This window comes from Cryptomeria japonica, chromosome 1 (genome assembly GCF_030272615.1).
Source record: "Cryptomeria japonica chromosome 1, Sugi_1.0, whole genome shotgun sequence".
NCBI classification, from domain to species: Eukaryota; Viridiplantae; Streptophyta; class Pinopsida; order Cupressales; family Cupressaceae; genus Cryptomeria; species Cryptomeria japonica.
In genome coordinates this window covers 529,983,525-530,055,613 of record NC_081405.1, presented here as the reverse complement: position 1 = coordinate 530,055,613, position 72,089 = coordinate 529,983,525, and the positions used below count along the sequence as shown (strand labels likewise).

General features: G+C 34.5%; 1 protein-coding gene across 3 annotated transcripts; it reads right to left on the bottom strand.

The window, feature by feature from the left end:
* Positions 1-40,346: 40,346 nt before the first annotated feature.
* Positions 40,347-53,026, bottom strand: LOC131075257 (disease resistance protein RPV1). 3 transcript variants are annotated; one of them, XM_059219581.1, is made up of 8 exons: positions 52,287-53,026; positions 52,069-52,152; positions 45,084-46,182; positions 44,646-44,957; positions 43,257-44,553; positions 43,069-43,160; positions 40,933-41,104; positions 40,347-40,803 (listed from the first exon to the last, which is right to left on the bottom strand). In XM_059219581.1, exons 1-5 carry the CDS (start codon positions 52,838-52,840, stop codon positions 43,426-43,428), a joined length of 3,177 nt encoding a protein of 1,058 aa, XP_059075564.1. In that variant the 5' UTR covers positions 52,841-53,026; the 3' UTR covers positions 40,347-40,803; positions 40,933-41,104; positions 43,069-43,160; positions 43,257-43,425. The 3 variants fall into 3 exon arrangements, with proteins under 3 accessions (XP_059075564.1, XP_059075565.1, XP_059075569.1); XM_059219582.1 differs by having other exon boundaries at positions 43,314-44,553; XM_059219586.1 differs by having other exon boundaries at positions 43,257-44,550.
* Between the last annotated feature and the right edge of the window lie 19,063 nt (positions 53,027-72,089).

The following is a 72,089-nucleotide window of genomic DNA, read 5'->3' as shown; positions in this document are numbered from 1 at the left end:
TCATGCTAATCATTGCCAATTTCACATCATTTTCCCTAGTTCTTGCATTTAATAATTTCATTTTCAATTACAACTTTGAACTCAAACAAGGTGAATAGGATTCAATTTGTTTCCAACCCTTCCCAATAGATTTGGGGTTGTGGCTAGTGGATTTTATTCCCCTTAATGTAATTTGGTTGTAAATGATTTGCTTCCTAGTTTACACATTTCGACTAGTGAACACACATTTCAATTGCAATTTTTAATTGATTCTCCAATTCAATACCACTATGAAAATGGACCCTCTCCAAAAACCCCATTATATATTCTAATAGTAGTTACAACTTGCAAAACCTCATCATTATGAAGCAACTCAAAGGTCTATTTGTAATGTAAAGGGAATGTCCACGTAATCATGACATTTTAAAAATATTATATGATTTTTTTAAAATTACTATAAAATATAAATTGGTTTAAATTGTTAGTTAGAAAGGATATTTTGATTTTTTTATAATTTTTTATAAACCATACAATGGTTCAACTTGTTACTTACAATGATAAGAAGTGAAATGTAGTACTTTAAAAAATATATATTTACATATTTTTAATCATGTGTCAATATTTACTTAGCTATTGTTAATATAAGCCTATAGAACTTGCTTAGGATCAAAATGACCCTTTATTATTGTTGTTAAGTTTCCATATCAATTTGGCATACTATGCAACATTTTCCAATCAAGTTTGGGCAAAAAGAACCCCAGTAGGACTCATTTGATTATTGGAATGTATATAACTATAGTAATGAGCATAGCAATTTGAGTAGAAGTTCTTAAATAATCTCCAAATATATTGATAAACATTGAAAAGGGAACATATTTTTATGCCCATCTAGAGGTGCAAAAAAAATTTGATAGAACTTTATAAGAAATATTTAATAAACGTAAGGGAAAACCCATTGTCTTTGAAAGGGTTCAATCAATCATAAAGGTACAAATTATCTTCAAACCTAGAACAAAAGAGAAAAAAGAAAATTCGTATTGTATGCTTGAGAAAATAAGAATGTGTCTTGGTAATATGTGACCTAAAGGTTGAAAATGTGCCTTATGAAAGATAAGGCAATGCTATCGTCAAAGCAATTTCTCTATCTTTTTTCTAGAAGTTATGTGAGTAAATTTGACCTCTCCTATAGTTAATTAGATCTATTAGTTGTTTTTTCTTAATTCATTCCCCCAAAATGATATTTCTTTTAACTCTTCTTCATACCTATAAAGCTCTTAAGTTGATATCACAAACATTTAGCATACCTCTCCCTTGGCCTAGAGAATTTTATTTCAACTAGCAAGACATATTAAGAGTATTGATTTTTATATTAATTTATTTCTCAAACAATATTTCTCATTCCATACCACTTAGCTATAAAACCCTTTGGCTAGTTTTGCAAAACTTATAACCCCTCTCTCTAGTAGCAAATAATTTTGAGGCTATTCTCCTCTAGATAGTTTTATATAGTGCAAAATTGAAAATATTGTAAAAAAGTTCTTAACCCTAGCACTAAGAACATTTAGTGCTTTGAAAATTCTATAATAATGAAGAATTGAAGTTTTATAGAAAGCAATAAATAAATGATTAAAATATTACTTTATACTATTGACAATTTCGAGGAATTGATTATGTGTTGCATTGATGTCAACACTAGTTGTTTTGTTGTCTACTGGATTCCAATAGAGTGGTTGGACTATGATATTGATCTAGAGACCATCTCTAATATTCTCTGATTTGGTTTGGCTTGTGGTACTTGCTTGGATTGGTTATTCATGTATTCCTAATGCGTATCACATTCAGTTGGTTTGGGATTTGATAATCTCAATGCTATCATTTGTTCTAGTAAGCCTTTTGGTTACCAATAAGGGTTTTACAAGCAGCACTTTGATGAAGATCTTTTGATGAATCTGATAAGTGGTGTTGGTGCGGCTTCTAGAAGGTTATCAAGATGTTGATGGTTATCTTGTTCGTGTTCCAATTGATCTGTGGTATTTGCATTTAGGACCATACCTATTCTATATAAATCTTATTCTATTAGGTTATGGACCGGTTTGTGTAACATGTTGGTTGATGCTCATGATGCATCACTAGTTGGATTTATTGTTTGGATTATATTTTTTCGGTCTTAGGATGACTTGGTTTATCATTGGTTTGGGGGATTATGTAATGGGTCTATTGTATTATCTTTTAGGTGGTCGATTGAATTGTTTAGGTCCCAAGTTGGTATAAATATGATGTAAGGTCTCTTTGTAGATCGTGGGTTTATGGGATAAAGGATTATTTGTGTGCGAATAATGTTGTAATCATATGCAGAGGTTTTGGTTGATCATAGGTGATTTAATTGGGTTTGTGAAAGAGGTTTAAGACCTCTAGTATTGAGCTTAACCAGAATTGTACTCGGGCATAGGAGATGTTATTCTTGCAATTCAATCTTCACTCTGGATTGTAGTCTGATGTCTTTTGTAGTCAGTGAGGCTCCTTTGGTGATGAGCAATGTGCTCTAGGTTGTTGGCCTTCCTGCATGTGTAGGCCTTTTATTGTAATATTTATTCATCTGATCAATGGATAGATATTGTGGGTGTCCAATCCCATCGTGTTTTTTCCTCTTTGAGGTTTTCCACGTATAAATCTATGGTGTTATGGTGTTCATCTTTGTGGTTGTATTGTTATTCATTGTTATATGCTTTTATGTTTACTAGTTGTTGAGTTGTTGTGTTAATAAGGTTAAATTTCTCCATTCTCATAGAATATTGATTCAACCCCCCCCCCCCCCCCCCCCCACTCTTAGTGTTATTGGATCCCAATAATTGGTATTAGAGCCTGGTGCCTCAGAGTAAGTCTAACAGCTTGAGGAAGATCATGTATCTGGAATCTATGCAAATAATTTTAAGGAAGGAACTTCAAGTAGCACTTGAAGACTATGATGTTGAAAGGTTGAGGAACATGAAGTTGCAAGATGAGTTGAGATCTGTGAAGGAATTCATTTTTACTTTGCAGGATAGGTTGTCATCGACCCGAGCTAAAAGGAAGGAACTCTATGATCAATTACAAAATCCGGATGATGGAGAGAAGAATGATTTAAAGGAATTATGTCAGAAGCTGAGTCAGGATAATGGTGTCATGAAGAATGAAATGCAAGCCATGACTATGAGGATGTCTAAGGAGATTGAAGACCGGAAGAAGAATGAAGAAAATCTTGTTATATCTCTGAAAGATGGATCTGAGGAATGCATTAGGTTGGCGCATGAGAATGATATATTAAGAACTGAATTGGTGCAATCACATAACAATGAGCAAGAGTTGTAGAGAATGATGATAGGGTGAATTCACAAAGCTGGTTCCCACTTTTGCCAACAAAAGAATTTGGCGAAAGTGGGAATTTCGGATTTGACAATGTTCGAGCGAAACACAAATGTTCACTCGGACTACCCCTGGGAGTCCAAGCGAACCAAACTGTTCAGTTGGGTTCGATCGAACAGCGGGCGGGTTTTGGGTTCGAGCGAACCCATTAAAATATCAATATTTAATGGGTTCGCTCGAACCCCCCCATTTGCTCGAACCCTTTGCAGTTAGGGTTTTTTTAAAAAATTTATAAATATCAAAAATGACAGTTAAAAGGTCATTATTAAATTTGACTTTTTCTGTCTGGTGGGGGTTGGATCGAACCAGTCGTCAGCATCACGTCATCGAGCCTTGTCTGCAGCAGTTAGCATCTTTCCTATTTCAGTTTTCGACCTTTGTTATATCAGGTGCACAAAATAACCCTTTGTTTGGTTTAATAATGTCTTTTTTTATTAAATTTGTAAATAATTTATTTGTTAATTTAATTTTTTAATTAAATAATTATATATAGTTATTGGTTTTCAACATTTTAGAAAAATGTTTGATAATTTATTGTTTTTCATTATTTTAGAAAAATGTTTGATAATTTAATGTTTTGATTGAAATGTGTAAATTTGTTTTTAAAATTACATAATTGTATAGATGTATATTTTTTTCAACATTTTAAAAAATTGTTATGAAAAACATAGAAAACTACCCTGTAGTAAATCAGAACATAGAAAAACATTAGCAAAAAAAGAAAAACGTTAAAAAAATTAATTTAAATAAACATTAGAAAATTTAGATACCAAATTTAAACAAATTAGACAAAATAAATTTCCTCTACAATGTGACCCATTTTCACATCCTATTACACGCACAACATGACCCCTTAAGACCACATATGACACTATACGTTCCCTTAGGAGGTCATAGAGGATCACATATAATATAATAGTGTACATGTATGACATTCCCTTTAGGATCACATCTAGTGTCCTAAGGGGTCATACGTAATTCTAAAGGGGTCACACATGTTATAACACATGCGGGACCCCTTAGAATCGCATATGACCCCTTATAAAATTGTAGGGTGAATGACATACCCCTCAGTCCATCAAATAGTGTCTTAACACATGCGTGACCCATTAGAATCGCATATGACCCTTTATAAAATCAATCCTAGTGTGAACGACATATCCCAAAACCCATCACATAGCGTCTTAAGGGGTCGTATGTGGTCCTAAGGGGTCACGCATGCATTAACACATGCGTGACCCCTTAGTAGGTCACATAGGACCCCTTATAACATCCTACTATACATATGACATTCCCCTTAGGATCACAGTGTCATAAGGGGTCATATGTGGTTCTGAGGGGTCATGCATTTGTTATAACATATGCATGACCCCTTAGAACTGCATATGACCCCTTATAAAATCCTAGTGTGAACGACATACCCCTTAGTCCATCACATAGTGTCTTAAGGGGTCGTATGTTGTCCTAAGGGGTCACGCATGCATTAACACATGTGTGACCCCTTAGTAGGTCACATATGACCCCTTATAACATCCTACTATACATATGACATTCCCCTTAGGATCATATAGTGTCCTAAGGGGTCATATGTGGTTAGACCCACATATGACCCCTTATAAAATCCTATAACCACATATGACCCCTTATAAAATCCTAGTGTGAACGACATACCCTTTAGTTCATCACATAGCATCTTAAGGGTCGTATGTGGTCCTAGGGGCCACGCATGCATTGACACATACGTGACCCCTTAGTAGGTCACATATGACCCCTAATAACATCCTACTGTACATATGACATTTCCTATGTGTCCTAAGGGGTTGAATATGTGGTCCTAAGGGCTCACGCATGCATTAACACATGCGTGACCCCTTATAGAATCCTAGTGTGAACGACATACCCCTTAGTCCATCACATACTATCTTAAGGGGTTGTATGTGGTCCTAAGGGGTCAACATGCATTAACACATACGTGACCCCTTATAACATCCTACTGTACATATGACATTCCCCTTAGGATCATATAGTGTCCTAAGGGGTCATATGTGGTTAGACCCACATATGACCCCTTATAAAATCCTATAACCACATATGACCCCTTATAAAATCCTAGTGTGAACGACATACCCCTTAGTTCATCACATAGCGTCTTAAGGGGTCATATGTGGTCCTAAGGGGCCACGCATGCATTGACACATACGTGACCCCTTAGTAGGTCACATATGACCCCTAATAACATCCTATTGTACATATGAAATTTCCTATGTGTCCTAAGGGGTTGAATATGTGGTCCTAAGGGCTCACGCATGCATTAACACATGCGTGACCCCTTATAGAATCCTAGTGTGAACGACATACCCCTTAGTCCATCACATACTATCTTAAGGGGTCGTATGTGGTCCTAAGGGGTCAACATGCATTAACACATACGTGACCCCTTATAACATCCTACTGTACATATGACATTCCCCTTAGGATCATATAGTGTCCTAAGGGGTCATATGTGGTTAGACCCACATATGACCCCTTATAACATCCTACTATACATATGACATTCCCCTTAGGATCATATAGTGTCCTAAGGGGTCATATGTGGTTAGACCCACATATGACCCCTTATAACATCCTACTGTACATATGACATTCCCCGTAGGATAATATAGTGTCCTAACATACATATGACGTGTTAGATCTCTCTATTCTTGAATTTTTTATGTATGTCAAAGATTTAAATATGTACATGTACATTAGATCTCTCTATCTCTCTGAAATATATGTTATCTCTAGATCTGAAATATATGTTCTCTCTCTCTCTCACTGAAATATTTGAAATTTTTACATGTATTTTTTGAAAATGAAAATGATCTCTCTCTCTCTGTCATGAAGATTTATATGTATATAATCTCTCTCTCTCTCTCTCTCTCTCTCACATGAAAATGATCTCTCTCTCTCATGAAAATGATCTCTCTCTCTCTGCTTACGTATTTATTTTAACTTTATGACATGTACCTAGATAGATGGCATCCTAGGATATACCTTCGCAGGCTCCTGATCAGGATCCACCTTTGTAGGCTCCTGATCAGGATCCACCTTCACAGGCTCCTGATCAGGATCCACCTGTGCAGGCTCCACATCAAGAGCCACCACAGCAGGATCCTCCACAGCAGGATCCCCCCTTGCCCGACATTGCTACTATTTTTCATTACAGTGATCGAGAGTTGCATAGGTTGAGGGCCATACTAGATGACCCTCGTACTGATGGCATGTACAAGAGTACGTGCACATCCATTTTTGATAGTTTGCAGACATTGAGGGACCGCTTAGTATCTCATACCTCATTCTCACCTGAGGTTATAGAGGATATATATAGACAGTTGAGGAGTGAGGTGAGGGGTCCTCATTCTTTTGCTGATGTGGTGGGGGTGGTCTCGAAGGAGACCATCAAGGAGAGATGCTTCCCACAATATCAGGAGAAGAGTAAGGTGAGGGGATATCAGGTTACCAGATGTATCGACCCACAGGTTGCATCACTGATTTACCCACGATTCTTAGTAGCCCATGGTCGTTATCCTAATAATGACCAGATTCCATTATACTTTGCCCAGCAGGTATTTGCTGAGGTTCATTGTCAGATGAAACCAAACTACCTTGATATTCTGGGATATTATGGACAGGGGAGGGGCAGGATTGCTGATAGAGATGCATATCGTAGGCGTGATAGAGCTCCGCCTAGACACAGGGACCTTATTGGCCAGAGATTTCCTGCAGTAGTCCCAGCCATGGCACCCATAGCATATCACGTTGTGATTGCTTCTCAGAGAGAAGCAATTGATAGGATTGGACATATTGCATCAACAGCAGCCACCATATCTTCTGACAGGGTGGGCAGATATATGATGAGTCAACCATGTTCGCGATCATCCATAGATCATGCATCTTCTAGTCATGGGGGGGCTTCAGATTCAGATGATCGGTATATTTCTGCTGGCATCCCCTCCCCAGATGAGGTAGCAGCTATAGTCAGAGGTAGTAGACATGTACAGATGTCGCAGTATTTAGTCGAGGACCTACTACATGCTTATAGTTTTATTTCATCTCGACTTGGGATACCATTGGGTGATGTTAGAGAGGAGATTCTTAGAGATGTTCAGGCTACAGCAGCATTGACGCATACCCCGAGGCAGTCACAGCATTCTCATCACTCTACACATGCTCCAGGCACTGACCCACCTACAGATCACTCTGTTGCTGCAGAGGAGGAGCTACGAGCTAATGAGCTCCATATCACAGATGAGGGCCAGTTGGATTCATGTGAGGAGATACAAGCTGATCAGGTACATATCACAGATGAGGGTTTGGACTCATTTGAGGATCAGCTGAGAGATTTGAGCCATACTGGATTTATGGACATGCTACTATAGTCAGACACTTCATCCACGATGCCCACTCATCTAGTTAGCCCCTTGCACTCCTCAGTGATACATACAGCTAGAGAGAGATATGTTGGCACGAGTGATGTTGTTGATATGATCACGGGACAGGATCAGACTATACAGCCTACTCCAGGTGATACGCAGGTATGTACATGTACATGTGCGTTTAAAATTTTAGAAGATATGTATACATACATTGCAAATTTGTACCTGATAAATCTATATATATAGATCTCATGTTTAATTTAAATAATCTAGAGTTCTAAGTTTTAATTTGTAGATCATTTAAATTGATTGTGGACTAATCCTTAAATTGACAGTTAGCTCATGTCACTCCTTCCTTGAGCTCTGAGCATGTGCGTAGGAGAGATTCTTTAGATGTTGTTAGTGTACAGGTTAGTTATGGTTTTTGGTATATATATATTTGATGTACATGCACGTCTAGAGAGATATATATATTATATTTAATATTTAAATAAATTCTACTTTTGCAGGACTCCCCCTCAGATGGTCGCTCAGTTCGTAGCCGACATGATGATCCTTGTTGATTTGCTCCAAACTTTATAGCTCATTTACATTTATCTTTTTTATATACTTTCATATTATATATATTCATGCACGTACATGGAGTTTAGACTCTAGATTATACTTTATACCTCGTTTATGTTTGACTCTGGATTATACTTTATACTTTATACATGGAGTTTAGACTCTAGATTATACTTTATACCTGGTTTGTGTTTGACTCTAGATTATACTTTATACATGGAGTTTAGACTATAGATTATACATGTTATAAGTTTTATACATGTTTGATTATATTATATTTATACATGTTTGATTATATTCTAGATTTATGTACATGATGTTTGATTAAATTAGATTTAAATACATGATTGATTAGATTGTATATTTCATGCATGTACAATGACTTGTTTAGACTCTAGATTATACTTTATACCTGGTTTGTGTTTGATCATCTATTATACATGTTTGATTATATTAGATTTATAGATGTTTGATTAGATTAGATTTAAATACATGTTTGATTAGATTGTATATTTCATGCATGTACAACGACTTGTTTAGACTCTAGATTATTCTGTATACCTGGTTTGTGTTTGATCATCTATTATACATGTTTGATTATATTAGATTTATACATGTTTGATTAGATTAGATTTAAATACATGTTTGATTTTCAAACAAAAGATTATGTGTTCAATTATACATGTTTGATTTTCAAACAAAAGAGTATGTATGAAATGAACAAACTAAACTTAATAGGTCATGTATTGAATAGTTCACATCCAGTACATGTATATTACATAGGTATGTATATTTGTAGGTATGTGAGCTTCGAGGTATGTATATTGTAGTTAAATAGTTCACAACATGTACATGTCCTAATTCCATATTAAATATATCAATTTTACAAATGTACATATTACATTCTAATTTAAATATGCATTTTTTAATTAAATACAAATACAATTACATACAATTAAACGTGCACATTTAAATACATCCTAATTTGATATAATGTATAAATAAACTTAAAAAATATTTATCCTAAATAGTTTCAAAACAAGTTACTTGAGATCTAGAATTTATCTTGAACTTGTACATTAAAATTCAATTCGTGTGGATTACTAAATGTATATATAGTTCATACCACATCAAGTAGTTCACAACGCTCTTCAATAACACTTAATATTTTGTCATGATCTTCACTATCTAGTGTCCACTTTTGAGTCCGCCCTCGACGTGGAACTATTTGAAGAATTAGGCCAACAGCAATGACCAAGTGACTATACTGATATACCTTGTTATCAATTTGGTATTCAGTGAAATGAATCCCATGTTGAACAATTTTAACTTGTTTGAAATATGTCCCTTGCATTACAACTGATCCTGCATGTACATGTATATAAGAAATGTGAGAAATTAAAAAATTTCACACAAGCGATTTGTATGTATGTACATATTCAAATCAGAACTCAAACCTGTGGGAAATGACATTCCATCACTCATCTCAGATTTTGATAACTTCTTTCTCTCTTCTGTGCAACGCAATAAATAATAACTAACACCTTCTATATTTCCATCTTCTGCTATGACTGCAAAAATATCTCCTGCAATTTGACACAAGTTAAATAAATTCTAAGTTATATGTCATTTTTAAGGAAATGTTTACATGTGTACGTCATGTACATACATACCTTTTTTAATCAATCCTGAAATATGATCGTAATCACCAGAAATCAAAGGAATGTCTTCAAAGTTTTCATCCTCATTTGAATCCTCGTATGTGTCAGAAACATCTAGTGGCACCATTTTCCATTCACTAACATATCCAAGCTCTTGGTTCTTGCAATCAACATAGTTTTCGAAAATGCATTCAGAACAAAAACATGAATAATCTCTAGTGTATAATGTCCATGGGCGATTATCTGTACTCATGACACAATGCAAAGATCTTGTCCTCTCCACACTCTTGCATCCATGCATTGATTTTCTATCCACATCTGTAAAATGTACATGTGTACAAGAATGTACATGTAGATCAAGTTGTTAAATTAAAAAAAAATAGAATAAAATACTAAAAGAGAACACGTACCGATTATCTCCCAAAACACTCTATATGGAATGGGCTTATATGTTCTTGATGATGATTCCCCAGGATAATTAGGTTGCTCAAAGTGTTTCTTACACCATTCAACAACATCATGTGCATTTTCTATACGTTCTCCTGTGTACTTTATTTGATGCTTTCTTAGAGCACGTTTGATACAAGCTCATGCACCATCATGTTCACCCTTTCCATGACCACTCTCAAAAAAACTCCAAACATGTGGTATTTTGTCATTTCGATGATATCTACATAGTGCATAAAATGGCCTCGAAGATTTGAATTGTGTCGCACATCCATCAGACCAAACAAAATGTTTAACTATTGTTATGCCTCTATCTTTCAAATATTCAAAAAACTTCTTAAAGCAATGTTGTACAAAAAGTGTGTCATGCTCCTTATCATCACTAATATAGAAGTGGTACTCTTTCTTAATGACACGATTTTCAAATGTACTATCAACACCATCTAAATTCATCTGTGCATGTCGATAACACACATGCACGAAAATAGTGATTTGCTTTGAAAAATAATACTCTGATTGAATCTCTTTCTGATGCACAAAAGAGTAATTCTCTGCGAAGTCAACTATAGATAAAATAGTTCCAAGTGGGAAAGTGTCTCTTAATCTTTTAAATTGTTCTGCTTGCCACTTGGCAAAAAAACCATGGCATATGTATGGTTTTATCAACTTATGAAAATTTTCCATAAATGTTCCAATAGGTATTTCCTCTTCTACATAATCTAGTCTTGTAGATTCCTTTCCAAATTTTGTTTCAATTTTTTTGTACTTATAACTCTTGCAATTTACCATCTTCCTCATGTCAGTATCTTCATCTCTCAAAGGCAATTTAGCCAAGTCCCCGCATGTTCCACAAATTCCTCTTATGCAATTTATTTGACCGGTTGCATTATCATCTGATTTATCACATAAGATGGATGCTATGAATTGACTTGTTCGTTTAGGAGGAGCATTTTCATAACCATCATTATCTTCTCTAATCTTTCGAAACACCTGATAGTACAAGTCAAATTCGATGTGATAACGACAACAACAAGTTTCAAAAACTTTGTTTAACTTCACATAATATGGCCTTAACCGTTCAAACATGGTTTGTCCAATCTTTATATGAGGGTTTGTTTTAGTAAACAATACATACAATTCATGTTTTGTTGTGTCTATCCAATGTTTTACATGGAGATCATAACGATCAGGACCAATCCTTTGCTTGATAACATCTCTACTATTTGATGAAGGGCGAGTATTATCATTCCAAAAACTTGTCACAAAGTTCCTAACAACATCTTCAATTCTATCAGAACGAGGAGCTCTACACATAATTGCCCAATTCTCTTCTGAGGTAGTATCATCCAAAATCTTTCTCCTTTTAACATATTTAGATATCGTTCTTCTACTAAAACCAAACTCAAATGACAGTGAAGAGATTTGTCTTTTTTGAGGCAATCTTTCATTTACTAAAGATGTCAACATCACTCTTCTTGAAATGGTTTTATCTAGTTTTCAAGATTTTTTACCAATGTTCACCAAACCTTTCTTAACATTATCAACAATAGTTTTTTGTAGCTGAGAAGATTTCCTCTTTTGATTTGTTGTATCTATACCCAACAATTTCATTGGATCTATTAAGTCTTTATGAGTAAGTACAATTGATAACAATTGAGCTTTTTCTAGTGTAGTATCAAGATTGTTGAAATGCGACATTATTTCTTTTGCACTTTTATTCATTGACCTCCTTTTAGTATGTCTAGGTTCTTCACTGAGACGTTTCAACTCATCCACATCCATTTCAAGTAAATGATCTAAATTTTTATAAGAAATATTTCTCTTCACTTGTTTAGCTAGATCCATAATATGCTCATCCATATCAGTGGTAGGAGGTAAGGAGCTTGACCCCTCTCCTTCAAAGGTCTCCATTGGTTTAACTTGGACAATCTCCTCCCTATGTTCATCAACTATATTGTGTTCTTCAACAGGTTCATTTGCCCATTCTGCACATAATTTAAGAGTTTGTGTAAGGTTCTTGAATTAATCAGAGATTATTCAATTAGGATTAAGAATAGGGGTGAATTTGGCTTAAAGCTTTACATGTTAAAATTAGCCCATTCAATTTGGTTTATTAAATTTAAATACTTTTAGGACCTTATTGTTATAACTCTAATTAAATTACCTGTTTAGGTTTAAAGTTCAATTTGTTCTCAGGTTAGGATTAAAGTTCAATCTCTAATTTTGAGCACTAATTTAACACATAAAATAAAATTTTGATAAATTAGAAATTCCAATTTTGAAAATTAAAAGTACAAATATTTTGATGCATGCATACGATAACTTAGGTGACCTCATATTAATTTGTTATGGACCATAATGTAAGTGGACTATAATTTGTCACATGTGTGTATATTTAAGACCTATTATTGCATAATAGATCTCCTAATCTGAAATGTTTTTGCATGTACGTGAAGTTGAATATAAATAGTTCACCTAAATTATTCAACATGTTTAATAGGTTATAAATTTATGTCACATTTAAGAACTATAATCAATGTAATAGTCCTAATAGGCCTTATTATTAAAATCAATATGACCACATTTGAAAAAACATTTCACAAAATTAATATACTTAACTACCCTTAAGTCAAATATATTATGTGATATTAAAGGACCTATCACATGAAATTACTTGTACATGTAGATTAAATATTCAATATATATAATTTAGAACCTAAAAATTATGACATAATAGGTCTTATTAATTTTATGACTTAATAGGTCTTATCTATTATAAATGAACTTAATTATATAGGAGAAAAATGCAATTACACAACAAGCAAGTTGATGGAAATTGAAATTTGCAAATACACATGTATTATCTCAAATTAATTATGTTTTCCAATTAAAACAAAATTATTTTTAATCCTATTAAAAATATTAGATAAAAAATATTGAATTCTAATTAATTGATACGTAATACATATTAAATTAAATAGAAATAAAATTAAAAATACATACTTGCATCATGATATCTTTGTCTTCTTTGTTCTTGATATCTTTCTTCCGTTTCGGGAGAATAATTCCTTGAAGTCTTATTTTGCCTTCTCTTCTTGTTCCCCATGCTTTTACAAAAAACCTTCAAATTATTCACCTTCAAAATAATTTTCAAATATCTTCTCTCATCCAAAAATGCAAATTATTTTAATCATTTGAGTGATAAAAAGCGAAAAAAAATTATGGACATTTATACGATTCCACAAATGAAAAAAAAAATGAAAAATGCGTCGACCCGAGTTCGAACGAAAGCCAACAGTTAAAAATTGTTGGGTTCGCTCGAACATGGTAGTTACAAAAATGTGTGTGCCAAAATCTAGCTCACCAGTTCGAGTGAATGGGGGTTCGCTCGAACCCCTTTTGGTTCGAGCGAACCCAATCCGATCGAACACGTGTTCGATCGAAACCCCAAAATTAGAAGTTTCTCCCAAAAAATTTCAGAGTTCTGAAGAATTAATGACTTCGGAGCTCTGGTTCAATACACGAATGAAATAATCTTGATAACCCAACAATATTAGATGGTAGTACTCGAAGCAATCTTTCCAACGAATATAATTTTGTTATATTTTGAATTTATTATGTTCTTGATTTTTTAATTTTATTAAAAATTGGTTTGTCACCGAACATGAACTTCTCTGTTCAACGCATTGGGAAAAATAAGAAACTAATTCAAAAAAATTCTGAAAAATATCTATGCCCTTGGTATTGATGTCTTCTTTCTAACAAAAAAAAAATAAAATTCAATTTTGATTTATATAGAACAAGTTATGTGTTCAAACATAAACCTATGTTTGAATTATGACTAGTCGGACTTCAAAACTTTATAAAATGAAAAATATTGAACATATCACTATAAAACCAAATGCAAGCCCTGGATATTGATGTTACAAACCAAAATTCGAAATAATTGAGTTTTTATCATTTATAGAAAAAAAGTTATGCGTTTCGGGAGGCACATCACTCTTAAAAAATGTAGTTTGTTGTAAAAAACTACTTTTCGAGGGAGATGGAAAAAAAATTTTAAAATCTTTCAAAAAAATTTGAAAAAAATGTATATAGAATCTACAAACAATATGCTAGAAATCACTAATTTACATCATCTTCAAATTTTTAATCGTTTAAAAGTTATAGTTCTCGGAAGTTGAAGCTTATTTTAAAAATGTACATCTCAGTGTCAAAAGTGGCAAAAAAGTGGGAACCATTATTGTGAGTTCACCCGATAATTGTAAGAGAAGATCTAGATGTTGCAAATGAGTACAAAGATAAGTTCAAGGTTAGTTTTGCTAAGCTTGATGAATTATTGAAGGATCAAAGAGACACTGGATACATTAGAGGTCTTGGATTTGAGCAAGGAGAAAGCTCTGACACTGCAAATTAGGATGACACATCCGGTCAGAAGGTCCATCGGAATCAGAAATCACTGGTAAGGCAACCCAATGCACATAAATTTAATGGTCGATGCTTTGTTTGCAATAAGTTTGGTCATAGAAAAAGTCAATGCAAAAATAGAGAAAATCAGAATAATAATGTTGTTCCCGGTTAGTGTTCAAAGTGTAATATGTATGGTCATATGACAGAAGATTGTAGAATGAATGTGAGATGTCATGCATGTGGAAAGTTTGGACATATGACTAATAAATGTAGGTTGAGGAATGGTAAAGGACTCAACAAGGCAAATCAGAAGAACAATGTTACTTGTTATGCATACAACAAAGTAGGACATATTGATAAATTTTATAGAAGCAAGAACCTACCGGCAGGAAGTGATAAATCTAATGAGAAGGGAAAACAAAAGGTTGATGATGTTCGGAAGGAGCATGAAAAGAAGTGGGTTATGAAGTATGAGGATCAACCTGTAGAATCAAATGCCCTAGATGTTCATTCAGCTGAAGCATATGCCCTGGTTGCTCAACTGGTAGAGCAAAATATTCTTGCACCAGTAGGAAACTCATCCAGTAACTAAGGCATTTGCCTTAGGGGGGGGCAAATTGATGATAGATCTTGGAGAATTCAGTTTGAAGGTTAATCGACAAAGATTTGTTGGATCTTGGATCTGGTTTGGTTTATCGGTAAGTCAATTTATGAGTTATGGTTTGGTCATACATCTACAGTTAAGCATTTTAGAATCTCTGGTAGTGAATTGGAAGTTTGATCCTAGATGTGATGAAAGGATATTTCTTGGTTATTCTAATGAAAGTGGAGTATAAAGATGTTATAACAAGAGATTGCAGAGAATTATGGAGAGCACTAATGTCAAGGTGGATGAGCTGATGAGAGAGAACCGGAAGTGGGAATGGTTATAATTGAACCAGTAGCACCTGTACCGGAATAGAATGTTGAACCAGTTACTCCGACAGTATCAGAAAATTCAACAATGATTGAAGATCAAAGCAGGGAAACAAAAAGTTAGAAGACTCCTCGGTATGTAAGGTTAAATCGTTCAGAATATCACATCATTTGAGACAAGAACAAAGGAGTAATGATAAGAAGAAGGTTGGCAACTGATGAGGTATGTTTAATTTCTCAAGTTGAACCGACATCAGTTATTGAAGCTTGTAAAGATGAATGTTGGATGAAAGCTATGGAAGAGGAATTAGATCAGATTGAAAAGAAAAACACATGGACTTTAGTTCCCCGGCCTAAAAAATAAGAATGTTATTGGAACTAAATGGGTTTTTAGGAACAAATTGAATGAGGGTGGACAAGTTGCGAGGAATAAGGCTAGATTGGTATGTAAAGGATATTGTCAAAAGGAAGGAATTGATTATGATGAGACTTTTGCTTTGGTAGCTAGGATTGAGGTTGTGAGATTATTTCTTGCTTATGTTGCCCATAAGAAATACAAGGTTTATCAAATGGATGTTAAATGTGCATTTTGAATGGAGATCTTGAAGAGGAAGTTTATATTGAGCAACCTAATGGTTTTTCACTTTCAGATGATAAAAACATGGTTTGCAAGTTAAGGAAAGCATTATATGGATTGAAACAAGCCCCTAGAGCTTGGTATGCCAGATTGGACAAATATCTTTTGAAGCTTGGTTTTACTAAAGGTAATACTGACAATAACTTATATTATAAATTCACTAATGATGACATATTGATTGTTGAAGTATTTGTTGATGATTTCATTTTTGGAGGTGAGGATAAATTATGCATGGAATTCTCTAAAATTATGAAGAATGAATTTGAGATGTCTATGATTGGGGAGATGAAATTTTTCTTAGGTATGCAGATTACTCTTAATGATAAAGGTATTTTCATCTGTCAAACTAAGTATGCTAGAGAGTTGTTGAAGAGATTTGGTATGAAAAATTCTAAACCGGTTGGTACCCCTATGGTTACAAGTGAGGAATTGACAAAGAAAGATGTATCAGCTCTGATAAATCCTACAAGGTACAAATCTATGATTGGAGGTTTGTTATATCTGACTCAGACTTGACTAGATATAATGAACGTTGTTTGTATCGTATCAAGATCTCAAAGTGATCCTAGAGAGAATCATGAGTGTGTGATGAAAAGGTTTTTCAGGTATTTGCAAGGAACAACTGAGTATGGTTTGTGGTATCCTAAAGATTATGACTTTACACTATGTGCATATACAAATGTTGATTGGGTTGGAGAAGTTGATGACTGGAAGAGCACATCCGATGGAGCTTTCTTTCTTGGAAAGAAACTTGTTTCATGGATCAACAAGAAGCAATCATGTACTTCTTTATCTACTACTGAATTTGAGTATGTTGTTGTTGCTACTAACTGTACACAAGTTTTATGGATGAAGCAAATATTGAAGGATATAAGGGTTGATTGTAATGAACTGGTAGTTATTCACTATGATAACTCTACTACTATTGATATATCAAAGAATATGGTATTTCATTCTAAGACTAAGCACATTTCTATCAAGTATAATTTTCTGAAGGAGAAGGTGGAAGCAAATGATGTCAGACTGGTTTATGTGAACACTAAAGAGAAGATTGCAAATATCTTCACTAAAATTTTGCCTAAGGAATCATTTGAGTACTTCATAGATAGATTAGGAGTTTATGCCCCTCCCGTAGAGACTTGAGTGATGCAGACTGACATCAGTCTAGTATGCATTTATCAGTGCTATCATTCATTTTGGATTGATGTGTTGATGCTACGACTCAGGGGGAGTAGTCAGTTGTGTGGTTCAAAGGTTTTATGAATTTACTTTGATATTTGTGTCATATTTATGGCACTGATGTCAAAGGGGGAGAGATATATGTGAAAAATAGAGCTTTATTGTGATATCATTCTTAGGGGGAGTTTTTTTTTTGGTTTGAGAACTTCATTGTCATATCTTCTTGGAGTGTTTGTTGGACGTCTTCCATTGGGGGAGACTTGTTTGGCATTTTCTTGGCACTTGGATGTTTTTCACATCTAGTGTTGCCATCAATGCTAAAGGGGGAGATTGTTGACAATTTGGAGGAATAGATTATGTGTTGCATTGATGTTTTGTCATTGATGTCAACACTAGTTGTTTTGTTGTCTACCGACTTTCGGTAAAGTAGTTGGACTATGATATTGATCTGGAGACCATCTCCGATATTCTCCTATTTGGTCCGGATTGTGGTATTGGCTTGGATTGGTTATTCATGTGTTCCTGATGTGTATCACATTCGGTTGGTTTGGGATTTGATGATCTAGATGCTATCATTTGTTCTAGTAAGCCTTTTGGTTACCGGTAAGGGTTTTACCGGTAGCGCTTTGATGAAGATCTTTTTATGAATCCGATAAGTGGTGTCGGTGCGGCTTCTAGAAGGTTATCAAGATGTTGATGGTTATCTTGTTTGTGTTCCAATTGATTGGTGGTGTTTGCATTTAGGACCGAACCTAGTCTATCTTAATCTTATTCTGCTAGGTTATGGATCGGTTTGTGTATCGTGTTGGTTGATGCTCCCGATGTGTCACTGATTGGATTTATTATTTGGATTATGTTGTTTCGGTCTTAGGCTGATTTGGTTTATCATTGGTTTACGAGATTATGTAACGGATCTATTGTATTATCTTTTAAGTGGTCGACCTAATTGTTTAGGTCCCGGGTTGGTATAAATATGATGTAAGATCTCTTTGTAGATCGTGTGTTTATGGGATAAAGGATTATCTGTATGCAAATAATGTTGTAATCATATGTAGAGGTTTTGGTCAATCATAGGTGATCGAATTGGATTTGTGAAAGAGGTTTAAGACCTCTGGTATTGAGCTTAACTGGAACTGCACTTAGGCATAAGAGATGCTATTCTTGCAGTTCAATCTTCACTCTGGATTGTAGTCTGATGTCTTATGTAGTTAATGAGGATCCTTTTGTGATGAGCAATGTGCTCTAGGTTGTTGGCCTTCCTACATGTGTAGGCCCCTTATTGTAATATTTATTCTTCTGCTCAATGGATAGATATTGTGTGTGTCCAATCCCACCATGGTTTTTCCTCTTTGAGGTTTTCCATGTATAAATATGTGGTGTTATGTTGTTCATCTTTGTGGTTGTATTGTTACTAATTGTTATATGCTTTTATATTTACCAGTTGCTGAGTTGTTGTGTTAATGAAGTTAAATTTCTCCATTCTGGTAGAACACTAATTCTACAAAATTTTATCTTTTTAACAATTTATTCTAACAAGCAAGTAGTCCTCCTTTGTGACATCACCAAATTAAGAACTTCCTCTATATAATGGGTGTTCCTTTTTTCTAAATATAAAATATAAAACTTTTCATATGAACAATGTTTCACATAGCTATTCATAGATTAAAAATAAAAGAAGTAATATCCTTTAAAACATCTCATGTTAAGAAAATTGCATAAGATGTATCATAAAGTATAGAAACAATTAAATTCTTTCTTTAGAATCATTTCCAAAGACTTTTTGCTTAGAAAACTTCTAGAACAACTTTTTCTCATTATTATAGTTTTCCATCTATTGTTTTCCATGAATTATTTCCTAAGTAAACAATTTCAAAATTATTTTCAAAAAATATCAAACCCTTAAATTGAATACCAAAATATAATTAGACTTCAAATAAGATGGAAAATTCATCAAATACCAAACACTTATTTGCAAGCCTATTGTCCCCTGCTCCTTAAAAATTCCATAAAGCAGTGTACCCGTAATTGGTAAATTGGGCACAATCTATTTACAATTGAAAGAATATGTATTGTTAAGCCAGATGCACCATCTACATTATGATTGAAAAACATATGTTTTCCCGTTGCATATAGACATTTGAGCTCATATTTAATTTGGCAAGCATACAATTTTTGGGTTGGACAAAAAGTTTAGAATTTGGTGTGTTATTTCTCTTGCAATTATAGTAGAATAAAATATTTAGAAATTAAGTCATAAAAGAGTAGAAAATTATTGAATTTAAGTCTTATTGAATCCACATTTGAAGGTAAGTCGGGCATGTAGAAACACTTCCTACACAAATATATTGAGGAAAAAATATGCAAGTTTTAAAAATCTTTTAACAATTAATGTGGCGAAGATGCAATACAAAATATACAAAAACATCACACAGATAAATTCTCACAACACAAGGCGTACATGGGGAAAACCCTTTCAAGAGAAAAAGCCCACTCCAAAAGCCTACTCAATATATTATAGTAAACAATTTGCTTGCATACACTTGCAGAGAAATTTTCTTTCAAGAGTACACAAATGGTGAATTGTGAAACAAATCTAACAACATAATAGTATTTGTAAAAAATCATATAGCTCCAATCCTAATACTTGTATTCATAGAATTTAGAAATGCAAATCACATGCACATGGACATGAAAAATTCACATCTCACAATGACTTTCCATTTCCGACTCTGTCTAGAATTATCTTCAACAATTGTATAAATAATAAAAAATAGAATTAAAAATAATTAAATATTAACCTTATACAAAAACTGAGCATAATGAGATAATTGAAGAGATTTCACAAGAATTCTCTTATGCTACCTCTTAATAATGTGAGGCCCTACCCCGACTCAGTTTGACATTTTCAGTTATTTGCATATTGAGACTATTATGGATGCTTTATTTTATGCTTTATGGATTTAGAACTTATATGATTCCATGATTTGGATCACATTGACACATGTTGATGCTTTATTTTATGCATGATGATTATGAAACTATATATGTTGCTAGAATAGAATTATTTTGAAATGGTGAATGTCATTATTGGAATTGCAGGACTTCATTTTGATGATAGAAAAATGATGCTTATTTTATGAATGGTTCAATTTTGTGAATTATGTGGGATCGAATTTGAATGAATGAGATATTGAATTATTGTTGCCAAATGTATGCGTGTTTGATGTGCAATGAAATCCATGTATTTTATTATGTATAATTGTGATTACTTGGAATTACTAATGTGTTAATTGAGATGCGCAGGAAAATTATCCATGTGACCATGGAATTTATATGGAGAACCAAACCTAGACCAATGTACGTTTGTTAAGCTAGGAGTTGTCTATTTGGAGAGACAACACCCCGTTTGTAATGTATTTTATTTGTGAAGTGTATGATACTTGAGTGTTAAAATTAATTTTTATGTATATGTGTAAGCCTACAAGAGACAAATTCCATCTGTGATTTTTATATTGTATTTTTATTGTGTCACTTGACACATGTGCTGATTAGTGTCATTGATTTTGACTTGTCTCTTGGAGGGAGTTTTGTTTCTACCAAAGCCATTCAAAAACATGAGTGTGGTCCCAAATTTGCCTTGGGTAGGGAGTCTTGGGAGTGGTCAACTCAGGTTTGACCCGTAGGTAAACTTCAGTTGGGTTTCTAAAGGGTTAAATGGACTCCTAGGGCCAGTTTTAGGGTTTTTCCAAAGGTCCAAAGGGTATACCTATGTTTTAGGGGCATTTTGAAACATGTGACTTCTCCCATGTGACTGTTTAGTCACCTCAAAAAATGGTTTTTCCAAGGTGAGCGAAAATTCAACTTAGAAGGTTCCTCCTAGGATAGACAACCTTCCCTTTTGATGTCAAACTCTCTTCCCCATCTTCTCTCACCTTTTCCCTTTCCAATTTTAGTAATGTGTAAGTGTTTGGGAAGAGCAACCAATGGGAACTCTCACCTCACCCAAGGGGTTGGGAAGTGTGTGAGAGACCTTCTTAAGCAAGAATTAGAGACTTAGTGAGTAATCACCCACTCTCCATTGTTGGAGATTATGCACTTATTTTGAAAATTAGTTGTAGAATAGAATCTTTGGAAAAGATTGGTGGAAAAAGTTTGTGTGGATTTGGGCAGCTCATCCCCAACTAAGTCTAACATACCTATTGGCAGCTTAAGGTTGGTTATATTCTCCTTTGTTTATGTTGTTTTTGTTGAAGGAAAGAAATGATTGTTGAAAAGATGTGTTTATGTAAATTGTTGTTGGAGAAAAGAATATGTAGTTTTCATTTCTATGTTTTGTTTATGTGTTCTTGTTTTTTTTTGGGAGTGTCCAAGATCTCTTACTCTTGGGGGAGTAGGATGGTCTTGGGGTGGAAGGAGTATGACAGCCTTGGGTGAGAGGCTCTCCTTATGGAGAGTGATCTCAAGGGTGTCCTTTGTGACCCTTGCTGCATAGCCTTGTGTATGCATTTGGGGGTCATAAGGGGAGAAAATATGGCCTTTGAACCCTTGGGGGGCATAAGGTATGGAGATGTATCTTTGTTGTAGTTTGTATTGCCATGAGGTGGCTTGAGTTGTAATTTTTGGCTTGCAATCTCCCCAATGGTACTTGGTCCACTTCCACCCGTGGAATGAATATCACAAAGTGTGGTGAAAGTGTAGCTTGGGATGGGAAGGTGTTTGTTGAGTGTATTCCCTATATGTTGTGTTATTTGCTTGTTTGTAACCCGTCTAGTGCTTGGTTCTCCAAGCTTGGGGGTGGCTTCTAGTAAGCCTAGGCTAGGAGGTGAGCTCTCCATGGTCAAAGTTGTGTTTTATTGTAGGTTGCTTGCGAAGGGAAAAGAAAGAATAAAGAGCTTGGTTGCTGTTTTATGTTGCAGAAAAGTTTAAAAGAAAAATGTATTAAATATTGAAGTTTGTAAAGAAAAAGAGAGCCATTGTTGTATGTACTTTCTCAAAAGAAAAGAAATGTATTATTTTATTTTACCATGGAAAGGAAAATATTGTTTGGTTTTTAAACCCATTTGTATTCATAGTTACTTTACATCTACATTTGCTAAAGAAATATATATTTTTCCTTCTTTGGTTAGTTTTGCAAAAAGAAAGCAGAAATGTATTAGCTTGCATTTAAATCTTCATTTTTTACAAAAGAAAAGAAGTAGATGCATTTTTGTGTGTTCTGAAAATAAATTTAGTTTATTACTACATGATTATTTTGTTATTTAGGCTGCTGCAAAATAAATAAAACAGTCATTTATTTTCCCATTTAATGCAGAAAATGAAACTTATTATAGTAGTCTATTTCTTTTCAAAAAGATTAGTATTTAGTCTTAGTTTATTTTGCCTACAAAAAAATATATATATTTTTCCATTATTCAATCTGCAAATAGTATTAGGAAAATCTTTGCATGCATCCTAAAGATATACAAAAATAATAATCTCATAAGCTTGCCTAAATGAAATATGAATGATAATATATATATATATATATATATATATATATATATATATATATATATATATCTGTACATATATGTATATACATATGGCTGTATATATATTTCCTTCATTTAAATACTATTATGAAAATCTGTTTATAACAAAAAAAAATGTATTTACAGATTTAATAATACAAAAAAAAAAAGGAAAGAGAAATCTAATAGACTTGTTAAATAAGTCATTCAAAAACATATATATATATATATATATATATATATATATATATATATATATATATATATATGTGTGTGTGTGTGTGTGTGTGTGTTGAAAAATGATAAACACATTTAATAGTAAAGAAAAAAAATTTCTTTTTTTAAAAAAAAATATTGCTAAACTTCTGCAAAAAAAAAAAAAATCGGGCATTATTTATTAAAGAGCTGAACCCTGTCTTATTATTGTGGCCGATGCAGTGCGGGCCGCCACTGTGGTTTCCCACAGTGGACGGCACGGCGACTGCCACTATGGGCAACCACAGTGGTGGCACAAGGCCGCCCACTGTGGGTAACCATAGTGGAGTGGCGCCCGGCCGCCACTGTGTTTACCCACAGTGGACAGCGCTCGGCCGTCACTGTGGGGAACACAGTGGCGTCTGGGTATGTCCGCCGGCGCTCCCCTCTCCCTTCCTCCGCCAAAAAACAAACACAAAAAAAAATGGTTCGGCCCTGCGCGCCCACACCTGCACACACACACAAAATAAAATAAAATAAAAGAAGTTACACACACACACACAACACTCAAAAACATAAGATAATAGATGTTAACATATTTGCCCTAACCCTAGTTTCGGGTTAGGGTAAGCACATTTAGGTTTTTTTAAAATAAGATGTGTGTGTGGGAGATATAAAAAAAAGGGGTAATATAATGAAAAATAATAGAAGCTTTTCCCCCCTTTTTTCTTTAGAATATATACATATCAATATTTATATACATATATATAAGTAATTTAACTTCTAAATTTGTTGAGATCAAAATAGTTATTTGTAAAACTAAGTAATGTTTTTTTTTAAATTATTAAATAAATGTAGAAGCATTTTAATAAAGAAAAAAAGAAAAAAAAAGATTTTATACTCTTGGAAGGGTAAACCTTAGGGGATTAAAATGACCATGTTGGCCCCCTCTATTCTGAAAATTATTGGACCCTTTTTAAATTAATGAATAATTGATTTGATAGATTTATTTAATCAAAGAGTTGGGGTGAGTTAATTTTAGACCCTAAGGAGTTAAGGAACTATAGGAAATCATTATTTTCCTCTATCAATTAATTTCAGAAATTATATATTTAGTTTGAGATTAATTGCTAGAGAATTTAATTATTTAATAGAAGATTAATGATCACTATTTTGGGGAAATATTAGCTCGCTTATAACATAGATTATTTATTGCCTCATTAATTTAGTTGCTTGATTTATTTGAAACATAGTTAAGACCAAACTAGTTTGCATTAATTTAATTAAGGTAGTCGTACTAAGTTAAGTATTTAAAAAAAAATTATTTCGTTTGTGCCCAAAAGTTTGGGCATGACATTTTGGTATCAGAGCAAGGTTACCAACACTAGGAACCTTACTCCATTACGTTTCACTATAATTATTTAATTAATTAAATTGTATTTATTTTTATTATATTTATTTTTAAATTAGCTAAAATATTTCTCCTAAAATAGTTATTTATTTCATTTTATTTTATTTTCTTAAAAAGGATGCCTCCAACTACGCGACAAACTCGCAAATGTGGTAGAGGCCTTAGGTGTGAATGCATGGCACGCGAAGAGGTCATTAGGGAGGAATCGGTTCAGGAAGTGAACCCAGTAGCTCCTCCCGAACGATCAGTTGACCCAAACTGAGACATCTTGGTAGCTCTACAGAACCTAATTGGCCTAGTTCAGAATAGGCTTCCGGCAGTAGATCATAATGTTGAGAACCAGAACTCAGGAAGCCATAGAGCAGTAGAACGGGAACGGAGTAGGAGTCCACCTCCTAATCCTGTAGAGAGTCAGGTTGGGCATGAGCCCGAATCCGTTCACCTACCAGCTCCACCTCCAGTCGTAGCACCAGTATATATTGAGAGGGCACATCGAGATCCAAGGGATCTGATCAGAGAGGTTATGCATCTCTAGCCACCATCTTTTGGGGGATCTACTGACGGGGTAGAGGCAGAGGCATGGATTTTAAGCCTAGATAGGTGCTTTGCATTGCACTCTTATGAGAGCAATCTAAAAGCACGTGCAGCGGTTCACCTATTGCGAGGAACAGCCTCCACATGGTGGAGATAGGAAGAATATAAGTGTGGCTTAGAGATAGAGACCCTCACTTGGGAGATTTTCACAGAGATATTTAGGGAGAGGTACTTATCAAAGCATTTCAGACAGCATAGGGTGGATGAGTTTCATGACCTCCAGCAGAAGGGTCTTTCAGTAACCCAGTACGAGAACAAGTTCTTTGAACTCTTACCGTATGTAGACTACCTGAAAGATGAGAAGCTTCTTGTCAACCGATTTATTAGAGGATTGAATTCTAGCATAGCAGGACCAGTGAGAATGGCCGCTCTAGGGAGCCTTCGGGTTGTCGTGGAGAAGGCTTTGATAGCCGAGGAGATTTAGGTCAGACCACAGGACTCGAAGGATCGGTTCCAGAACCGTAACCCTACACCACAAACTTATGGGTTTCAGAAACCCCATTGGAAAGGTAACAACAGACACTCATTGGGGTTCTCCAAACCCCCTCCTCCGCAGCAGTCACAACAAAACCAGAGGCAAAGGCCTCCATAGAGTCAGCAGGGCCCGAAGCCCAAGCAGTGGCAGTCACAGGATCAGAGGTGAGATCAGAGATCTCAGGCTCCTTACACACCTCCCACGAGGACTCAACAGTCCTCTAGAGGTCGGTACAGTGGTTCTAGCAGGACAGGGGGACAATCTTTCTCCAGACCACAGGGAGTGCAGTTTCAGGCACGTGGCGCTTGCTTCACATGTGGAGCCATGGGACACATGGCGAGAGAGTGTCCTCAGGGTCAGATGGCAGGGAATCAGAGGATGGCAGCATCAGAGCCGACAGTTGGGGATATGGGCAAGTCCCATAGGGTCTTCGCAGCGGTTGACAACCACCAGGCAAAGCATCAGGCCATGGTTATTGAGGTAGCAGGTATGATCAGAGGCAGCAGTGTATCTATATTATTTGATTCAGGAGCTACTGACTCTTTTATATCTCCATTGGTTATGGAGCGTTGCGGGCTAGTGGCAATTAGGCAAGAGGTCAGTTGGGCAGTGGAATTAGCTTCAGGGGCTAGAGTGTTAATGGAATCAGAGGTTAAGGGTTGTCAGCTTCAGATTGGTAATACCACCACCTTAGTGGACCTTAGAGTTACACCACTCGGATCTTATGGCATCGTACTTGGCATGGATTGGCTTTATGCCCACAGAGCCAAGATGGATTGTTGCCTAAAAAGGATCGAGTGTGAGGATGATCATGGCTCTCCCATAGTGATCACTTGAATTCAGAGACCCATGTCTCTTCGTATGATCTCCGCCATGCAGCTTAAGAGGAGCATGCGAAAGGGATGTCAGTTATTTGCCATCACCATTAGTGATAGAGAAGAAGAAGAGGAAAAGGAACCATCTATTGACGACCATCCTATCCTTAAGGAATTTTCAGATGTATTTCCTTCAAAGTTACCAGGTATGCCGCCCCGTAGAGAGATTGATTTTCATATAGACCTTGTTCCAGGAGCCAAACCAATTTCACGAGCACCATATAGAATGACCACAAATGAGCTTAATGAGCTCAAGATACAGCTTAAGGAACTCCTAGAGAAGGGCCACATTCACCCTAGTGTATCCCCTTGGGGTGCACCAGTCATCTTCGTGAAGAAGAAGGATGGATCTCTCCGATTATGCATGGATTACCGTCAGTTGAACAAAGTAACTATCAAGAACCGATATCCATTGCCCAGGATCGACGATTTATTTGACCAACTTCAGGGTGCCAAAGTATTTTCCAAGATTGATCTAAAGTCAGGTACCATCAGTTGAGGATAGTGGATAGTGATATCCACAAGACCGCATTTCGCACTAGATATGGCCACTATGAGTTCATCGGGGTCCCATTCGGTCTTACGAATGCCCCAGCAGTTTTCATGAGTCTCATAAATGGAGTATTCCATACATTCCTCGACCGTTTTGTGATTGTGTTTCTCGACGACATATTGATATATTCACGGAATGAGGAGGAACATGAGGAGCACTTGAGACAGGTTTTGCAGTGTTTGAGGGAAAATCAGTTGTATGGTAGTTTGTCGAAGTGTGCTTTCTTTAGAACAGAGGTCAAGTACCTTGGTCATGTTATATCTGGTGATGGGATCTCAGTAGACCCATCAAAGATCAGAGCCATTATGGATTGGCTAGCACCTACCAGTGTGACAGAGGTCAGGAGCTTCATGGGCTTAGCAGGTTATTATCGACGTTTTGTTGAGGGATTCTCTAGAGTTGTTCATCCTATCACTTCTCTTCAGCGCAAAGGGAAGAAGTTTGAGTGAACGGAGAAGTGCGAGAAGGCCTTTCAGGAACTTAAAAAGGCACTTACTACCGCACCTATCCTTGTAGTACCCGATCCTTCAGCTGATTTCATGGTTTGCACAGATGCTTCCCTAGAGGGTTTAGGAGCAGTACTTATGCAGAGTGGCAGAGCTATAGCTTTTGAGTCTAGGAAACTCAAGACTCACGAGCTTAATTACCCTACTCATGACCTTGAGCTTGCAGCAGTAGTGCATGCACTTGTGAGATGGAGACACTTCCTTTTAGGTCATCATTTTGAGTTGCACTCAGACCATCAGAGCCTTCAGTACATATTCACTCAGCCGAATCTTAATGCACATCAGAGGAGATGGATGGAATTCTTGTGTGAGTATGATTTCGACATTCACTACATCAAAGGGAAGGAAAACGTAGTAGCAGATGCTTTGAGTAGGAGACATCATGAGGTATACACCATATCTATGAGCATGGATTTGAGAGATCGGATCATGCAGCAGTTGCCAGAGGACAAATGGTACTTAGAGGTTTGTCAGGCTATACGATCTCAGGAAACTTTAGAAGGGAAATATGTGGATTATTCCTTAGAGTCCGATGGTTTATTACGCCATAGAGGGCGCATCTATGTACCTTCTTTCGGGGGATTGCGGGAGTTCATTATCACAGAGGCTCATAGAGCTCCTTATGCAGCACATCCCGGGGTCAAGAAGTTGCATGCAGACTTGAGGGAATTATACCATTGGCCAGGAATGCATCAGCTTATTGCCGAGTTGGTAGCCCGATGCCTTGAGTGTCAGAGAGTCAAGGCGGAGCACCGCCATCCAGGTGGGTTGCTCCAATCTCATGCTATACCAGAGTGGAAGTGGGATACTATATCCATGGATTTCATCATTGGTCTCCCCATGTCATCTCGTCGCCATGATGCCATCTTGGTGACGGTTGACAAGTTGACCAAAGTGGCTCACTTTTCACCAGTTTGTACCACCTTCACAGCACCAGCAGTAGCACAGGTGTTTTTGCGAGACATTGTCAGACTTCATGGTGTTCCACGCAAGATCATTTCCGATAGGGATTCCCTCTTCACTTCTTCCTTTTGGAAGGCATTACAGGCAGCTATGGGCACCAAGCTCAATTTTAGTATAGCCTATCATCCAGAAACGGATGGCCAGACAGAGAAAGTTAATCAGGTATTAGAGGATATGCTTCACTTGTATGTCATGGATCACCAGACCAGATGGGAAGAGTACCTTCCCTTAGCGGAGTTTGCCTATAACAATGGGCATCACACGTCCTTGGGGATGCCACCCTATCAGGCATTATATGGTAGACCTTGTAGGACACCATTGAGTTGGGATCGCATAGAGGACAGAGTTGCTATTGGTCCAGAGATAGTTCGGGATATGGAGTAGCAGGTGGATTTGATTAGGCAGCATCTTAGAGAGGCACAGGATAGATAGAAGAAATATGTCGATGCAAAGAGGATAGATCGTAGCTACTTGGTTGGAGATAGAGTCTTCTTGAGAGTGCGACCGCATAAGAGTCCAATCCGATATGGAAAGGGTTCTAAGCTCGCACCTCGATTTGTAGGACCATTTGAGATCCTTGAGAGGATAGGACCAATTGCCTACCGTCTAGCATTGCCACCCAGCCTATCACGCATCCACGATGTGTTTCATGTTTCAGTTTTCAGGAAGTATATCTATGATGAGTCTCATATTCTAGATTGGGATGCCTTGCAGGTGGAGTCAGATGGGCAGCTAGCATTGGAGTCCATTCGCATTTTGGCGCGCCGGACGCTGGGCCTTCGAGGTCGAGAGCTGGACCAGGTTAGGGTCTAGTGGGATTGCTATGATGAGGTCACAGCCTCATGGGAGGATGCAGCACGTATGAGATCACAGTACCCCCACCTTTTTGATGAACTCCAGGAGGAAGTTCATGCCTAGAGGGGGAGGGTGTGACGCCCTACCCCGACTCAGTTTGACATTTTCAGTTATTTGCATATTGAGACTATTATGGATGCTTTATTTTATGCTTTATGGATTTAGAACTTATATGATTCCATGATTTGGATCACATTAACATATGTTGATGCTTTATTTTATGCATGATGATTATGAAACTATATATGTTACTAGAATAGAATTATTTTGAAATGGTGAATGTCATTATTAGAATTGCAGGACTTCATTTTGATGATAGAAAAATGATGCTTATTTTATGAATGGTTCAATTTTGTGAATTATGTGGGATCGAATTTGAATGAATGAGATATTGAATTATTGTTGCCAAATGTATGAGTGTTTGATGTGCAATGAAATCCATGTATTTAATTATGTATAATTGTGATTACTTGGAATTACTAATGTGTTAATTGAGATGCGCAGGAAAATTATCCATGTGACCATGGAATTTATATGGAGAACCAAACCTAGACCAATGTACGTTTGTTAAGCCAGGGGTTGTCTATTTGGAGAGACAACACCCCGTTTGTAATGTATTTTATTTGTGAAGTGTATGATGCTTGAGTGTTAAAATTAATTTTTATGTATATGTGTAATCCTACAAGAGACAAATTCCATGTGTGATTTTTATATTGTATTTTTATTGTGTCACTTGACACATGTGCTGATTAGTGTCATTGATTTTGACTTGTCTCTTGGAGGGAGTTTTGTTTCTACCAAAGCCATTCAAAAACATGAGTGTGGTCCCAAATTTGCCTTGGGTAGGGAGTCTTGGGAGTGGTCAACTCAGGTTTGACCCGTAGGTAAACTTCAGTTGGGTTTCTAAGGGGTTAAATGGACTCCTAGAGTCAGTTTTAGGGTTTTTCCAAAGGTCCAAAGGGTATACCTATGGGTTAGGGGCATTTTGAAACATGTGACTTCTTCCATGTGACTGTTTAGTCACCTCAAAAAGTGGTTTTTCCAAGGTGAGCGAAAATTCAACTTAGAAGGTTCCTCCTAGGATAGACAACCTTCCCTTTTGATGTCAAACTCTCTTCCCCATCTTCTCTCACCTTTTCCCTTTCCAATTTGAGTAATGTGTAAGAGTTTGGGAAGAGAAACCAATGGGAACTCTCACCTCACCCAAGGGGTTGGGAAGTGTGTGAGAGGCCTTCTTAGGCAAGAATTAGAGACTTAGTGAGTAATCACCCACTCTCCATTGTTGGAGATTATGCACTTATTTTGAAAATTAGTTGTAGAATAGAATCTTTGGAAAAGATTGGTGGAAAAAGTTTGTGTGGATTTGGGCAGCTCATCCCCAACTAAGTCTAACATACCTATTGGCAGCTTAAGGTTGGTTATATTCTCCTTTGTTTATGTTGTTTTTGTTGAAGGAAAGAAATGCTTGTTGAAAAGATGTGTTTATGTAAATTGTTATTGGAGAAAAGAATATGTAGTTTTCATTTCTATGTTTTGTTTATGTGTTCTTATTTTTTTTGGGGAGTGTCCAAGATCTCCTACTCTTGGGGGAGTAGGATGGTCTTGGGGTGGAAGGAGTATGACAGCCTTGGGTGAGAGGCTCTCCTTATGGAGAGTGATCTCAAGGGTGTCCTTTGTGACCCTTGCTGCATAGCCTTGTGTATGCATTTGGGGGTCATAAGGGGAGAAAATATGACCTTAGAGCCTTTGGGGGGCATAAGGTATGGAGATGTATCTTTGTTGTAGTTCGTATTGCCATGAGGTGGCTTGAGTTGTAATTTTTGGCTTGCAATCTCCCCAATGGTACTTGGTCCACTTCCACCCGTGGAATGAACATCACAAAGTGTGGTGAAAGTGTAGCTTGGGATGGGAAGGTGTTTGTTGAGTGTATGCCCTATATGTTGTGTTATTTGCTTGTTTGTAACCTGTCTAGTGCTTGGTTCTCAAAGCTCGGGGGTGGCTTCTAGTAAACCTAGGCTGGGAGGTGAGCTCTCCATGGTCAAAGTTGTGTTTTATTGCAGGTTGCTTGGGAAGGGAAAAGAAAGAATAAAGAGCTTGGTTGTTGTTTTATGTTGCAGAAAAGTTTAAAAGACAAATGTATTAAATATTGAAGTTTGTAAAGAAAAAGAGAGCCATTGTTGTATGTACTTTCTCAAAAGAAAAGAAATGTATTATTTTATTTTACCATGGAAAGGAAAATATTGTTTGGTTTTTAAACCCATTTGTATTCATAGTTACTTTTCATCTACATTTGCTAAAGAAATATATATTTTTCCTTCTTTGGTTAGTTTTGCAAAAAGAAAGCAGAAATGTATTAGCTTGCATTTAAATCTTCATGTTTTACAAAAGAAAAGAAGTAGATGCATTTTTGTGTGTTCTGAAAATAAATTTAGTTTATTACTACATGATTATTTTGTTATTTAGGCTGCTGCAAAATAAATAAAACAGTCATTTATTTTCCCATTTAATGCAAAAAATGAAACTTATTATAGTAGTCTATTTCTTTTCAAAAAGATTAGTATTTAGTCTTAGTTTATTTTGCCTACAAAAAAATATATATATTTTTCCATTATTCAATCTGCAAATAGTATTAGGAAAATCTTTGCATGCATCCTAAAGATATACAAAAATAATAATCCCATAAGCTTGCCTAAATGAGATATGATTGATAATATATATATATATATATATATATATATATATATATATATATATGGCTGTATATATATTTCCTTCATTTAAATACTATTATGAAAATCTGTTTATAACAAAAAAAAATGTATTTACAGATTTAATAATACATAAAAAAAAAGGAAAGAGAAATCTAATAAACTTGTTAAATAAGTCATTCAAAAACATATATATATATATATATATATATATATATATATATATATGTTATTCATGATATGTGAAAAATCTGCATATTTCAATATAAACTATGTATTTTCTTACCTTTATATATATATATATATATATATATATATATATATATATATATATATATATATATATATATATATATATATATATATATGTTGAAAAATGATAAACACATTTAATAGTAAAGAAAACTTTTTTCTTTTAAAAAAAAAAAATATTACTAAACTTCTGCAAAAATAAAAAAAATCGGGCATTATTTATTAAAGAGCCGAACCCTGTCTTATTATTGTGGCCGACGCGGCGCAGGCCGCCACTGTGGTTTCCCACAGTGGATGGCACGGTGACCGCCACTGTGGGCAACCACAGTGGTGGCACAGGGCCGCCCACTGTGGGTAACCACAGTGGAGCGGCGCCCGACTGCCAGTGTGTTTACCCACAGTGGGCAGCGTTCGGCCGTCGCTGTAGGGAACACAGTGGCATCCGGGTACGTCTGTCGGCGCTCCGCTCTCCCTTCCTCTGCCAAAAAACAAACACAAAAAAAAATGGTTCGGCCCTGCACGCCCACACAAAAAAAATAAAATAAAAGAAGTTACACACACACAGCACTCAAAAACATAAGATAATAGATGTTAACATATTTACCCTAACCCTAGTTTCGGGTTAGGGCAAGCACATTTAGGTTTTTTTAAAATAAGATGTGTGTGTGGGAGATATAAAAAAAAAGGGGTAATATAATGAAAAATAATAGAAGCTTTTCCCCCCTTTTTTCTTTAGAATATATATATATCAATATTTATATACATATATATAAGTAATTTAACTTCTAAATTTGTTGAGATCAAAATAGTTATTTGTAAAACTAAGTAATGTTTTTTTTTAAATTATTAAATAAATGTAGAAGCATTTTAATAAAGAAAAAAAAAGATTTTATACTCTTGGGAGGGTAAACCTTAGGGGATTAAAATGACCATGTTGGCCCCCTCTATTCTAAAAATTATTGGACCCTTTTTAAATTAATGAATAATTGATTTGATAGATTTATTTAATCAAAGAGTTAGGGTGAGTTAATTTTAGACCCTAAGGAGTTAAGGAACTATAGGAAATCATTATTTTCCTCTATCAATTAATTTCAGAAATTATATATTTAGTTTGAGATTAATTGCTAGAGAATTTAATTATTTAATAGAAGATTAATGATCACTATTTTGGGGAAATATTAGCTCGCTTATAACATAGATTATTTATTGCCTCATTAATTTAGTTGCTTGATTTATTTGAAACATAGTTAAGATCAAACTAGTTTGCATTAATTTAATTAAGGTAGTCGTACTAAGTTAAGTATTTAGAAAAAAATTATTCCGTTTGTGCCCAAAAGTTTGGGCATGACAAATAACTTAAAAAATCTAGCACCATGTCCATCTCTTCAACTACTACCAATCGAAATCCCTTCCTGGAGAAGAATATTCGATGCTTGCCTCCACTTCCCATATCTATTCAAGCCTTCATGATACCTATTCCAAGTCCTCAAGCCATTAACGTAGAATTTTGTATAACCATTCCTTTCCTATTCATGTCTAGATATGGCAAGGATTACGAGACTGATTTCCCCATCTCCTCATTGCAAAGATAGATTATTGCACTTAAAATCATTCAACATTTCAATAGACCCATTTGCTTGAATAGGGGGTCCCAAGCTCCCGTGTTTGCATTCCAATTGATTTGGCCTAAAATTGGACACAAGGAGTTAACATCTTTCTTTTTCAAAATTGGCAGAGCAATTGTTATAGATGGAGTGCAAGTGAATGAAATTTGTAGTGTGGAAAGAGAAAAATTCTTACGATATAATTGCTTACCCTTTAGTTCCCCTCATATTATCCAGGTGAGAGACAAAAAAAAACCATCGGTTCTGAGAAGTTACCAAGAAACACTACGATCTAGAATTGGGGAGGAAATCTTCATGATTCTGAAACAATATATTATGGTGAATATTTAGTTGAAACCTTTGTGTTGATCAATATTTTGGGGCCTGCAACAATATATTATGGTGAATATTTAGTTGAAACCTGTGTTGATCAATATTTTGGGGCCTGCAATCATAGGCAATAAGTGTAAATGCCCATGGGAATATAGTCAAAGGCCTAAATAAAATAAAATAAATATTTGATAAATCTAGTATGAAATCAACATATATAAGTGGAATGAATAACAAGAAGTAATTTCAATGTTGGAAAATATACCATCCAACTATAAATAAAGTTTTCCAGATTTAATTCCTAATTAATTCATTAAAAAAATTGTGGATGAAACCTGATGCATAGATCATATAAAATAACATAAATTGAAAAATCAAATAGCAATCTTCAAAGGGGTTTACAACATCGCAATAGTGAAACCAAATAGATAGATTTCAACATCTCATAAACTCTTGTTGGCTACAGTTATTCCTAGAAAGAGGATGTATGCAAATCCCATCTTGTAAGGACTCTACAATTTGATAAATTGAATACGAGATTTAAAACTTGGGTTTGTAACTGATCATAAATGGTTAAAACTTGATGAATTACATCCTCTCCCAGCTTCTCTATCTCCACCCTCCAACTCAATGCTGCAAGAATACAAGAATCTTTAATTGTACCATCCCTGGACAAACCTTGGGTGAGAGGCTTGAATATTTGAGGAAGGGGTAGTTTATTCAATTTGGCCCATGAGTTGGCTGATATACCTTTTAAATTCATCGTTTTGTTCTTTTAACTCTTCTTTTGTCTACTCTTTCTTATCCATTCTCCAAAAAATGGTATTTACTGCTTGTCTTAGAGAATGTCTTTCACCTTATTTATTTTGTTGACCTAGATCCACCTCTTTAATCTGATAGTCTACTTCAGTTGTCTCCAGCTGTGGTTTATCCATTTGTGGGATGGGATTTGGGCCTTTTTATGTTTGGATTCATCCATTGAGGCCGAAGCCAATTGTTGACCTCACTTCTTACTTTTAGAAGTTTTAAAAGTTTTCTTCAATACGGAGAAATTTACTTCAGCTACCTCCTTGTAGGTTATTCTCCTACGAGTAATAGAGCATGTGATACAAGAAGGAGTGGAGCTAGTACTAGCATCTGTAACCTACAAATCCTTCCTTTCCTCCTGATGTTGTCATTATTCCTCATCCTTCTACTGCTTTTCCTCGTCATCTTTGGCAAGCTCTTTAATGTATACCTATTGTTGTATTGATTCTTCTAATGTTTTCTCTTGTGTTGGTTCATTTGCAACACTCTTATCACTTTGTAACTAATCTTGGTCCATTCGCGGCTGAGAATCAGGAGGATGTGCCTCTTGATTCTCTTCCTCTACTTCTCCCAAATCCTTCCCAAGAATTGAAAATAGTACATCTTCAGTAGCTTTATCAAAAGAATTAGTATCAAGAGGATCATCATGAGGCACTTGTTGGTGTTGTACTAATGGGATCTTCACATTCTCAAGATGCACCTCGAGCACTGGTCCCTCAGTATCGAACTTATCTCCCTCATCTTCCTCATAAGGTTGTTGCTTTGTACCTTTCTCCTTCTTGGGCTCTGCCTCCATGTCAATTTCTATGTGAATTGTATCATGATGTGGGTCTTTAGAGGAGGGATTAGTGGAGGAAGGTAATGGAGTTTCTCGTTGGAGTGTTGGAGTCTATGAGATATCGAGAGTGGGGAAAGAAAGACCTTTTGATTGGTGTTGTGAAGGATCCACCCTTGATCATTTCCTTCTAATTAACTATGGGCCTAGGTCCTCTTCTTCCTCTTTCTCAGACCAGTCCCTTATGAAATTGATAGGAGGAACTCCTTTATGCTTCCTAAACCTTTTAAATACTTTTATAGTTTCAGTAGATGGAGCCCTAGTTTTTTTTCCCGTGTTGTTGCATACCTAGTCCTTGATGAATTAAGGAGGTGATATGTCCCAAAGGGGTACTTGATTTCTCTTTTCTCTTGCCAGATTGAGGAGTAGAAGAGGAGGGTACAATTTGATATGTGCTTTTTGCTTCATTTGTTTATGCACCTTTGATTATGAGTTGCTCCACATATGATCTAGGATGACCTTTTGGTTCCTTTAGTGGAGAACGTTTCTTGGAAGAAGAGGCACCATAAGTTTTCTTTCCTTTCGTAGATGTAGGTGCCTACTATTGGGATGGAGTTTCCACAAAAGGAACTAGAAGTATATCATAGAGATTCCCTATTCACTGCTTAGTCCATAATAGTACATCTTTAGCTCTTAGATGAATATTTTCTTCTTCAATCAAATGAGAATCAACATTGTGAATAGGGATATAAAAAATTCTCTTATTTTCATACAAGGGATGTAGTACATTCCCATCATACTGGGCCCTGACTTGTTCTAAAACCCATAAATTTGCTATATTTGATGTCAGGTCTAAACTCAACCTACAGTAATATCTAACCCAGACCTCATGATTATCTATACAGTTAGCTCAGTGATATGAATTCAAGATTTGGCATATGAGTGAAATGAGAACCCATGACTCTACTAAATGTGTCGATTAGATCAAATTTGTTGTGATCAATTTGAATCAGGTCCAAAGAGAACTCAAGCAATTCACATTCAATGTTCTTGGGCACCTTTATATTTGAACACAAGTAAGCCCCTACATCAATTGGAAGTCAAAAGCAGGGCTTATGTTTGCTCTCTATTAAATTGTGGGCATCTGCCACTTGCTTGCATAGTTCCAACACAATCAGTCAGTCGCAGGGATATCAAAGCAAATTGTATGGAGGCGCAATGCAACCAATGACCCTTATCTATGTGAATCTATTGAACTGGGCAAAATAGCTACCAGAATGTTTTCCTTATTAGCTCCAAGCGATATTCTTTTACCGAAATCTCCCTCAATAGCCCTAATGACTTCAAAAAAAAAAAATCATTGACAACACGATGATCCTTTCTACTCCTATGTAGTTGTAGCTAAGGATAATGTGATATATAGGAATATTCAAAAGAGATCCCTCTCTTCTCAACCTGGGTAAGTGACCTGAGTTGCAATCAAGTAGACCACATACAAATTCATATCAAACCTTGGGTCTATCTTGACCTGTTGTAGCTACTTGTCCAAGTTACCACTGATCATTTTAACCCATTCAATGTATTATTTCCTTGCCGAGATAGTTTTAATAAAGAGAAGCATCCAAGGATGAAACTCTTTTGCATCCGATCATCCTACCATCTTGCTAAGGAGAGTGACATAGTCCTTAGCATCCATATGAAAATGGGCCCTTTGAAAGATCTTTATCTACTTTAATTGGTTGGGTTTCTTGGTCTTTTCCATCAATTTTTTATTGATATAACCCATAGGATCTCCTTCTACTTGAAAACACTACTCCTCGCTCAAGTCACCATGACATGAGCATATTAAACATACTTGCAAATATGGAAAGCATCTTCAATGGCATTAGGGTAGATATCTAGGATCACATTATCAAGTGAGCCATAGACCCTTCTTTCATTTGGCTTATATCTATATGCACAAGCCATTATCAATTCCAAAGATTGTAGAGCTACTAGGAAGCCTACTACTTGGACAAGTCCTAAGCGCACAAATGAAGTGGACAAAGTGGCTCTTTCATTTGGCTTGGTCATCCTCTATAAGAATTTGTTCAAGTCTACATGGCCAATGTCAATATCCATAATATCCCTACCAAAGAATGTAACTTTATATGAGGAAGATAGGAGTCGAACTTGTACTTCATGGTGACTACTCTTGATTAGTGATTCTACACCCAAAAGAGTTGTAGCAAGAGTCTTATTATTAAACAAAAAAAAAGCATAAGAAAAATAAACTAATTAATGCAAAACACCTTATTATTCAACCTATCCATCAGTAGAGTTTATAGTAAATCGGGGGTCGAGGATAGGAACATCCCTGATCCCCTTCTTATCATAGGCCTAAGATGATTGGGGGTCAACAATGAGAACATCCCCGATTCTTAATTACTATGCATGAAAAGAACAATGGGGATCAAGGTCTATGATTCCCCTGATCCTTGAAGGATTGATGAGAAGGGTGGTGGTTGGGGATATTTCCATCCCCAATCCCATACTTTGAAAGTATTGTGGGTCAAGGATAGGAACATCACCGAACCCCGACACATGAAAGGACATCAAGGTGGGCTCGGGGATCAGCTTACATTGACCCTGAACTAGGGCCAAAAATGACACAAAACAGAAGAAAATAAACAAGGGCAAAGGCATAACTCTAAAAAAAGTGAGAAGAAACAACATCACAGAGGACCAAAAAAACAACAAAGAAGCAACGAAAAACAAGAGGAACAAAGAGAAAAATGAAACTGAAACGACACCAAAATAGAAAAAAGGGCAAACAAACGATGGACATACCTTAATAGCAAGAGCACATAGGTGTGAAACTAAATTTGTCACATAATAACACTTGGCAGAAGCTCAAAATCATGCATCGAAGCACAAAATCAACAAGGGGAGGCTAGAACTAGAAAGAATAGGTGAGAAAAAGTGAAACAAAACCCTTATATGCCCGAAAGAAGCATTTAATGTTGACAAAGGTGGGGCCCATCAAAGATCCCCGAAAGGGACACCTAGAGGTCGAGGATGAGAACATCTTCGATCCTTGAAAAAAGACTAGGCATAGACACACAAGGGGAAAGTCGAGGATCGAGACTTTGCGAAAAGATACTGGGGGTTCGAGGATGTTTCCATCCCCAATCCCCAAAAAAGAGGAGAAAAAATAAAACCCAAACAATGATCCCCAAAAGGCAGGGAAGGAAAAGAGAAGAAAGAAAACAAAAAAATAAAAGAAACAAAAAGAACAAGGAAAAATAAATGAAGGGACAAAGGGCAAAACAAAGGAACAAGAGAAAAGAAGGGGGGTCCCCATTTCTCAAAACAAGACATGGAGTGTGAGTTGTGGAGGAACATGATGTTTATTTATTTTTTGTTTTTCAATCAACTACACATTCACTAGTGAACATGTATTGGCATAGAAGAAAATATTTATTGGTCCAATTAAAATTATGTAATGACTAAAATACAAATTTTTTGGGGGGCCAAGTTGGCCTCGAGTGAGTGGTTATTGGAATACAATCTACTAGTACTTCTCTTCCCCTAGTGTACACGTAATTAGAAAAACTTGGCACAATCTTGATTTATGTTTGAAAGAACATTTATTGTTAAGCCAGATGCATCACCTAGATAACGATGGAAAACATATGCTTTCCCATTCCCTATAGACATTTGAGCTCATGTACAACTAGGTAATGCATATAATCTTACAGACTGGACAAAAAACATGAGAATATAGGGTTTTCACCATTGCCAAGCTTAGTGTTATTTCTCCTGCACTCAAGTGCAAGCAAAGGGTGTAAAACAATCAACTTTAAAGATTATTAGGTTACAAAAGAATAGAGAATTCTTGAATTAAGTCTTATTGAGTTCACATTTTCAAATTTGAGCGGAGGTCAATGGAAATGCTTTTGAGTAAAGATTGTGCAATTTTTTTATTAAAGCTTTTAACAATTACTAAGAAGAAAATGTACAATACAGAAAATATAAAAAAAATCATAGAGATAAATGCTCACAACACAAGATGTACGTGGGGAAAACCCTTTCGGGAAAAAAAACCCCACCCCAAAAATTTGTTCAATTTATTATAGTAAACGATCCGATTACATACACTTGCAAAACAAGTTTTTCCCAAGAATACACAAGTGTTGAATTCTGGGATAATAGTATGTGTAAATAATCATACACCTCCAATCTTGATGCTTGTATTTATAGAGTTTACAAATACAAGCCACATGCACATGCACATGCAAAATTCACCTCTCACAGCAACTTTCCATATTCAACAAATAAATAAATAATAAAAAATAGAATAAATAATACTTGGAAAATTAACCTTATAAAGAAACTGAGCATAATAAAGATAACTGAAGAGCTATTCCACAAGCATTCTCTGATGGTACTCCCCAATATGTCTTCCACTGTTGCCAATACAAATTCCTCTCCCTTCCTCCCATATATATTGAAGGCCCACCTCCACCTCCACTGTTGCCAAGAATTTTCAATGCCCACCTCCACCTCCCATATATATTGAAGGCTTCCCAAGTCTTCAAGCCATAAACACAGAATTTGCCATGACCATTTATTTCCTATTCATTTCCACATGATTGCCAGATTGATTTCCACATGTCCTCATTTGCAAAGATAGATTCTTGCACTTAAAATCATCCAACATTTCAGCAGATCCTTTTGCTTGAATAGGGGATTGTAAGTTGACCAAGCTCCCGTGTTTACCGTCCAATTGAACACGCCTAAAATTGGACACAAGGGGTTAACATCTTTATTTTTCAAAATCAGCAGAGCAGATGTTATAGGTAGAGTGTAAGTGAATGCAATTTGTAGTGTGGAAAGAAAAAAATTCTTACAATGTAATTGCTTACCCTATAGTTCCCCTCATATTATCCACGTGAGAGACCAAACATCCATCAGTGCTGAGAAGCTACCGAGAAACACTATGATCTGAAATCGGTAAGGAAATCTTCATGATTCTGAAACACTATATTCTACTGAATGTTTAGTTGAAATCTTTGTGCTGATCAATATTTTGAGGCCCTGCAATCATGGTCAATAAGTGTAAATGCCCATAGAAATATAGTCAAAGGCCTAAATAACCAAAATTTCAGTTGACAAATCTAGTAATTTCTATGTTAGAAAATAAATCATTCAACAATAAATACAGAATTCCAGATTCAATTCTTAATTTATTAAAAAAAAAATTGTGGATAAAACCTGATGTATAGATCGTATCAAACAGCAGAAACCAGAAAATCAAATAAAAGTCTTTAAAGGGGGTTACAGCATCATAATAGTGAAACCAAATAGACAGATTTGAACATCTCATAAACTCGCATCGGCTACACTTATTCCTAGAAAGAGGATGTATGCAAATCCCATCTCATAAGGACTTTGCAGACAATTTGATAAATTGAATACCAGATTTAACCCTGTGATAAGCAATTTAGATCTCATCTTCTATATGTACCTATTTACAAATATCAGCCTTGCTGTAAGCAACAATTCCATTTAGGTAAAGCTTAGTACAGACTGTCCTGGTGGATATGGCAGCCAATGGATGATCAAACATGCAAAAATAATAACACTACCCAACCCACCCTTCAAACCATGGTATATGAATTATACCTTAAGTGAGTTTGAAAAAAAATTTTCCTTCCCATGGGCTATACAATGAATGGAAGATCAAATGGAAGATCAAGACAATGAATGTTAGAGCTGGAATTTATATATTATCTGATTCAATGTTCTAACAACAATAAGTTACAATTACATATCCAATTCACATTAAAAATATAAATATATATTTTTATAAATCAAAAATCATATTTTATTGTTAAATTAAATAATATTTAAAAATAACTATTAAACATGACCCTTTATATAAATGAAAGGTTCAACTTTTTAACCTTATTGAAACTCGCTCTAAGATGTGCTTCCAATAGTCTCATCCTGTACAATACACTTCATAATCATATGCACTTGTTTCAAAGTAAAAAACAACTCAGACTACTGTAGTCATTGTGGATGCTTGTTGGCATGAAAAATATATACAGAGAAAAAGTTACAAGAACAATGCATAATGCAAAGATGAGCAGATGTTAAAAAAAGTGAAAGATTAAAAAAAAAGTTGAAAGATCCACAATCTGAGGAAGGATGTACAAATCCGAAAGTCAATAGAAGAAAAGATTAGTTGTAAGAACAAAATTAAAAAATGTTAGCTTTACAAATGCTAGTTAAAAATTAAATTATTAATCAATTCGATTCAACAATTTTGTGTAAAGCAGCTTAAATATTTTTGGGCATGAGCCATTCAATAGTACTTTTAATTGATTTTGTTGGTTTATAATAATTTTATGGTGTTATAATTTAAATTTTAATGAATATATTATAAATAATATTTTTAATGTCTTATAATTTATTAATATCAAAAATTATTTGTAATATATTAAAAATTATCTAGTTTGTTTTTAGGTATCTTTATGTAACACTCTGATTATTTAGAAATAATGGATACATTATCTAAATATAAACAACACTCATATTTTATCAATTTTATTCACTTTTGAAGATAATCTATATCATTATCAATTCACATTTTTCTTTGTTCTTTTTCTTTAACTTTCCTACTCTTTATCTAATCACTTTCATATCTCATTATGAACATGTAGATGTTAAAAAATAAGCCTATAACATAATAATTATTTTAAAGTATTGCTACACATAGTCAATTTTCAAAAATGTAATTATTATCTTTGTCCCAACCCACTCATGCTTAAAAAAAAATGAAATGTATACTTATCCTCAGATCTATAAAAGAAGATATTATTACATAGTAAACAAAAAATTTCTTATAGTGATGGAGATCCATGATCTAACAACTAGTCACATCGGTTTCTTTGTTCTCCATTCAAATACTATCAAAATTAAAATTTGAACAGAAGTGACTATGTAAATCTACCTATAAATCACAAATGATTGTAAATTTTTTTTAATAAATCTACCTATAAAGCTGACAGAAAGGCTCTAGAATGCTCCGCTCTTTGCCCACATCAATCATTGCCCTCGTGCATATTATCACTTCCCTCGGCCATTTCTGCACGTTATTTAAAAAAGCACAGGCAGCACAAAATCAGATGCCTCATAATAATAAATAGATTTTTATATTTTTAATTCAACTATTTTCTATGACCTGTATGTTACTGTAGAATGTTCAACAACTGATCTGGAAGCGAATTCAATCTCTCACCATCATCCAAGCAGATTATACACGGCGCATTCGATCGGGCATGTACTTGCAACTTCTTCAGTTATGTCAAACGTTGTAAACCATTCTATCTACTCCAATTTGTGGCATTTCTTCAATCTTGAGATTTTAATTTTGCAAGACTTGGAAGGTGTTCAATGAGGGGACAACTCTGTATATAGAGCGTCTCCAATGATTTCAGACTTTCTAAACCTTGAATTTTTTCCAATTTGTGGCACCTTATCACTACAAATTTTCTTAGGGAAATTAATTCTGTAAGACTTGGAAGGGCGTTCAATTCTATACAGTCATATATTCTGAGTGTCTCCAATGATCTGAGGCTTCCTAAACTTTCTATCTTCTTCAATTTGTTGCAGCCCCTCAAATCAAACTTCTTTAGAGAAGTTGCCTCTGCCAGACTTGGAAGGGCGTTCAATTCTATACAGTCATATATTATGAGTGTCTCCAATGATCTCAGGCTTTCTAAACTTTCTATCTTCTCCAATTTGTTGCAGTCTCTCAAATCAAACTCCTTTAGAGAAGTTGCCTCTGCCAGACTTGGAAGGGCCTTCAATTCTATACAGTCATATATTGTGAGTGTCTCCAATGATCTCAGGCTTTCTAAACTTTCTATCTTCTCCAATTTGTTGCAGTCCCTCAAAACAAACCTCTTTAGAGAAGTTGCCTCTGCCAGACTTGGAAGGGCCTTCAATTCTGTACAGTCACATATTGTGAGTCTCTCCAATGATCTCAGGCTTTCTAAACTTTCTATCTTCTCCAATTTGTTGCAGTCCCTCAAATCAAACTTCTTTAGAGAAGTTGCCTCTGCCAGACTTGGAAGGGCGTTCAATTCTGTACAGTCATATATTGTGAGCGTCTCCAATGATCTCGGGCTTTCTAAACCTTCTATCTTCTCCAATTTGTTGCAGTCCCTCAAATCAAACTTCTTTAGAGAAGTTGCCTCTGCCAGATTTGGAAGGGCCTTCAATTCTGTACAGTCATATATTATGAGTCTCTCCAATGATCTCAGACTTCCTAAACTTTCTATCTTCTCCAATTTGTTGCAGCCTCTCAAATCAAAGTCCTTTAGAGAAGTTGCCTCTGCCAGACTTGGAAGGACGTTCAATTCTGTACAATTCTTTATTACGAGTGTCTCCAATGATCTCAGGCTTTCTAAACCTTGTACCTTTTTCAATCCGTAGCCTTCACGGATAAACAACATTCTTAATTGCAAAGGAGCCTGCTGCCAATTTTCAATAAATTAACATAATTAGCATAAATTAAAAAATATTTTCGTTTAACATTTTTTAAAGTACCATAAATCAGCATACTTACATCCACATCACGTTCCCATAGATCTTCTAATATTGGAGCTTCATTAAGTTCTAAAATTCTTAATTCTTTTAATAAAAGCCACGATGGAAGATTTTTGTGCTCAAATCTATCATAGCTAAGGCACACCAGTTCTCTTGATACTTCGCTACATTGCTCATTAATGAAATCTCCATTGCCAATAAAAATCTTCAACCCAAGCGAGCCGGGCGCGAGGATACGCTCTCCTTGGCTTGTGTGTATTATGATCTTTCCTTCCCGTGGACAACAATTGTCACCAAATGCGTCTGCCATTCCTCGGATTCGTATTGCTTCCTGAATAGTCAACATTAAAAATAAGACTTATTTTAAAGCATAGAACTCATTAAAGGGCAGGCTCAGAGCTCGTTCCCATACCATGATTAATAAAAAGCCAGGAAAGAAAGAAAGGACGGATTTCACCTGTTGAGGCTGAATCTCGATAATCTGCTGTTTAGACCAAAGACGATAGGGTGACTGTTGATTTGCGATCTCTCTTCCCAAATCTCTCAAATGTTCATGCATTCTAATTCTAATTGTAGATCTCTCCTCATATAGTTCTACAATACACTTGTTCACAAGCCTTTGCAAACCGTGCAGACCATCCCAGTGTGATCCGTCCCACACTGCAATGGCCGAACTTCTTTTCCATCCAATGAAAAAACACGCTACATCCAAAAACATTTCTTTTTCTTCTTTATCTAGAGTATCATAGCTTACTTTGAGTCTCGATTTGATGTCGTCTGGCACTAGTATGGACAATTTGTTTAATTGAGACTGCCAATATTTCTTGCTAGATTCCCCATAGAGCTGACTCCCTAAGACCACGAGTGATAAAGGCAGACAACTGCAAGCATATATGAACTTCTCAGCAAATTCCTTGAATCCCAACAATGGAGAGGGTTGTCCGAATGCATGCCAACAAAAAAGCTGCTGGGCATGAGCAGGATTGAGTGTTCTGATTTTATATATAGCGGAGATGTCCCACCCTTTCAGAACACTCAACTCTCGTGTGGTAACAATAATCAGAGTTCCCTTGCCAAGGCTCTTCCTTGCTGGTAGTAGAGCATCTAATTGATGTATATGATCCACATCATCTAGAACGATAAGCACAGTAGCAGATTTCAAACGGCTTTTCAGAATCTCTTTGCCTTTGTCTACATTGTCAAAATCAAAATCTTTGCGTTTAAGGTCAAGGTCCTTCAAAAGCATTTTTTGCTTCTCATGCAATTGCTCTTTCCTTGCAGCTTCACGAACATCGAAAAGAAAACTTGAGTTCTTAAAGGTCAAGCTTTTCTTGTTATAGAGTTGCTTTGCAAGGGTGGTTTTGCCCGCACCACCCATTCCCCATATCCCCACAATTTGTACTGGCCCAGCAGCAGCAGATTGAAGAGCAATCTTGTCATGAAAATCTTGTTCCAATTCATCCAACCCGACGGCATGCCTGGCAACATGTAACAGATCCTTCTTCAGTTCTTTCAATACACGATTCACCACATTCATCACTGCCGCCTTCTCGTCACTGAACAAAATGAAGATTTGCAAAGATTAATTTATATAAGCGTAACCGATCCTTGTCAAACAACTTTTTTAATCGAATTTTTAAAATAAAATAAAAACGATCGTTGCCCTTCATAGAATTGTATGGTTTAGAATATCATCGTAGAAATATAAACAGAATTAATTACTGTCAATTTTAAATAAATATATCGTTTTTCACTCGCGGGTATCAATCATTTGGAGATTTAATAAATAAAGAAATATTAACTGTCAATTTTAAATGAAAATAAATAGATTTTATTGTGCTGTGCATAAAAACTAAAATACAATAACATATATTTAAATAAAATTGAAATTATAAAATAATTTTTTATTTATTTTAAAATTATTTTATTTTATCTATTATCATTTGTTTTATTTTATTTGAAGAGTTGATTGATTTTAGTCTTATTTAGGAAAAATCATCCTTCATTAGTTCAATAAGCTTTTATTTTATTTTTTATATATTTACCAAGATTTATATTATTTTATTTCACAATTATATTTATATTACATGACATAAATTTTAATATATTTTTAGAATTATTTTATTTTATTATATTATTATTTTATATTTATTTGAAGACCTATTTATTTTAAATGTAAATTTTAAATTTACTTTTGAAAACTTCATTATTTCTTATTTCAAACTTCATTATTTCTTATTTCAATATTTTTTTTCCAGAAATATGGTGAATAAATTATATATTTATATGTACATGTATAAATATTCAATATCAATTATTTGACTTGTAAATGATTGTTAAATATAAATTTAAATGGTAACATAAGATTTCAATGTTTCTATTATAGAACACCTCTCAACATAATTAAATGAGAATTGACATGAATACGCGCAAATTTCATCATTACAACCTTACATCAATACACCAAAAGGAATAAACTATATGAATTATTCCACTTGTTAAGAAAGTGATAGTTGGGTATATAACTATATGAATTATTCCACTTGTTAAGGAAGTGATAGTTGGGTATATAATGCCCCTAGCTCCTATTTGAGGATTTGGACATTTGTCTTTCCAACTAATTTCTCTAAGTTAGATTGGAGCGCTCTAAATAGTAGGGTTGCATCCAAAGTCTTGTGGTAACTTCTTTGTAGCAAGTCTAATAATGAATGGAAAGGACACTATAGCACAACCTCAATTACATCCACTTCATCTCTTCTTCACCTAAAACTCACTTCCTACATATCTACCAGCCATTTTTATGATTGTGCATATATGTGTTTAAGTAAATAAATATTAAAATCTGACACGTAAATAGTTGTTAAAGGTATGTGAAAGGGTTTTTATGTACATGGTCACAACATGAGACTCATTGTCTTTGAAAGGAAGCAAAGGTGTGGAAAACACTTACTAATGCTAATCTAGTGGGAAAGATAATGCAAATTTTCCTTACAATCTTTAATTATTACAAAAATAGAAACACATTTAGATAAAGAAAATGAACATGCAAATAATATACCATAATGACAGCCAATAAAATTAGGTAAAAACCTTTTAGGAGAAAAAACCCATACGAACAAAAGCATAGTACTTTGTATATTGCTAAAAATCGTGAGTACAATACAACCCCAATACAAAGACAATAGATTCTTCAATAAGAACTCTATTTCACATCAACCCACAACCTAGATTGATTCTGATAGCATAACACTTCACTTGCAGAACAACTAGAAACTCCAACATAAACAATGAACAATAATAATATTTTTATGTTTTCACAATGCATAAGAGAAAGATATGTTTTCACAATGCATAAGAGAAAGAGCTCTCTCTCTCTCTCTCTCTCTCTCTCTCTCTCTCTCTCTCTCTCTCTCTCTATATATATATATATATATATATATCCCTTCCCACTCCCTCCCTCCCTTCACCTCTCTCCCTCCATCCCTCCTTCCCTCTAAACTTCTATTTATGTCATAGAGAGAGGGAGGGAGAGAGGAGATAGAGATAAGTTGAGAGGGAAGGAGAGAGACAAACAGAGGTAGAGAGGGAGAGGTATGTATAAATAAAGAAGAAAGTAGCAAGCAAAATAGAGAAATGGAGAAGCATCTAGCTTAATGCAGAAATGCTTAATTCAAATATGAAGTTGTATAGAAATAAATAAGAAAGTAGCGAGTAAAATGTAGAGAGGGAATGAGTTGATAACATTTGTTGGAGAAAACTGTAGGAAAGAAGTGGAGAACCATCATTATTTCTCTTTCAACGACGTTGCCCACTAAACCTTGTGAAAGGGCGGGTAAGTGTACTATGTTGAATTGAAGAGAATGTGAGGATCATGTTAAATGTTGAATACGAGGTGAAGAGACTAGGTGGAGAAAACATGTAGAATGGATAAATGTACTTTATGAACAAAGAATATTCACGGTGTGAAAACCCGGTTCAAAATTCAGTCTTATACTGTCACAATATTAGAAAAAATAGAATTAATTACTCAAAGGAATCATATCTTTGTTCTCAAAGACTATTTTTCACATATACTTTTTTCACATTTAATTTTTTTTTAAGTTATTTTATTTTTCACTTTATTTTTAATTATATTTGTTGTTTTATAATTAAATCAAGATATCTATAAGGTATTTTATTTTTCTACATTATAGTGAATTCATAAGATTTAATATCATTCAACTTTTTATTGTGGTCTTTTAATTTATAAATTTTTTTTTTAAGAATTGTTTGTCGATCATGCTTATATATAAAGATTTCAATGTGTTTTTCTATTTGATAAATTTCATTTTGTTTATCTTTAACAATATCATAAATCCTTTTACTATAAATATGAGAGAGAGGGAAGGAGAGAGAGAGAGAGAGGGGGGGGGGGGGGTGAGATAGCTTAGAAAAAGAGAGAGATAGAGAAAACTAAAGAGGGAATGAGTGACTGAAGGATGAAGAGGTATGTTGAGAAATGGAGTATGGAGGGATCATGTGTGTGTGCATGAGAGAGAGAGAGAGAGAGAGAGAGAGAGAGAGAGAGAGAGAGAGAGACATGTGAGAGAGATGTGAAATGGAGATAAGTGGCGAGGGAAAGATGGAGGGAGAGAGAGGGTAGGTAGAGATAAGTAGAGAGATAATAAAAGAGAGTGAGATGTGAGATATAGAGAATTAGAAATGGAGAGGGAAGCGAGAGGGAGGCAGGGAGAGGTAAGGGAGATAGATTAAAGTAGAGAGAGAGAGAGAGAAGGGGGGGGTGATGGACATAGAGAGAGAGGTAGGGAGGGCGATAAATCAATAGAGAGGGATGTATGTAGATAAATAGAGGTATGGGGGGAGGGAGTGAGGTGGAGGTTTGTAGAGAGAGTGAGAGGGAAGATAGAGCTAAGTAGAGAGAGATGGGAGGGAGAAAAAGGTGAGAAAGAGAGGAGAGACAAAGTGTATGTGTGGTAGGTAGAGAGAGAGAGAGAGAGGGTAGATAGAGAGTTGAGTGAGAAAGAGGTAAAAGGAAAGCTCTAGAGCTTGGGGAAGAGAAGAGGGTAAGATAGAGAAGAGGGTGAGATAGAGAGAGGTAAAGAGAGGGGGAAGAGATAAAGTGATAGGGAGTGAGATAGGGGAGACAAAGAGAATGAGAGAGAGTGAGTGATGACAAGAGACTTCTAATTATTGAATTTTGATTATCTAGAAAAATATAAAATCTAGCTATTGAGAGAGAGAGAGAGAGAGAGAGAGAGATTTTATAGGAGTCTGTTAATTACTGAAATTTGACTCGGTCTAAAATATTATTAAATCTCCTAAAATCTAGAATCTTCATTATAACTCTTAGAGATCTAAAATCCATTCTCAAACATCCTACCAATACATACATATAGTTTAAACTATAATAATGTAAAGCTATAGACAAAGATAAGAAGTTATAAACATATGCTTATGCTTTCTTATACTTAAATATCTAGCTTAAATACTTTCTAACTTCGTATCTTTGTCTATATCTTTACTTTCTTATACTTAAATGATATATTTAATTTATACATTCTACCTACTTTTTAGTCCCCCATCTTCATGCACTAACCCTTTGCTTATGATTTTAGAATGAATATTGTAGGAATTGATTTGGAGGAAAACATTAAGACAAAGAGGTGTATAAATAAATAAAGTGTAAAACTGCATATTATAGTAGTGAATGAGTGGATAATATTATTTGTTGGTGAAAACATAGTAAGAAGTGCAAAAATATTTTTTAATCAAAAAATTGAACATATTTAATTAAAAATTTGGGTTTGATTTTGGATTTCTTTTAATTTTATCCATAATTCATGTTTACCTTTTACATGATTTGTGTAACGTGTAAAAGTTATTTTGATAAATAGTAGCATGTATTTAAGTGTGAAGTAAGAGTTTTTAATTATATTGGTTAGCAATAAGATTTTGTACAGTGGGGAAAAAATTACTATTCATCCATAAACATTTTTTCAAGTGTAATATCACATTTTATCGTGTTGTCTATTAATTCTAAAAATATATGCATTTCTTCTCTTGAGAAAAACTATCATTCTTCTTTTTTATATAAAAGAATAAATGCATAACAAAAAAGTGGATTGCCAAAAAAATGGTGCAAAAAAGGCAAAACAAAAAAGTGGATTGCCCAAAAAATGGTACAAAAAAGATGCAAATTTTAAACTATAGCCAATAAGGCTATAGCTATTGATGTGCCCTATTTACCTTGGGTAGGGCAATTGGGTTGGGGAAGATATAAGTCTTCAATGAAGTCATGTCATATCACTATCTATTCATAGATAGAGATAACTTAGTGTGATTCCTACATTTCTACGAATAATGTAGTGGGTGTTGCAAGTTATAAGGTCACATTCTATAATTTAGTATTAGATTAATAGAAAATTGAGTTAAAAGATGTCAAGAGATGTCCTTTCTAAGGTGTCTATTTTTTTAAAAACATGTTTTATATATACAAAAAAGGTCCCTTAAGAAGGATATCTCTTGATATGTTTTACATAATTTTTTTTAAAGATAAATGTGTTAGTAAGAAAGAATGAAGTGTTATCTAAAATATTAATATTAAAAAGTCTTACACAATTAAATTCAAAAACAATCTCAACTGAACATAATTTTTTTTAAAGATAAATGTGTTAGTAAGAAAGAATGAAGTGTTATCTAAAATATTAATATTAAAAAGTCTTACACAATTAAATTCAAAAACAATCTCAACTGATTTATTTTTTGTTAATCAAAATATAAGATATTATTACAAATCAAACTAAATTGACAATATCATGCAGTGATGATTGTAGATATTTTTTAAAGATGTCTAAAAACTAATTGGAGATTTAGACTCCACCTATTGGCCAGCTTTATTGCCATTAGAATTTGAACCACATATTTAATAAGACTTATTATCATAATTTACAATCTACTAAAAGTAAAAAAAAAAATTATTTAAATGCAAAAATTGACGTTACTTTTCATTTAAATGAGTTATTGGCTATACATAAATTTATATGTTCAATAAAATTCATGCATGGGATGCATAGTCTAATCAGCTTTAAGTATGACAAGCTACTTAAGTAACTATGTTGACTTTCTATCTCTTTCGAATTATTGTATAAATTTTATGTGGCAACTAGATAACATTTTTTTTTAATTAAACAGAACTGATTACAATAAATGAAAAAGAACACATTTAACAGAAACAGAAAAGAACCCCAAATAAAAAAAACTTTTAGATTATGATATTAATTTTATGTGACAATTAAATAACAATTTTTGTTTATTAAACAAAACTGATTACAGTAAAAGAGAAAGAACACATTTAATAGACAAACCGAAGAGAACCCCAATTAAAAAACACGCAAGGAAGATCTGATAAGCTAAATGAAGGAGAAAGATTATTTTGTATTTACCTTTGATCATTAATTATCTCCCCGGTGTACAATGAAGCTTTATGGAGTGCCAACCTCCAGCTTTCAACCTTTTCTGAGCTGTATCTGCTCAGGTGGAACACCATGCAACAACAATAGAACAGCCTTAACTCTGATATATGACGAATAAAAAGGAGAAAATAATAATAGTTGAGAATATTAGATAATAATATAGGGTCAAACCAGTATTTGATGTGTACCTGCTGCTCTTCTTTTCATGCTCGGAGAAGGCATCTGCGTAAATTCCTTTTACCCATCTTACAGTAAACGGCTCAACATGATAGAAAATGGGGATAAATTTGATGTTGGGTAGTTTCATTATAAATGCCAGCTCAGCCAAACACCAAGGAGAGTGTGCATAATTCTCAGAAAAAATGGCTATGTGATGTGAAGCACTAGCCATTGCTTCTTGTAAAGTATCAGGAAAAAAATCTCCAAGTTGAAGCTCATCTTGGTCCAAAAAAACTCTGAGCCCAGTAGCATCTAACTTATTGTAGATACTCTTGGCAACCTTTTGTTTAGTATCTTTTCCACAATGATTTATAAAGACATCATACGGCAGGTGTGAGGGTTTTGATTCAGCAGAGGTAGCAGCAGGAGAAGGTGGGACGATTATTAGGCCATCAAAAGCACTTCTTCTGGGATGCACTTGTTGACTGGTTGTAGCAGGTGCAGGAAGGACAATTTTCAGGCCCTCAAGAGAATTTCGCTGGCAATATTTGGGTTGTCCAGCGGTGTTAGAAGGGGCTGCCATTATAAGATTAGATCCAGAAAAAGAATAACCTGAGGTTTAGCTATAAATCGAGGCGAACAGAAACCAGGAAAATAATAAACAGACAAATCTGGGTTACCTAATGCAGAAGTGCTTGAAAAGAAAAGGGTAATCTATTTGTAGTGGTATGATGCAGCGAACAGGAAGTTATAGAGAAAGAAAGACGAAAGTGGCGAGAAAATGCGGAGAGAGAAGACAAGTAAATAATTGTTGGGGAAAAGTGGAGGAACATAATTATATCTCTTTCACCGACTTTGCCGGCTAATCCGTGTTGAATGGCCGCTAAGTGTCAGTATTTTAAATAAAAGAAAATGTGAGAAGTGGGGTCACGTTGAATGATTCAATACAAGGTGAAAAGACGTGTTGGAGTAAGCGTGCAGAAAAGATAAAGTGATTTATGGGAAAAAGCATCTTCACAGTGTGAAAGCCCGGTTCACCAGTCAATCTTGTATCTGGACAGTATTGTTCTTTTCAATAGCCTGTTTCACAGAAATAAAGAGGAAAGTGGTGAGAAAAATACGGAGAGAGAAAAAGTGGAAAAGAGATGGAGAAATGTGCAGGAAAGAAGTGGAGAAACATCATTATGTCTCTTTCACCCAGCTAATCCATGTGAAATGGGAGGTAAGTGTTAGCGTTTTAAAGTGGGGTCATGTTGAATGCTTCAATATAAGGTGAAAAGAAGTGATGGAGTCATAAGGAATCTTATCTTTGTCAAGTCATTGTTTTTTAAATCTAATTTTTTATTTTCATTTAGTGTTCTAATATTTATTTCTTAAGTGGAATTACTTTATTTTTTATGTTTTTTAAATTATATTTATTGGTTTTATAATTGGATTTGAGGTAATTATAGGATATTTTATTTTTCTATATTATGATGAATTCATAAGATTCATTAAGAACAGTTCAACTTCACCAACATACCAAGGGTCCATTTATAATTTATAATTTTTATTATTTTTATAAAATTTTCACCAATTATATTTATATATCGAAAGTTTCAATATGATTTTCTAATTGATAAATTTAATTTGTTTATCGTTAGCATTATCATAAATCCTTTTGCTATAAAGATGATGGTGTTTCCTCATATGTGCATTATATGGTAATGTAATTAATTTATTATCCTTCATGAATCTTTGTCATTTTTTTCCTTCTATTTTGATGCTTTGAATTCACCAATTAATGAGATTCATGAAAACTATACTTATTAGTCGCTAGCCTCTATATTGGGTGAGCTTTTAACCAAATAACTTTCTCATGTCGAAAATGTGAAATAATTTGTTGTTTTTAGTCGTCATTTTTCTCCATTCATCTAAAGTTCTCATAATACATCATAATACACCTTGTAGCTTTGAATCATATTAAATTTGCTCATCAATCTAAAAGTGGTGGCATATCTAATATTTGATTTGATTTAAAAATATCTATATCAATTGATGTAAAAGCAATGGCAACCTTGATTTAATTTTATTCTAAATATATCTATGTCAAATTCTATAAATTATTGTGTTCTGATGTTTTATGTCATCAGTAACATAGAGGTCATTGTATTTTAGTGTTTTATTTACCTCGCATTTCCTAAGTTTTATTGGTTATTATAGAGATTATCCACTCAAGGACTCAAACATCCCATCACTAACACCCAAGAAGAGTGTGTTAGCAGCAACCAAGAAGGAAAACTGAGAGGGTCGGGGGGGGGGGGGGGGGAATCAGTTTTCACCGAATTGAACAAATTAAGCACAATCTCAGGTCTAAACAACTGTAGCAAGAATAAAGATAAACACAATAGTACCAACACACATAACACCAATATTTTGACGTGGAAAACCTAGATAAAGGGAAAAACCACGGTGGGAACCTACCTACAATAAGATGACACTCTGTAGTAGAATGTGTAAATATTACAATGGGGAATGTAGATGCATTCAAGCACACTGCCTAGAGCTCACTACTCAAGATCTCCATTCAGAAATGCACACTTGACATCCATCTGATAAACCTTGTAGTTCTTATGTGCAACATAAGCAAGAAATAATCTCACAGCTTCAATCCTAGCTACCGATGCACAATTTTCATCATAATCAATTCCTTCCTTCTGAGAATATCCTTTACAAACCAATGTAGTCTTATTCCTCACAACTTGTCCATCTTCAATCAATTTATTCCTAAAAACCCACTTAGTTCCAATAATATTCTTATTTTTAGGTCAGGGTGGGAAACCAAAGACTTCCCTAATCCTCAGTTGACCCAATCAGCCTTGGCCAACAAACAGGGATGGTCAAAGACCAAATCCCTTTGCGCTTTAGGCTCCACTAAACCCGAGTGGGTGTACCTTACACTCTCAAGCACAAAAGAGGTTTGTTTTGAGTGGATTTAAACTATGGGAATTAGCAATTCTAGTGATGGCAAAAGGTTTTCCTGCAACTATGCCAACATAAGTGCTTTTTATTGAATGCCTTTAAAACTGATAAAATAAGTGTGTATAGTTGTATTATGCAAAAGGTTTGCTGTTAGGACTTTAAGCAATTATGAAAAAGAGCAGTACTCATAGAAATTAGAAGATTTATTTCTTTGATAAGGACCTAATGCATACAAACTTATTCAACAAAGATTAATAACAAACCAATGCCTTTATCTAACAGTTAATGAATAACTTTGTGGACAAGAATCACTATCAACTCAAGAGACAATTATAAGATCATCATTGTGAAGGTTTCATTATGTGTTGTATGAACAATAAAAACCCAATTTTACATTCAATACCACATCATGTGATGGCACATCAGAGCAAATCTAAAAGATTTATCAAGAGGACATGTGATTTCATCAAACATCGAATTACACGCAAGGATCTGAAGATAGAAGCATGAAATCTTGTATATTAACTTCTGGAATAAGAATGTATACAAAAGTTGCACTTTCAAATACTCCAATACATTCAGTTTGCACAGAATAAACTTCTTATTCCTACAAGACCTTTCTAAAACATAACACTTGCAGCCCTAGCCAGCGGCGAGGTCGTATATCTTTGTTCTGTGTGACTTCCCTTTTATAAACATAAGGGATAGTTGCTGACAGTTTCATTCCCAAAGGACACACCCTTTGGTTTAAGAAATAATTACAAATGAAACCCCTAAAATGCATACTAAATAAATGCTTTAATAATGTTCTTTTATTTCATTATCACCCAAAGATCTCATATACATAAGATAAGCCAATCAAATTCCTTGATTTAAGAATTAATCTTATTATACCCTTGATTAGGGTTTGCCTTGGAAAAATTAATAACCTTTCTTTGCATGTAAATACTTGGTTAGAGTAATCAAAGTATTTCAACCCTTTTGGAATATTAATTTACCCTAGTATAGATTTTCAAATAATAACATAAGGTAAAAGCTATCATATCTAATATAATTCATAAAAGTATATACTTCCCTTTTGAAAATGAGATTCGTGGACAAATTTCCAATAGCGCGATAAGAATACATTTTCACCTTTTAGGGCAACTTCAATTCTTTTGGAAATATTTTATCATATGAAATATATACTTGCAAAAAAAAATCAAACCATTATCCATATGATATAAATGATTTACCCTAATGCATATGTTCAATTTATTTACTTAGGGTAAATATACTTGATGAAAGAAAATATCAACCATTTGATAATCAAATGTTATTCATTATTTTCACTATATGTCAAAAGGCTTTTATAAATAAAATGTAATTCCCTTGACAAAATATTCCTCGGTAGTAAATAATATTACAAAATAACATTGAGTGAGAAAATGTTATATTTGAGACAATGATTTAAAGAATTTTTTGCAAAAATAAAAATCATTATATCTCCAAATATTATATTAAGCCTTTGGGTAAAAACACTTCCTGTGCAATATGTGCCAAGGGAATATAATTTAATTATCTCCACAAGAATGGTATAGTTAGACATTTGTAATAAATCAAAAAAATTGCATGGGATATTTTAAAGAAATAAAATCTCTAGTAATAAAACTAAAAAATACTTTTGCCCTTAAAATCGATTTTAATTATAGCCATTTTATCATTGGAACAAAAATACTTTTTACTAGGAGAAGTGACATATTATATTTCTATAATCAAATATAAAAAAAAATCTCAAGACATAAGCATGTCAAGAATATAGCATTTGAGAATATTTTTACTTCAAAAGTAAAACATTAAAATATATTAACTTACCCCCATTGGCAAAAATTAAAACAATCTTACCTCAAGCTCATCGGGGTAGCTATGCATTGTCGGGGGAGTACATTTTAAGTTATGTTGATACCCGATGAGAAACTCACTTTTGGTCTCAAAATACATCAATCATATTGTATAAATAAAATTCACCCAATATGTATTCAATTCATATATTTAGAGTGAAAATGAAAATAATGAAAGATGACAATCATAATTTAGTAAAGTTCATTTAAGTCATTATTTCACCATGCGTCAAAACGTAAGGTAGGAAGAACCTATGTAAATATATTTCCCTTTTGATAAAAAAACATTTCTTTTACAATACATGGGTAAATGCACAAAGTTGGGTCCCAATCCCGTGGAAGTCCACAGGTTGGGAAAAGAGCTCGCTAGAAATGGGTGCCCGATTTTTACAAATCGGGCACCCGTTCGCTTCGGGTGCCTGATCCATTCAAAAACAAGCACCCAAAGCTAAACGGGCGCCCGTACAAGCACCTGTTTCTTGAATGTATTTTTTTTTTAACCATTTTCCATCATTTTCACTGTTTCAAAGACGGGTAAATGTTTCAGAGGAGCACAGGTACCCGGTTTTTTCATCCCAGCTGACCCCCCAAACCATTTTTACCTCCTTCCAGGTACATAGTTTTATTTTTTATATTTTGTTTTATTTATTTTTATTATTTTTCATAAAAAATGTTAATTTATTGTTATTATTTTTCATTAAAAAAATGTGAATTTATTGTTATTTTTTAATTTTAGTGTTTTAAAGTTTGAAAAATATTTTTTATTTTATTTTATTTCATGTTTAAAATAGTTTTTAGTTTTTAAATATTGCAAAAAACATGAATAGTAAAAACCGTAGGAAAAAAACAAAAAACAAAAATGTAAACGAACAATAAACATTAGACACAAAAAACAAACAATGAACCCTGAATAGAAAAACGAACACTAAACCCTAGATAGAAAAAAACGAACAATAAACCCTAGAAAATAAACGAACAACAAACCCTAAATAATTAACAAACAATGAACCCTAGATGAAAATCAACAATAAACCCCCTTTCTCTCACACACACACACGTACACGTTACCATCTTTGTCATTACGCTCTCTTTCTCAATCTCTCATTGCCCCCTCTCTCTCATACACACACATTACCCCCTTTCTCTCTCTCTCACACACACACACATTACCCCCCTCTCTCTCTTTCACACGTTACCCTCTCTATCATTACCTACTCTCTATCTCTCAAATTATCTATTCTCTCTCTAACTCGTTGTATCTCAAATTACCTACTCGCCCTCTCTCTCTCTCTCTCTCTCTCTCTATTTTAATCATGCGTAAAAGTTCGAATGTTTAAATTTATATTTCTAAATGTTGTATTTAATTATAGGATTCTTTTGTAAAAGTTAGATGTTTAATTTATGTTTAAATTAAACTTTAAAATGATAATGAATATGAATGTGTTTTTTGTGTGTGAAAAATAGGGTTCTTAAATTTGATAATAATCTAACTATCATTATTAATCCTCACTACTTCCTAACTTATCCCACTCTCTAAAGATATACTATATATTTACAAACATGATAACATGTCATATACTTTGACTTAATAGTGGAAAGAGAAACCACAACCTATCACCTACTCATCCAACTAATTGCACCACCACATAGACTAAATACATAGTCAATGTTAGACTTCCTAATGTCAACATCCCATATCCAATTTGAGTTTGCAAGTCCCTATATTTTTTTAATAACATGTGGAACAATCCTACTACTAAACTTTATTCTTTCCAAACTTTGCGCTTTGAAAACATGGTTGTTGAAAACATGGATTTTTCTTCTTTTAGATTATTCCACGAATCACCAATCATTTTAGTGATCTCCCTATCCTTGCCAATACGTAATGCTTACAATTGTTTATACTGCTCAGCAAAGAAAAAATTGTAGCCATTCCTATTTTGCTTTGAAAACATGGTTGTTGAAAGCATTTTTTCTAAATTTGAGTCATTAAGATGCTAGATATTAAATTCCAACCTAGAGGTAGTATGTCCATAAAGTCCAATGGCTACCAAAGTGATAGATTTCCACTAAATGTTAGCTCTTATTGAAGTAACATTAAGTGTTGTTAAAGTGTCATAAAAAGTTGTCAAAGATTCAACTTGTCATCAAAGTGACATTATTGGTGAAGTATCCCAATTGTTTCTAAAATGACATTATTATACTAAATTTCAACTACTCCTAAAGTCCACCTTCTACCAATATCGTAATGTGCATCTAAAGATATTTTTGAACTTAAAAAATATTACAATAAATGTAAAATTATGCCTCAATGAGAAATAGAATGTCATGTGGAAAGAATCTCTATATTTAATCATCCATGTATCCTCACATATATGCATTCCAAATATATAACAATTATATCACTATTGTCATCCTAATAATTTATTGAATCTAAATCATCATTTAATTCATTCTTGTAATATTTTTCTTGCATTCATTTTTATGTGGATTTTCTTGACATAATTATAAAGCTTAACATAGGATTTATTGAGAGACTTAGATCTCACTTTAGATTTGGAGCTTTGTCCTTTTTCTTATTTTTTCTCTTGGCTTTATCCTTTTATCTTCCTCTAATAACCAATGCCTCCTTTTTATAGTAAATACCCCACTAATAAGAGAGATAAAACGAGAATACAAAACTCACCATAAAGAAGTAGGTCACGTGCTAATGATGAAAGATTGAAGAAAAAACATGATCCATTACTTGCAAACAACGTTTTTTTTTCCTTTAGGAAGAAATAAATACATTGGTGACTGGAAATGTCATTATAATAAGTTGGGTAAACACAAAAATCAAATCTAAATAGACTTGTGTCTCTAAAAACTTCACAAATATTCACATGTTGGAACAAAATGATGATAAAGAATCTTGTGAGGATCGAATTAGAATGAGCGTCAAAGATAATATGATGGGTTTCCAATTATGGCATATCTATCATGAAAGAGGATATCAATATCCTCAAAATAATATTTAACATATGTAATTCTAAACTCCTCAAACAAGGATAATATATTCAAAAGATATGAATCCCAAGTGGTCATGTTTAGAAGGTGATTAATGTCATGCTAGACTAAATCAATTGGGTTTATGGAATTGGTGATAATAATCTAAAATAATAAAAAACATAAGATGGATATTAGGTCTCGATAGGATGAGTACTTGAAGAATGAGACAAGCCTCTAAATTGTCAAAACATGCAAGACCTGTGATATAATAAATTTCCTCTTAAGTATCACCATCGAAGGGTATGTGATCTTCATCTACAAAGGGAATGAAATAATCTACAATATGATCCTCTAGGAATGGAGAGATAAGAGGGTCTCCATGGATCTCCTAAAGTCTATTCCAAAGTGTGTGGGGGAAATCAATATCCAATGCAATACACATAGAATCATGATCTTGATACTAGATCAAATCACTCCTACATGGTCAATGATGTTACACCAAGATTATATAATTTATAGTGTTTCTAGTTTAGGTTTGAGTCCATACATAAAAGGAAAATGATTACACCACCTAAAACTTATCAAGATATCATTTTAAAAAGAATCATAGTTATCCCTTTCTAATTTTACCACGAAAGGATGAATAGAGAAACCTATGATACCTCCTCAAATAAAAAATTAAAAGATCAATTAAATCAATAAATATAAAACATATCAAACAAATTCATCTCATGTAAGATGGTCATTTTCAAGTGCCAAGATGTCCAAGTAAATGACTAGAATGTGAAATCACAAAAAATAAAATATAAAATACGAGGGAATATTCTAGAAAACAATTGTGTGATCTATGAAGATTTATGAACCACCTTTTCAATGCCACATTAAGCATGAAAAAATATGCTCTCTATCAAAAGTTACAAGGCTTCAAATTTACATAGCTTGATTTAAGTTAAGAGGACAATAAATCACACTGTTGGCAGATTTAATAAAAATAAGAATCAAATATAGATCAATATTGGAATCACATTTTGTGGGTTGCGACTTTGAACAAGAAAATACCAATATAAAATTGAATATAAAAAAAATAGTTTTTTTTTTTGTTTTAACTCCTCCAAGAGTAGAGAACCTACTATTTATTCAAGCTTCAACTTAGTGTAGTACTACTAGTTGCGATCACTAAATCATCCCATGATTCTAGCAAAGAACACAACAAAGCAGTACATGTATTGACAAGTTCATAGATATAACTTATGACTTTAATGAATTTAGTTAAAACCAAAAGAGAGTAGTTGAATCAATTCCTATCAAGTTGAAAATATAAAGTGGTAGCCTAATTGACGATAATGGTTAAATATTGCAAGGGTACTAAATTGTAATTCCATGGAAGTTACTTTCTTTGAAAAGATGAACTACACAACGCTACCATTAAACTATGATTAGAAGCCTCTCATGACAAGATGGTCAACTATTATGGGTCCCAAAGTACAACTATCATAGGTATTGTAATCATCCATCTCTCTATAACAAACATACAAATGCACCATGATGACCCAAAATGCCAACTAAAAAAAAATCTTAATCGAGAATGAGCCTGTTGGTATTTTGGATATGTTGATATGGTTTTGTCATTGATGTCAACACTTGTCAACACTTATCAGCACTTGAAGATTTGGTTATGTTCACCGGCAAGCTAGTGACTCATGTGCAATCACCGATATTTGGTTCACCGGCACTTGGAACGACTTGGAAACTACTTGGTTATGTCGAAGACATTATTCAGACACTTTGTCTTGGTGATTTGTTCATTAGTTTATTCAGGTTTGCATATTTGTTGTTACTGGCAAATAGGTCTAGGTTATACACTGACAAACATCTATTCCAGATCAGCATGACATGTCAAGAAGATAATTTGTTATTATTGTAAATGCATTGAGCCAACATCATGCATCGGATATTGTTTTATTTGTAATTGATTTTATTGTAATATCTTTTAGTGAGCCGACCTACTCAATTGGTCTTAGGTTATGGTATAAATGTAAGATCTCATTTATGAGATTGATATATGCAAGGATAGGATTGCGAAAAGGATTGTAATTCGGTATATGCGAATATAAGAAGAGCTATACATGCAGACATCATTCAAGATTGAAGGAAGGTTTGAAGAAGGCATATCAAAGCTAAACCGGTACTGAATCTAGCATATGAAGATGCTATCTTGAGCAGTACATTATCATTAGATTTAATCATCCAGTTGTAGTCAGTGTGACTCTCATTTTGTGATTGAGTAGTGAGCTCTAGACAGTTGGCCTTTCTGCATGTACAGACTCCATATTGTTCACACATACTATCTGCAGTAGTATCATCTAATTGTGGGTAAGGTTTCCCACTGTAGTTTTCCCCCTTATAGGGTTTTCACATACAAATATTGGTGTTATGTGTTGTGGATGTTATTGTCTTTTTGTTTCATGCATTAATCTTTACCGGTACTGCAATTAACTGATAAACTGTCTACCGGCATAAAGTTTGGTTTACCGGTATTAAGCACTAAGTTTGGTTAAGTTGATTTTGATTTGAATTTATTAGACAACTGATTCACGCCCCCCCCCCCCCCCCCCCTCTCAGTTGTCTCCGAGACCTAACAGAGCCCTCAGTGGAGTCTAGAGGAGATGATTATTCATTATCTAAATCAGTGGAGTCATTTTATTAGTTATCTATTCTCTCTCTCTCTCTCATGATTATTTTTATGATTTTGATGGAACTTATACTAATGCATCTTTAGGTGTTGAAAAGTATTGTTTGAGTTGCATGGGCATTATGAGTTTGAGTTGCATGGGCATTATGATGTTTTATTTTGTAGAATATTTCTTATACTTTGGTTTAAGTGGATAATATTTCTTAAATGATGCTTATTATTAAAATAGACCCACCTATTAATAATATTATAGATCTATGTGAGTTTCCTTTTTTTATATTTAAGTTGGTAAATTGTATTTAATTATGTTTTTTTGGAAGGTGAAATGTAAATTAAATAGTAATTGTAAATTTTCATGTTTGTATATATATGGAGATTATTTTCATAGAATGGATGAGTTTGAGATAGATGAGCTATTAGGTCTAGCGCCACCTCCACCTCCACCTCCCCCCGATCAGTTGAGGCAGACCATTAGGAGGAATATTGATTCTTTGATTAGAGATATCCATACCATTAGACGTGAGCCTCATCCACCTCCACAACTGTCACACCTTGTAGATAGTATGCAAGGGATTGTACAGTCTATACAGGCTTTAGATAGTGAGCTAGATAGTTGTCGTAGTTGGCGGGAGGGATTGCGTGTATTGTACGTTGACGACCTAACATACAAACAAGTCAATGAATTAAAAATAACAAAAATAGATTTGAAACAATATTTTGTGAACCCTAAGACAGGTGAAGAGATAGATCCGAAGAAGCCATGGATCTCAATTTGATGGTGTAGGCACCCAGGCATAGCTAGACACTTTTGGGAGCAGTGGTGGATGGTCTTTGACTATCCACCACACTCCAATCATGAGGTCCCGATGTATTTTTTGAAAACATTATGGGCCAAATTTGAATTGGGTAAAAATCCCAATTACTTTGATATTAGATCATTTCAGGGGGTCGGGAAAGGCAAGCCCCAAGATAGGTCGGGAGCCAAATTGAGCGACAAGGTTAGAAACCGTGTGCGCAATGATCCCTTGGTTCCTCTTCCTACACCAGTTGTTCCAACACCTGCCCATCATTGAGTAGTGGATTCTGCTCTTGGTTCATTGGGTGCCCTGTCGGGCAATTTGGTACAGTAGTTGCGTGAGGTGAGGACTGCCCCCAGCTTAGCACATGTTTGCACAAGCCGTGGGGATGTATGTACGGGTCCACAGAGTGAGGCTGCCCCTGGAGGAGATGGTGATTTTGATGATGTTGATGCTGCCCATGGTGATTATGATGATGCCGAGGAGGCTGCACATGCTGATGTCATCTCTTCATACGTTGATCTCCTATGGTTAGACAATGATCAGCCTACAGAGGTATGAATTTATTTATATAATTTACAGTGCATATTAAATTCCTTATATATACACATATGAACCATAACATGAGTCAATTTTTTCTAAACAGAGGATGGATCATACCACATCATTGAGGAACTGACATCATGTTACCTCGATACCTAGAGATGTTGGTGCCCCATTTACGGTATGCACTTTCATCTAGATACATTATATTGATATGTACATTTAAAATAAACAATAAATTTTTTAATGTAATGATGTGTATGATATGTTTTTTTCAATTTTGTAGGGTGCTTCGTGTAGCATCGAGGTGGGTAGTTCTTCATGTGACCCATGGACCACTGAGGCTCAGCCTCATATACCACTAGTATGTTTTTCATCCATTAATTTGAAGTGTTTATATGCTTACTAATTTATGTACAACTTTGATTCATGTTTGTTATTTTTTGCAGTTGTAGGCTTTTGGATTGTTTGATGGTGCATCACATGTACACCTTCACCCATCAGTTACCTTGCCTGCATCACATGTATGCTTTTCTGCGATAAACTTGTAGTGTATATATATATATATATATATATATATATATATATATATATATATATATATATAAGTTTGATTCATGCTTTATATATGTTGTTCAGGTTGATACCACTACCAGTATTGGTATGGCTGTGGGATTGAGCTAGATGCAACCGTCGACATTGTCATTTGTGGTGATGATTAGAAAAATAATTTCTAATTTGTTTATATTGTGTACCTGGCTTTTATAGGGATTATCAAAATTGATGCACAATGTTTTTTTTGTAGGACTTGACTACAACCACTTTTCTTGTTCATGATAGTGGACCTCCACATACCAGTGAGGGCATTGTAGAGTACGGTCATATGGTAATTTATTTTAAATTTTTAGCATCTAATTACTTAATAAGTGAATTATGCAAGTAACTTCTTCTCATGTTAAATCTTTTAATAATGTACAAGAGGGTGGAGACATTGATACTGCACAGGAGGGTGGAGACACTAATACTACACACACATAGGATGGTGCATCTCAGGACCATGTGCATCAAGATGATTCATCTCAGCCACCTTTACATGGAGTGAAAAGGACTGCAGATTAGATGCATGCAAGTTCTTAGATTATATATTTTAGATTATGTCATGTTATTGTATTATGGACTTTTAATGATGACACTTGTTATGTTATCCTGGGACTTGTTATTATGTGATTATATATAGGACTTGTTGTTATGTGATTATATATAGGACTTTTTATTATGTCATTTCGTTGCTATTATGATATCAGGTTGTGTTATGTGATTTGGCGCACTCTAGTGATTATATATGTGATGTTGTTTTGTTATTATGTTATTTGGACTTGTTTTAATGTCATTTCCTTATTATTATTTTTTCAAGACTTGTTATTATGTCATCGGGAATTGTTATGTGATTATATATAGGACTTTTTATTATGTCATTTCATAGCTATTATGATATCAGGTCTTGTTATGTGATTTGGTGCCCTCTAGTGATTATATATATGTGATGTTGTTTTGTGATTTGGTGCCCTTTAGTGATTATATATGATCTATTTATGACTTTATATTTAACATTGTGATTGATCATCTTATAGTGTAATAGTTTATAATTCAATAAAATAATTATCCCAATTTACAATAACATCCTATTCTTAAAATAATAATATCAAGAACTTACAATTAATCTATGAAGAGATTACGATAAAATAAATATATCATAAAAAATAAGAATGATTGTAACACAATTATAATGTGGACAAAATAACATTAAGAAGAAGATAACTAATACAATGTTGTTTATGAAACCAAAATTGTATCATATGTAGACAAATACAATGTTAAAGGGACAAAGAAAAATAATTATCATGATTAAATATAAAAGAGTTCACACAAGTAACACAAACTTACATGCATATAAATTTGATTCAACCTAATGTACCATTTGCATCCTCTCTCTTCTGCAATGCATCTATGATTGCCTCATCCTCTCTCTTCTGCAATGCGTTTATGATTCCCTGGAAACAAATTTAAGTACATGTAGAAATAAAACTTGTTAGAATTTATAATTCAAATACAATCATAATTTATATGACAATACATAAAAATATATAATTTAACGTTATAAACAAGAAATTGAATTAAATTACCAAGTTGTATGAGGTCTGAAACACGATCATAATCTTCTGATGCAAATGCATGATCTGGGTCTTCATTTCTTCTAACATCTTGATATTGTGTCTCACTAGGTGCTAAGGATTTGTGTTGCCATTCTTCGACCCATTTCATATTCTCGCATTCTTCCCATTCACCTGCAACACAAAATTGACAAAAGCATGCAAGCTCTTTAGTCCATATAGTCCAAGTGTTAGAATTAGAACTCTTAAATAAATGCCATCTAGCTGACCCATTGATTGTATCACAATCATATCTTGGAAGGATATTCTCCTCTTTAACTAGCTATAAGAAACGTCTAATTGTAGAGTTTTGGCTTGATCTTGTCGATAAAGTTGCACTACACCAATCCAAAATTGCACTTGCATTTTTAAATTTAACCTTTTCCTCGAATTTGAGTTGCTCTCTGCAAAGGTCTCTCTTAACACATGCACCGACACCATCATGTTCTCCTTTCCTGTGTCCAGCCTAAAAAAAACTCCACATGTGTTCGATATTATTTTTCTTATGAATCCTACTCAACCAATAAAACATTCTAGCATTCTTGAATTGCCCTGTGCAGTTATCAGACCATATTAGATGTTGTGTCATCTGAATTTCTCTCTCCCTCAAATTCTGAAAAAAGTTCTTGAAGCAATACTAGACAATCTCAGATGAGTGTAATTTATTATCACTCATATAGAAATGGTACTCTCTCAAAATTTTGTGATCCTCTTCTGTACTATCTGGTGCATGCCTATAGACAATATGGACAAAAATCAATACTTGCACTGAATTGTAGTATTGTGAGCAAAGTCAACAACTAAAAGTATACAACCAACAGGAAATGTATCCTTACATATTCGAAATTGACCATTGAGCCATCTAGCATTTTGAGTGTGTTTAACATATTTAGGTACGATGTTACTCTTAAATTCATTCATAAATGCATGAACACTAACTTTTTCAGTGATTAGATCGCATCGTCTTCCAGCCTTTCCATCCTTCAGTGGATACTCAACAGTTTTAAATCTTTTAACATCAACTAATTGTTGTCCAAAATCATTTGAAAGATTTTCATGCAAACATTCATCCAACAATGCAAGATTGCCACATATATCACATACACGAGAAACACATGCATTGAAAAGAAAATTTTGCTCATTTGGTGGGTTGCAAAATAAGCTTGATATAAACTCCTTTATAGTTTCAGGTGGTATATTTATACCATATTCTTGAAACATTCCATTACTATGCATGGTAACATGTATATATCGAAATACATCATAATGGTAGCGAAATTGAACATGAGTTTTGCAACAACATGTGACTCTTTCCTTGTTAATTCAAACATACCAAGGTTTACACTTTTCAAAAGACCTTTGACAAATGCTAATAGTCAACACCTTATCATCCAAAAAAAAATTGTACAATTCAGTTTGAGTCATGTCCAATAGGTGTTTTGGATGTGGATCATGAATTTTTGACCCAACTCTTAATTTAAGAACATCTCTAACTTTAGGTGATACTCTCGTATTATAGTGCCAGAATTTTTTGATCAAATTTTTGACTTCACCAGTAAGTTTCATATTAAACCTTGGTAGTCTACCACTAAAAGTCCACAATTTGTTTGTCGGATCACTTTCAAAATTAACTCTTCTTTTTACAGCGCTTGACAAAGTTTTACGATGAATATTAAGATATCCACTTATGTTACTCATCATTCTTTTATTAGAAGTTGTTTGGCTTACTAAAGCTATTGTTATTGCTCGTCATGCCGCATTTTTATCTTTAGAACAACTTTTCTTTTCGATTGTATCAAAGGCGTTAGCAACAGTCGATACAACTTGTTTTAAAGACTCGTCCTTCTTCTTGGGTTTGACATAAAAGCCTAACTTCTTCATCACTTTTCGCATTTGTCATTTTAATTAGTTGTACCATTAATTGACATTGAAACCCAAATTTCTTATTATAAAAAAATGTCTAAACAATATATTTGCATGTGTCTTAATCTATCTCCATGAAACCAAGCCAGGAAGGTTGTCTAGTACATCACTTTTAATTTCAAAATTTTCATTCGTTTGATTATCATTCAAACATGTTTCATTTTCAATTGGTGTTTCCATGTGTAGCGTCCTAAAATTGCGACACTTGCAATTTCGACTGCATTTCGGTCTTCACGATGGCGACGCAACACACAACCTGAATGGAGACCCCAAAACTTGCTCACAACACTGAAAACTGCATTTTTCAAGCACCATTGGCCTGAACCTCCTTGCACCCCGCTGTCCCGGAGGTGGGACCAGAGTGCCCAGCGCCCTGGTCCCTGGGTCCTATTTTGGGCCCGGTTTCCTAAGTGATATCGGGTCTTTTTGATTGCAATTTTGAAATATACTTCCCTGGTCAGCCTAAGGTCGGGAAAATCAGTCTATCAGCCCTAATTGACAAGTATATAAACTACATTTTTCTCTCTCATTTGGGATGAAGAGGATATGTGTAAAAAAAAGCGTGGAAACTATACTCAAGCATTCAAGCATTCAAGTAATTGATCATTCCAAGTCTCCATTCAAGGCTAAGTGTTGCATTCAAGACAAGGATTCAACCATTGAAGAGGAGATCACTTATTACATGCTACATACTACAACGTACAACATCTAAACCTTTGCACATAAGGATACAAACATCCTTAGAACAAGGTATTAGTACTTGTTTTACATTACAGTCATTTACATTTACAGCACTTGCTCATTTCTTGGTTAATTCCAAAACCGGGGTTTGACCTAAAGGCAAACCCCTAATCCTTAACCCCCCAATCGTCTTCGCTTTTTTGTGTGTAGGTTGCAGGTACGCGGCTGAGATTGAAGATCTGGAATCCTTGTGCAGAGACGAACAGATCCCCCTTCGTTTCGCGGATTTTTCGGAGGACCGTGGCGCCGGGTGCCATCGTCTCGACAACTTTTTCTCAAATTTGCAGGACAGCGCCGTATCGACATTCTACTGCTAATTCTAGGTCCGCAGCTTCATCCTATAACCTAAACTCAGTTTATAAGCGAATCTTTATGACTTTCTATGCATCCTTAGCTTAATTTCCTTAATCAACATTCTTTACAAAAGAGGGTAGCTTTGCTTTCCAAACCCTTGAAATTCATTTAGCATCCAATCTTACATCGTGTGGGATTGAATCTTATGAGTTTCAACCCCTCTTTTGAATGTAAAGTCTTCCCCCTAAGTGAAAACCCATCGAATCCTAGCGAACCTCCCTTCTCTCTCCTCGGAGTTAGAAGAGGGGAGACCAACTAGGGTTCGACCGCGATTTTCCGCTTTACATTTTGGTGAACCCGACGTGAACATCCTTTCTGACTTTTCATGCTTAGATCTAAAAAAAAATTGATTACATTTCCATGTTTGATCTTTTGCAAAATTTTAGAGGTGATTGCATAAAAACCCTAAAATTTCTTTTTAGTAATTAAGCTTGTGAAATGTTTAATTGTTAATGCTTGTTTCAGATCTGCCCTGCTATTACAAATTATCAATTCATATTTGTGCTTTAATTTTGAAAATTAAGTGGTTAAGTGTCAAAACCCTAATTTTTGAAACCCTCTTAATTCAACCTTTGTCTGATAATTTGACCGATCAAAACATCTCCAAATCAGCTGTAACTTTGGATTCCACAATAAAATCACAATATCTTTCATCCCTGAAAATTTGGGAAAAAGTTGCGAGGACCGTGTTGCACTCCGAGCGCCATCGTCCCCGACATTTTTTCCAAAATTTCGGGAGCGAGATCTTGCTGTATTTTCCTGCTAAAATCCAGAATTTTGGCTGATTTTATCAATTATAACACCTTCAAAATTACAATCAAAGTGGGTCTTGTGATTACTTGGTCTAGGGCTCCTAATCATTCAAAAATCATCAAAACTGAAATTTTGTGTCAAAATTGTGTTCTTACTGTCTTAGATCTGAAAATTGTGTTTGCATTCATTCAAAAATTTCAGTGCTTTATTCAAATATTCACATTTTGTGACTTTTGAAATTAAGTGCTTAATTACAACAACTTTGATTTCCGCTTTCAAAATTGAATTTTGCGTGAAATTGAGTCAATTTTTGAATTTCAAAACTTGCATTGCTTTTGACATTTCCCCTAAAATCATAAAATTCAAAATTTCAGTTTCCCTCTCTTTTTCAAAATTCAAAAATTTGCATTTTTCGACAATCTTGGTAGGGTTCAATTTTGAGATTGCAACTTTAATTTGGCCTATCTATAGATCGTAAAATCACTCAATTTTTTCAGATTAGCTCTAAAATCATCATACTTTTCATCCCTGCAAATTTCGAAAAAAGTTGCAAGGACCGTGTTGCACTCCGAGCGCCACGGTCCCGGACATTTTTTCCGAAATTTCGGGAGACTGTCATGATTGCATTTAACAGCTTAAATCCAGAAGATTGGCTGATTTTACTGAAAATTGCTACCCCTAAATTCAAAACTTTCTCTCTCTTTCTAGTGCATGAGTTTTACAACAACAAGCCCTACTTACACTATTCCCGTTAGACGAAGTCGTAGAATTAAGTCTTTCCGAGGTTTAAATACCGAGGAGATGGAACCTAATTTGAGTAGCCTTTTTAACGAGGACATGGATAATTCCTTTAATCCTCCTAATGATGAAGAAACTCCCCATGAAGTTTCTGTTGAACAACTTTCCAAATTGGATAACCAATTTGATGATTTTCACCAATGGATGTCTCATGAGTATCCTGATAGTCAAGCTCTTCCTTTAATTGAGGGTCTAAAATGCATGCTTCAAAATGATAAGAATGGAATTGATGTCTTGCATGGTATTTCACATATTGTGAATTCGAATGTGATGCCTATGAAGAGTTGTGCCGAATCTTTAGGTTATACACAACCTCCTACACAAGTCAATCATTCTATTCCTTTGACCACTTCTATTGCTAGTTTACCTACCTTTACATCAAAAATCATGGCTACCTCTATACAAGACATTCCTCTTGTGATCACTAGTCATGGGGGCAATCCTCCTTCTTCAATTAACCCTAATCCTTCATTCAATCCGACTTCTTCATTCATTCCTTCAATAAGTGTTCCTATTACATCTTCACAAATGAACATGACGCAAGGGGGCAATTCATTTAACCATTCCATTCCTCCTTGTAGTGTTCCTCCTATCCAATCATCCCCTATGGTTGACTATCATAGGGTCCCACCACCTTACTCTTTACCTTCTTTCAATAACATCACACCTCCATCTCAATCTAACACACCTAATATGAACTCTTCGACTGAAGCTACCATTAATAATCTTGCACAAACTGTCTCTTCTTTACAGCAACAAATTGCCTCTATGAATCAATCTAAGTTTAGTGTGCCCACATTTGATGTAGCGAGCCCACTTTCTCTTGACATTGTTCGAGCTATTCCTCCTAAGCATGTTGAAATCCCGCATTTGGAGCTTTATAATGGTAAAGGAGATCCTCTAACACATGTTAAGACTTTTCAAACAATATGTACTGATTTTGCTTATGACCAAAGGTTGCTTGCAAAACTATTCACCAGAACATTAAGAGACAAAGCCCTACAATGGTATTGCTCGTTGCCTTCTTATTCTATTACTTCTTTTGAACAACTCGCAAATGCTTTCATTCAACAATTTCAAAACAATATAAGTCCTAAAGTTACTTTGATTGATTTAATGCATTGTAAACAAGGTGTTAAAGAAAAAGTGACTGATTTCATTGGTAGATATAAGCATTTGTATGCTCAAATTT

Bases quoted from the DNA above. Each gene is read 5' to 3' on its own strand.
- LOC131075257 (XM_059219581.1), bottom strand. From the start codon at position 52,840: ATGGCAGCCCCTTCTAACACCGCTGGACAACCCAAATATTGCCAGCGA. The intron at 44,958-45,083 runs GTGAAATCCGTC...TTGACTATTCAG, and splicing joins TCGAGATTCAGCCTCAACAG to GAAGCAATACGAATCCGAGG. The intron at 44,554-44,645 runs GTAAGTATGCTG...GAAAATTGGCAG, and splicing joins TATGGGAACGTGATGTGGAT to CAGGCTCCTTTGCAATTAAG.